The 70,589-nt window shown below is 51.1% G+C and overlaps 2 protein-coding genes across 3 annotated transcripts; both read right to left on the reverse strand.

The window, feature by feature from the left end:
* Positions 1 to 23,478: 23,478 nt before the first annotated feature.
* Positions 23,479 to 43,994, reverse strand: TRIM61 (tripartite motif containing 61). Its single transcript, XM_040971358.1, has 5 exons — positions 43,984 to 43,994; positions 38,680 to 38,690; positions 33,932 to 34,104; positions 26,519 to 26,577; positions 23,479 to 25,175 (listed from the first exon to the last, which is right to left on the reverse strand). Exon 5 carries the CDS (start codon positions 24,963 to 24,965, stop codon positions 24,105 to 24,107), a length of 861 nt encoding a protein of 286 aa, XP_040827292.1. The 5' UTR covers positions 24,966 to 25,175; positions 26,519 to 26,577; positions 33,932 to 34,104; positions 38,680 to 38,690; positions 43,984 to 43,994; the 3' UTR covers positions 23,479 to 24,104.
* TMEM192 (transmembrane protein 192) lies at positions 34,102 to 47,965 on the reverse strand. 2 transcript variants are annotated; one of them, XM_040971359.1, is made up of 6 exons: positions 47,875 to 47,965; positions 42,301 to 42,447; positions 38,092 to 38,356; positions 36,545 to 36,679; positions 35,390 to 35,492; positions 34,102 to 34,381 (listed from the first exon to the last, which is right to left on the reverse strand). In XM_040971359.1, exons 1-6 carry the CDS (start codon positions 47,899 to 47,901, stop codon positions 34,249 to 34,251), a joined length of 810 nt encoding a protein of 269 aa, XP_040827293.1. In that variant the 5' UTR covers positions 47,902 to 47,965; the 3' UTR covers positions 34,102 to 34,248. The 2 variants fall into 2 exon arrangements, with proteins under 2 accessions (XP_040827293.1, XP_040827294.1); XM_040971360.1 differs by lacking the exon at positions 36,545 to 36,679.
* Between the last annotated feature and the right edge of the window lie 22,624 nt (positions 47,966 to 70,589).

Raw genomic sequence — 70,589 nt, forward strand, 5'->3', positions numbered from 1 at the left:
AAGTTTCCCTGAGTAGGTATTTGATTTAACAGTCCACTTGGGACCCACATCCCATATGATCGAAGTGCCTGAGTTCAGTTCCACTTCTGATTCAGCCCCTGGCTAAGGCACACCGGGGAGGCAGTGCTAATGGCTCCCACACTGATTAGTTCCCTGCCATCTGCACTGAGGTCTAGGCTCCCGGCTGGGCTACTGTCAACCCTGGTCCCTTCTTTGACAACTCAACAGAATCCTTCCCCAGGAAGGAAATCTGTAAACTCTTGGGCTCCATTCCTGAATTCTTCCTCTCCCTCTCAAAGTTGGACTAGAATAAATGGGCACAGAATTTAAAAGTGTGCTTAAAAATAAGATAAATCAAGATAATCTATTAATGACATCTTTAAAAAAAAAAGCAAAATGAATGAGGAATAAAATGTCAAAATTTTTAAAAGACAGGATCAGGTGAACTGTATTACAACTGGAGGCAGAAGGAGAAGCTAACACTAATTCCACCAATAAGTTTTAAAAAAATGATTTATCAGTTTATTTGGAAGGTAGAGAGGCCTTCTGTGTGGTGTTTCATTCCCCAAAGCTTGTAACTGCTGGAGCTAGGCCAGATGTGTGGCAGGACTGTAACGACATGAACCATCACCCGTCGTCTCCCAGAACACACAACAGAAGAAGCTGCGATCAGAGGCAGAGCTGGGATTCGAACCCAGGCACTACAAATGGGTGTGAGCGTCCCAAGGGTACCACATCTGCCCCTCTTCAAAGTGTTGAACTCATAGTCAGTAAGGGGTAAAGAGGCACTTTGGAATGTAACCACTGCAGATGTTCTACTCAGTGGGACATCTTCCAGGAGGATGTTTCAGTATGTCAACTTTGGCCCTTCAGAGCCGACATCAACAGTCAGAGAAGGAGTGAGACAGGTCTGAGAGGAGCCATCTGGGAGCAAAGTCGGCTAGGCTGTTCGGCTTGCAAAACCGCAATGGGCCTAAGGCAAGGCCTGCAGAGGCAGGTGTCCCCAAAAGCATCTTAACTGGTACGCCAAATGCCTCCCCTTGTATTTCCATGACTTGAATGTCTATTTCCTTTATTTCTTTAGCTCTGCTCAAGTGCACTCAGCCTGAGACACACAGCGTCCACGGCGGCTCTTGCTGGCTCCCAGGGCTCCCACTGCAGTCTCCTAGACAGCCACAGGCGTACGGGTGAATGGGCCATCTCCCTGCAGCTTCCTGAGGTCTGCGCAACAGTAGTTTTAATATATTTAATATTTTTTTAAGATTCGGTGTTTAAGGTTTCCTTATTTATATTTGAAAAGGCCAGGCTGAAGCCGGGAGCTTGGAATTTCATCCAGGTCTAACAAGTGGCTGTGGGAGCCCAAGGACCGGGGCCATCTTCTGCTGCTTTCCCAGGCTTGTAAGTAAGGAACCGGATCCCTAGCAGCTGGGACTTGAACCGGCACCCCGCAGGGGACGCCTGCCTCTAGGCAGGCTTAACTTACTGCCTTACAACTCTTCCCTTTTCAACGTGGCTGTAAGGAATTTCCCTGACGCCACATGATCCCTAACAACCTTTCTTTAGATTTTGTTTACCAGTTTTACTGCTGTCTGTGGGTGTTCTTTTATAGTGGCTGTGGGCTCCTCCTCTGCCTGGAGCCTGGCCCCCCACCCGTCAGCCCCCTGCAAGCTCACCTGCTGCCCCGGAATCTGCATTTGACCAAGATCCCTGGGTGGCCTGTGGTGACGTGCGCAGCCCGCTCCCCTCAACGTCTGTGCAGAGGGCCCCCCCCCACCGTTGTAAACCACACAGGAAGACATTAATTCCTGTATTGTTTCTACTCATTGCTTAACCCAGGCATTTTACCAATACCATCCCAGGCCGACTCTTCTGGACTATGGAAAGTGGGTCGTCGTGTGCTCAGCCAGGAGGAGGGAACCTCTGTGACTGTTGTGTCTTAAGAAGCTTGCAACTATCAGGATTAATAAAATTCACTTCTAATCTCGGCTTGAAGGGCTTATTGATGTTGTTCCTGTTTTCCGATTTCCAGTGGTTTCTTTGTAAAAACAAATTCAGAATCATATTGCGTATCAGTTGCCCAGCCCAGAAGGGAGGCGTGAAGGTTTCTCTGAGCACTCACAGTGGGCACAGTGGGCACAGTGGGCACAGTGAGCTGGCCAAGCTTTCAAGTGCTCTGAAGCAGCCCTGACTGCGAGAGGTGACACCGCACGTGGGACCCCAAGAGATCAGGGCTGTCACTCTCCCGTGTGCATGCATTTCGGACCCCACCTTCAAGAAGTTTTTAAACAAAAAATCTAGAATGGACAGACAACAGCAAGGAAAGCTTAGAATCAGACAGGAAATGGCCAGCGTGGATCCAAACATGCCTCACTAGGTGGGACACAAAGATAAGTTATGCCTCATTGGGGTATTGGGGATTTCTCTGCACACCCATCCTAAAAAAATGGTATTGTACCTGAACTGATAGCTGTATGGAATCCGGTTGAATATAAACCAAAAATTGAAATGTCTATGAAGAAGTCACAGGATGTAGTTAAGAAACTGCATTTTCCTATCAACATACTATTAATCAATACCATGTCAATTAATGCCATAAGGTTGTAAATGTTTGTTGATGTTATGTTCGGGCTTTTAATTGATTGGGATGATAATTCGCTGGCTTTACCTTCAGACCAGAGATGGTCTCACCAAGAAATCGTTGAACCCACTAGGATAATAAGACGCTGGACTTTATGCTTGGTAAATACTTCCAATGAAAGAACCTCAGAACCTCAACTGAATTTGAACTGTGGTAACGCAGCAAGGTGGAGAAATCCACCATGGGGAGAGGGTTCGGGGAGGGGTGGGGGGAATCCCAGTGCCCATAACACTGTGTCACATAATGCAATGTGTCTCATGCAAAAAAAAAAAACCTTTGCCACTTATATATTTCATAGCTTTGGAGAGGAGTGAAATTGAGAATTTATTTAGGAGCTATCATTTAAAAGGCAAAAGTACTTTGAAAGGGAATAGAAAAAAAGCCCTTGCTATCCTTTTGTAACGATTTGAAATCAAATATTTCGGTGGCCCTTTGGGGAGCAAACCAGTGGATGAAAGACTCCTCTCTTCCTCTCTCTCTCCCTCCCTCTCTCTGAAACTCTGCCTTTCAGGGAAATAAATCTTTTTTTAAAAAAAAAAGAAAAAAATAAAACTTTTTCTCTTTTTCTGTTTCAGTTGTACCTTGACACTTCGCAGCAAAATTTGAGAACTGATAAGCACAGTGTTTTATTCCTAATGTGTAATGTGTGTGTGTGATATGTAAATGCAGTAACTTCTACAAACATACCCAGTTGACCTCTATGTAGCAATCTTAGCCACAGACAGAAACATAGTCACCTCTATGTCCCATACCAACTTAACAGCATCTCTGCCTACATCAGACCAAAACAAACAGGCCGAGAAAAGGCAGAGCATGTCACGTTACTGCTGTCAGGTGCAAAGATGCAGGCGTTTGCTGTCAGCACCGCTGGCAGAGGCAGCTGGAAGACCTGAGGGCCAGGATTCAGGCTTATGAAACTCACAAGTTTAACTCACAGGTGCTTGACCCCTTTCCTGGCGTCCTGCCCTGCACAAGCACGGCTCACTGGACCATTAGCCAGCTTCAGCTCGTCACATCCCATCCGTGTCGATATTTCCTGTATTACTGAATCAAAAAGCAGAGACACAGTAGAATCTGAGGCACACGAAGGTGCATTTTATTTATAGATAGGGTCTGGGAAACGCAAAGGCAATGGAGGCAAAACGGGAGATGGAGGCAGTTGTGAGCAGTGAGCCTTCTGACGTCTCCAAGGACCTAGAAACTGGCTGCCACTGACACTGCGGGAGGGCGGGACAACTGTGGTATGCCTGCTGTGCTTCTCATTGGGTTTCTCTGCCCTTGCCCTCCCCACACACGCCCCTCCAACCGCCCTGAAGGTTTTGCATGTTAACTTTTGCAGGAAAATAGGTTCGACTTGAGTTTGAAGTCATAGCTTTTTCCTGGTGGGACCATCGCACTCCCTTAACTGGAATGGCTGGTGGATTATATTGGGAACTTTGTAACCTATACATTTAAATCTGTGATGGGAGAAAGATGTGGGCCAATGACCACTCGAAGCCCGCGGCAAGTGAAGTGGCTGTCCTGCAGCTGCATCTCACAGCACAGTGCCTCTGATCAGGAGTAACACATGTGTCTATCAACAATGCTGGCAGCTCCGGAGTCAAAAGTTACATCGTGGGTCACTGGTGTGCTTCCTGGAGGAAACACTTGAACTTCTCCTTCAAAGTGTGGGGGTCTTTCCAGCATAGCACCAAATTGCTTTGCCAGATGAGCCCAAACTCTTCTGTATTGCTTCATGAGTATTTCCAGTCAGGGCACATATGTTGCCGTCTTCTAAGACACCAAAGGGTTTGGGAACCCAGCTGGGTACTGGGTATGTCAGGTTCACTTAGGCCACTTCGTGGGCTCACTAAGGCCTCCTATCACAGGGTGGTGGTGGTCCTAGAAAATGCACTGTGTATCTCCTGTCCGGGTCGCAGGTGCACTGGGAGGAGGACACACAGGACCTTTACCCACGGGAATGTACTGTTCCCTCTTGTGCTACCACCAGTGTTTGGGTGAGATGCACCCTGGGGCTGTGGTAGAACATGGAACTACAAACGTGTCCCAAAGGGGGATGGTGCTGGTATGATCCAGCGTTCTACCTATGGGGCACTGTGGGGCACAGGTGAAAGCTGGTAGTAGACAAGTCAGGTCTCGTAGCGCATGTTTCTTAGCCAGGTGTTGGCTCCTCTACGTAGGTAGGTGTGTCCCAGATGCACTCATAGCAAGTAATAGCTCAAAGTCTTCATGAGCGTGGCAACATCCCTTCCCATAGCAGTTCCTCTCCAAGTTCTGGGAAAGCAGGTCCCAGGTGCCTATGAGGTGACAAGCACTTGCCATGTGTCCCACAAGGCTAACTGGTGGGTGGTGTTGACAACCTTAGTGGCTTGTTGTGGCCAAGGGAGCCCCGGGACTAGAGGGGCAGGTGGAAATAGACACGTTTCCTGTCCAAGGCCTTGGCCTCTGTAAGTGCAGGTATAACTGTCCAAGTGTGTCCTAGGTGCACTGGAAGGAAGCAGAGCTCAAAGGTCTACAAGCACGGGTGTGGTACATCCTCTCCCCGAGAATGGCCTATGTTGCAGGTCACAGAATCAGTGGGCCTGGCATGTGAAGAGCCCAGGAGCTGAGTCCCTACGTGGAAAGAGGAGAGCCCTGGGGCCGCAGTGGCAACCGGGCAATGACCCAGTGGCTCCCAAGTTCCCTGCCCATGACACACAGAGTAGGAGTACGTGTCCTTCTTCCAAAGTGGACAGCTCTGGAAATGTGACTTGGAAACATGTTGAACTGCTGCCTCAACTCCCAGAGAGACTACGGGCAACAAATATACCATCAGCCTAGACGGATGTGTGTCATGGAGTAAACCTTGTGTTGCAGGAGAAATGTGTACAGGCTGGGCAGCCTGGGTAGGAGGCATAGCAGGCTGACTTCCGACCTGTGAGCACCCACACATCTAGCAGCCCCGTACAGGAGAGGGTGAGGGTCCCAGCAGGATGGATGGCACTTGGCACTCTGATGGAGGAACTTGCGTGGTACACTGGAACCTCAAACCAAGGAACAACCAGAAGAGAAGAGCTGGGGGTATGCGCAGTTAGTCTCCCATTGACGGGTGGTGTGTAGAGGGGAGACGTACAGGGATAGGCAGCATCCAACCAGAGTGATCCAGAGAGCCGGGGCTGGTAGTCGCACCTAGCCAGGGTACAAGGTGGGTTCAGGCACTCAGCAGTCCCAATCCCAACTGGGGAGAAAGAGAGGTGAGATGAGCTGCAGCTTGTCTACCCTGCTGTCTGCTTTCTCCTCCAAGACCTCCAAGTGACCCTGCAGGTCTGTCTCCATGGTGCCCAGGGCTCCTTCTATAGCAATGCAGGGCAGTTGGGGGGCAGTGAGGCCCGCTCACCTCCAACTCAGAACAGAACCTGTGGCACGGCCGCATTGTCCTTCATGGGACCATCCTGCACAGCTCTGGGCAGACCAGGCTTCTTCATGGCACAGCAACCGGCTGTGCGTGGGTCTCCTGCCTGCTGTAGGCTGTCCTGGGGAGCGGGGCTGAGCATGCTCTGCTGCCTGCTGTAGGCTGTCCTGGGGAGCGGGGCTGCGCTCTCACTCAGCATGTCCTGGCCATGCCTCTTGTGGTGCCGGGGGGCAGCCAGTCTCTGAGTTCTGGCTCTGCTGTGTGGCCTAGCTTCTGCTGGAGCCAGGGCTCCTGTGTCAGGGCCGAGTCCCAGAGCTGCGACTCCGCCCTGCTGAGAACCGCGGACTAGGCGCTGGGTACTGTCCGAGGGCTTGGGGTGGACCTTCCCCCGAGGTTCCAGAGTACTCTGGGAGGCAGCAAAGTCGCCCTGGGTTTCCAGGCCCAAGGCAGAGCTTCCCCACGGCTGGGGCTGCTTTGTTCGCCACCCTGCCCTGCGGCAAGCTCATCTCCTTCCGCCAAGGCTGCCAAGGGCTACCCTCGCCAAGGTCTCAGTCTCCTGGTGGGACAGGGAGGGCACACGGGTTCTGTTTGTAGGCTAGATGCTTGCAGCTGGTGGAGGCAGAGACGCACATCAGGGGCTGAGTTCAGGGGTCCTCGTGACCCTCGAGGTCCGACGTCTGGAAAGTCCTAGCACACAGCACGGCTGCGTCTTGGTGGGCCACGCCAGCACAGGAAGCCCAGGCGCACAGGCAGGAGCAGGGCCAGAGGAGGGCTGCAGGGCGAGCAGCCGGGAGGTCCTGAGCAGGAGGCCAGAGCGAGGCCTGGGTTCTGCGCGCCCTGAGAGCCTGGAGCTGGCAGAGCGGCCTGTGTGGCCAGGGCGCTGAGGGGACCCACCTGCGGACCCCTTCTCCCAGAGCTGTCCGAGGTGGAGATGCCCGCGCGAGCGCCTGTGCCCGTCAACGGCCACCCCTGAGGGCAACGGGCAGGAGTGGCCGTTGGCCCTGCGCACCCGCCGTTGCCGTTGAGCGGGCGCAGTTCTGAGTGGAGTGCAGTTGTGACGGCTGGGGACTCTTGGCCACGGTGCAGGCTGAGCCCTGAAACCCTGTTGTAACGCTCCTCTCCAGGTCCCCGCAGGTGCCACCCAGCTGGACAATGATCGGCCACAGGAGCCGCCCCTGGGGGCCTTCCCGGGTCAGTGTCCCCAGCCCAGCAGCAGAAGAAGTGCTGCCCGGCCTGACCCGCTGCTGCCCAACTTGACGCCCCTTCTGGAGGCAAACGCTCCTTGCTTCATGTCAGAAATTGGCGCCCCATGGTTGAAGCCTGAGCTGTGACCCCTGGCCATGCAGATGGCCCTGGGCCAGCTGGGCGTCGAATGGGCACATGCTCACGTGAGGACCTGAGCCGTGGTGCCTCCTGACGTTCACCAGGTACTCTCTCATGCTGTGCTCTAGGGTTGGGCCAAATATGGGTCGCCTAGGTGCTTGCCTTGGACCTGGAAAGCATTGGAAGCACAGGCACCAACAGGGCTTAAACAAGTGGTGATGTTTATTCACAGGGTGAGGAGTACAGAGTACTGGGGAGCCTAAGCCAACAAGCAAAAGGGTAAGGCACGGAGAGAGGGCTACCTTTTCTTCTTCGCGTCTGCCCACAGGAAGCAAGAGTGCCATGGAGGGGGAGGAGAAGAGAGACACCCAACCAAGGAAGCAGGGACCAACTAGCCAACAGAAGGAGCCTCTCTTTGCCTGGCTGTCACAGGGCTCCTACAACAAGCACCCCTCCCCCCAAGGGCCAGGTGATGATGGGCACACACTCCCTGGCACAGGGGTGGGCAGCGACGTTGTGGCTCCCAGACTCCTCAGCCTGAGCTAGGGGAGGCTTTCTCATACCCGACTTAGTCTCTCCAAGCCCACCCACTCCCTGCCCCTTTTCTCTTTCCTTCCCTCTCGTCTCTGGACCTCTCCTCCTCCTCCTCTTCCTCTTCTCTCTCACTTCCTTCCCTTCTTCTTCGTAGTCTCAGGGTACTTGTACTCTCTAGAATGAGCCCGCACACACCACACCAGGCATCACAGAGGCATGCTGAGGGCCAGTCCCGGCCCCGCGGACTCGGTGTCCTCCTGAGATGTCGGCACCATGCTCTAATCTGCTCCCGGGCTCTTAGCCCTGAACCCCACGTGTGCTTAGGGCGGGCCATCTGTCCCTACACTGTGTCGTAACTTACCCTGAGTCAAGAGAAGTCTTTCAGTTCTGGTTTTGTGCAGTCCAGCACGGACTTATCACTGAATAAGTGTTAGCAGAACTGGTAGCAGCCGAGGCGAGGTTGGACCGGCCTCTTCCCCTGATGAGATCGGCTCCGGGGGAGGGCAAATGAGAGAGGACCATGCCGTGGAGCTGCTGTGGCCCGTGAGGCCCCCAGAACTCTTGGATGAGCTAAGCTGTGGGCAGTTAGCGATTCTGATGTGCGGAGGGCTTGGTGTTTAACGCTGCAGCAGATGTTAAAGACGATACTTTTTCTGATGCTTCGAAGCAACGTGATGATTTCTACATTAACAAATGGCAGTGCACTATGAACCCTTCCGCTCTTGGTTCTTGCAGATGCCAGAGGCTGATGTCAGCTCGCCGCTCACCTGCTGAGAATCAGGAAGGTGTGAGGGTGCCCGGCCAGAGCTCCAGCGAAGAAGAATGCTCAGAGAAGGACAGTCATTTGTGGTCACCAAGTAAAACCACCGAGCGTGCTGTCCTCACCCAGGAGACATGACCTGCCTGCAGTGAGGCCCCGGGGCTGCAAGAGTGTCCTGAGGTCAGGGGGGAGGGTGGCCATGCTGTCCCTCCCTCTCTGGACCTCCCCTGTCCCGGCCTGTTGTCATGGAGCCCTCAGGGTAGCAGACGCCCTGTGAAGGGAGGGGACCAGCATAAGCTCCTCCCTGGGACACGGGCAGTGGTCTCAGGCTGACCAAGCCCACCCCAGCTCACCACATCAAGTCTTCCTGCGTATTTGAGTCAAAGAGCAAAGAAGCAGAGCCGGTGCTGAGAGCGAGAGCCAGGCGCTCCTTACTGGCACAGTCTGGGACAGACCAAGGCTGGGGGCAAGTTGGGGAAGGGAACTCTTGTGAACAGCAGTTGGCTGCCTGCCATTCCAGGACTGGAGTGACGTCAGGGAGGCCAGGGCTGAGGGTGTGCAGGACTCCAGGCTGCTTTCCTCAGACCAGCCTGGCAAACCCAGGGAGGTCCATGCCAAGCTCTCTTGATGTGCTGCCCTCTGGTGTCAGAAAGAAGAGAGCTGGTCAAGTTCTACTCAGGTGGCTGAGCCTCTTCTCAGAGAGCAATCAGTGTCCGTGCCCGGGACGCTGCCCTGCAGGGAGGTTTGCTCTCTCTCTTTGTGGAGGCACATGCTGGCAGAAGGGAATGGGTTCATGGTTCCTAGGAAGCCCATGGCACGTGCCGAGTGCCCCAGTGTCGTCCTGCCATGCCCACGGCACACGCATATTACTGTGACCGAATGCCTGCAAACACATGTGCTTATCAACAATGCTGACTGCCCAAGTCACAGGGAGCATGTTGGCGTGGGAGGGGGCGGGGCTGCTAGTCCTCTTAGAAGGGAGACATTGGGTTTGTTCCCACATGGATGGCCCTGTCCCCCACAGTGCCTCCTGGGCCGCCCTCCTCCGGGGCAGCCTGTGAGATGGCCAGTACCTGCAGTGACAGGACATGTCTCTCTGTCCCCCTGGGCGCCACTATGTGCTTCTCTGAGGACAGCTGGGCATCACAGGGCTTCCCATCACAGGCAGGGTGCTGGTCCTGGCACCGAGGCCAGGGGTGACTGATAGAGGGAATGAGAGGGTTTCTGAGGGCAGGCACAGGTCCTGTGGTCAGCACGTGTTCTGGATGTGGGGTCCCTAGGTGCCTGGAGTGTTGACCAGATGGGGATGGTACTTGTGTTGACAGCAACAGTGTCTGTGGGTGCCAGGTGCTAGGAGGAGGGAAGTGCCCTGGTTGCCAGATGGGTAATTCTTGTTAATTTGGTGTAGCACAGCCTGTGTGCAGGGACGCTCATTCTTATGTGTCTGGAGTCGGAGGGGCAGAGCTGGTCCTGGGTCTTGAGTTAGGTTGGCCAACACTGGCACTCATCCAGTGCCTGGCACCTTGGTCACAGCCTCCAAACCAGTAGTAGTTGAGGTTCCAACAGAGAAATCTGGTCAGACATAGGCAACCGTAACCTGCATACTCATGTCTAGCCCACGTACCTGGTTGCATTGTGCAGCATTCACAGCATGACTCGGAGAAAAGTCATGCTTGTTTTTGCTGTGCCAGCATGCCGTGGCCAGCAGCCACCAAACACACAGGCCCGGGGGTCTCTCCTCGGTGGAAGACATAGATGACAGTCATAGATGGTCCCTGTACCCACCGTGCAGTCAGAGGTGTGGAGGCACATGCCAAGGTCCTGCCACTTCTGTCTGTTTTCAGCATCAGATATCACCAGGAATAGAATGCAGCTGTGTAAGGGGCCATGCTTAGGGCAGGCTTGGCTGGGGATGTTGTAGAGGGGCTGTCAGTTACGAACCAGGCCATCTAGGAGTCCATGTGGAAGACTTAGAAACAGAAGGGCGAGATTGGATGAGCCTCTGTGGTCCTGGGCATTAGAGATGGACAATGCAGATTCACCAAACATTCTGTGCAAAAGGGATGGGGCTGCTGGAGATGAGACTACAGACCACAGGCCATCTGACACACGCTGCCTAACTGTGCTCAACCAGAGTTAGTGTTCATGCTAGCAGGGGGAAAGGCCCAGTGGCTGTGATGGAAGAAATGACTGCTGTAGCAGAGAGAACATGGGCCTGGCAGACAGGCCCGGAGGAGGCAGGGTGGACAATCCCAGCGGTGGGGATTAGGAACCCTCATGGAAGCAGGGAGTCATCACTGAAGAGGTGTGAGGCTGGTGGGGGGAGATGGAGAAGTACCGAAGTGAGGAGCTGCAAGTAAGTGTGAAAGTGGCATGGAACTGAGCTGAAAAGGAGAAGGCAGGCAGGGACAGTAAGAGCAGCAGCCCTAGGGAGCAATATGTGATCTGATCGCCTGCATGTGTCAAGAGGAGGCATAGATGGGCAGAGAGGAAGGGAGGCAGGACAGACGGTTCTGGTATCGCAGCGATGGTGGTAGCAGTGGGGACTTGAAAAAGGGAGGTGGGCAAGGAGAGAGAGCCCACGGTGTGTGCCAGTGGTGAGGAGAGAGAAGGGGCTTGTGGATGGGACTGCATTGGACCCGGGCATCTGCTTTGCCACCCAAGGACTCCGTTCTGTCTCCCAGGACCTGGCTGCTCTGTGGACACTCGGTGCTCCCTGTCCCTCAGGAACAAACGAGGCAGTGAAGGGGACGGGGTTGGGATGGACAGCTCGGCAGGTCGAGCAGTGCAGTCCTCTGCAAGCTCGGCCGATTACCATCAGAGGCAGTTACAGCAGTAGGTCCGCCATGGATTTTCGCCCTCCACCTCCTGGAGAGAACCACGCAGGGGCTGCTGGGGACCACTAACTCAGTACCTCTTTTCTACTTGAATATGCCAGGGGCACTGGGAAGCAGCCTAGAACGGCTCTAGGAGCACTGTCGGGTAGAGATGGTGCTGCCCAAGATATGGGGCCCAGCAGCAGCCATGTGTGAGAAAAAAAACCAGGACTGGCAACCCTGCAGGGATGAGACTCCCAGGAGCACCCTGTGTCTCTAAGTGCAGGTGTTGAGTGGTGGCAGGAGGCCAGGGCAGCCCTAGGGCCGAGGCAGGGTCCACTGACTCCCAGGGAATGGAATGGTTTTCTTCTACTTGGCAAGAGGGTCTCACGTGTCCTGATTGAGTTTCATACTCCTGATCCCTGCCTCACTCTTAGGAATGCAGCAACGAGGGGGTGGGATGGGGGGACGGGGGGTGGCACTTGGTACTGAGCTTTTGGCTACAAAGCCTTTGGAGATGCTGCTCTTCTGAGAGACCAGAGCCTCGTGACTGCAGGTGCTCCCTGAAAGGCATGGCTAAGCACTGCTCCGGAAGGGCGGTCCCTCTCACACCCTCCAGGGACCCGGCTGTGGCAGTCTTCATCCCAGCAAAGGGTCTTGCTATGATCCTCCCTTGTCTCATGCTCCCCTTCTTGGGGCTGCTCATTGCCACACACTGGGATCTTAGCAAGGCAAGGACAGAGCAGAAAGTTTGATCTGGGCTGCTGGCCTTGGATGTCTCCAGTTCCCGCGGGTTCAGTGGGACACCTGAGCCTGGTTCTTACTTAAGCCAGCCTCTGGGATTGGCTAGACACCTTCTTGTCCTGGTGACAGAGGGGTGCCTCACCTGGCAGGGCCACGGGAGAGGCAGTCCTTTGAGGACCAAGATCCTCCTACAACACAGTTAAGGTAGCAGGCCCAGCCAGGGGGAGCTGGGGGAGCATCACAGACTAGAGAAGCAACGTGGCTGGAGCTGCCACCAGGTTGGGTGCAACAGTTGCCCAAGCAGAGCCAGATGGGGGCAGGCAGCCACTGCCAGCAGGGAGAGGAGGAAGAGCTCTTCAGCAGCCCTGTTCTCTCAGCAGGAAGAGTCCCTACTGCTCATCACCTGTGATGGTGCATCAGAGCGAGAGATATTGGAGGTGTTAGCCAGAGGCACCCGAGATGGCAGCACGGGGCATGCCTTGCAGCCATGAGGCGGGCTGCAGGTGTTTGCCCCGAGAGGGCTCCCTCTGGGCTTTGGGGCCCGAGCCACACCTGTGCCCGGGTTGCTTCAGCTTGGGCGTCGCCAGCGCCGCTCCTTTTGCCTATGATCTAGCTTTGCCCCGAGGGAGCCTGTGCTGGAGGCTCTCAATCACCCAGGGCAGGAGGAGGATAAAGCTGAGCCAGACATGTGCCAGAGCGACCAGTCACATTAAAGGGGCGTGCCCGACGCCCCACAGAACAGCCTCACTTCCTCCACAGCTACCCTCACTCATGGTGTTGCCAGGAGAGTTGCAAACTTTTCCTGGAGGAGGACAGGGTGCCCTGACCTGCGTCCTGCCCGCCACAGCATCATCTCCTGACAACAGGTGTTTGCCTTTCTCCTCACTCATTTGACAAAACACTTAAGCCTCAGATTGTCTTTCAGATCACTGCAGGGTCGTGGCCTAGCCCGCCTTTGACTTGCCGTGTGTGACTCCCGAGCCGGTGCTCCCAGCGTGTTGTCCTGCTTAGCATACACATATCAGGAGCTCCTGTGCCTCTAGACTCTCGAGAGTACGTGGTAGCATGGCCTCTCGGAGGAGTCCCTGAGTGCCTCCACCTGCACAGAACTTTCACAGGCATGGACTCAATTTCAGAATGGGTCAGCGCAGCTGGCCTCAGACCCTGCAGAGGTGGAGGGCAGAGATCACCACTGGGCAGCCTAGTGTCATTCCACATTTCTCCCCCAGGTCAGCCTGGCAGCCCAGATTTGCTTTTGAATTCTGTTTGATGGTTCTAAGCATGCAGAGATAACCCCGGAGGTCAGTTTGGGCCTATCTTGATTGCAATGTACAGTGGGTTCTTGATGGAGCTAAAAATTCATGTTGCTGGTCCCCGTGGAAGATGTTTCACAATTGGAGACCGATTCTGTGCAAGTCAGTGGGGCAGAGTGTTGGGCTCCAATCAGAGCAGCACGCTTTTGTGCTTGGGAGCCTGTCCGCCGGGTCCCCTCTCTGGCCCTCACACTCACCATTGGCCCTCATGTCAATAGTGACACTCCGTGCCTGAGAGAGGAAACATGCCCTTGGGCATGTCTGGACAAGAGCACCACGCATCATTGTGGCCTCCCCTGTGCTGTGTCCCTGTGGACTCCCCGTGTCTGGAGTGCTGTGCACGTAGGAGATGGTGCTGACGTGAGCAAGCATCGCGGCTCTGCTGCAGCATGGCGAGTCCAAAGTGCTAGAGAGAAAGGACATAATTGTCCTAGCCCATTTCCTGGCCATGTGACAGTTCCTGTGGGTGTAGGGTGCCTTCCCTCCCACTGTGCCAGAGGTGTACTTGTGGAGGCAGGAGAGAAAGGCCCTCAGCGTGGGCACAGTGCCTTCCCTTCGCTAGTGTGGCCTGCGCTCAGGGCAGCTGGACCCCGGTACCTGGAACGTGGTAAGCACTGGAAGTGCTACAACAGCCGTGCCGTGGCCGGCTTTGTTTCCCGTCCCCCATGCAATGGAGTAGCAAGTGGTGTGCCAGGCCCCTGTTTGGCATATGGGCGGCCTTGTGTGGGCACCGGGGCCCGGGGAAGTCATGCAGCCCCCAAACCCCCTCTGTCCGTAGAGTCTTCTGGCACCCTTTCCTGTCAGCAATGAGAGGTTCTTCTGCAGTCCTGGCGTTCTGGTGGCTACCTCGGGTGCCAAATGTTCTGTTGATGCCCCTGGAAAGCTACCAGGCCATGCCCAAGTGTAAGGAAGGCCTAGCATGGGGCTCTCAAACCCATTCAGTCTGGCTGCACGTGGGGCCCCTGGGTACCTGGAGCGCTGGACCAGTTAGGTGGGAGCTAGTGTTGGAGTTGTTGGGAAAAGCTGTCATGCTGGTGGCCAACAGGAACGCCACATGTGTCTCCCCAACATAGCAACGTGGTGGGGACCTGGCTGGGGCCATGCTGTCGCTGTGGGCTGTGTCTCCAAGAGCAAGCAGTGCCCTGGAGGCGGGAAGCCTGCAAGGAGATAGCCTTGGAAGGAGGGTGGTATCCATAACAGACTGGTATCTTTGCAGGGTGCCTTAGACACACACTGCGCTGTCCCTTGGAAGAGGGGCAAGTGCTGCCAGCGGAGCTTGGGCGGAGCAGGGGTGGAGTGTGGGCGGAGCTGGAGATGACCACTCTAGAAAGGCAGATCCTATCCACGTCCCCATCCTCATGTGCAGGTGCACGGGCTGTGTTCAGACAAGTGACCGATGGTGGCAGTGGTGATGGGCTCCCCGGAGCGACACGGGCTGTGGTCCAAGGGCATGGAGGAAAGGCGGGGAAGGAAGGTGGGGCAGTGAGTGAACCCGCATGGGAGCTGGGCGTTTCTGTAGGAATGAGGCTCATGGGGAAGAGGATGAGGCTGGGTCGGGGAAGGTGAGAAACGGGGTGTGCTCCCACTGTTTCTGATGGTAAAATGCCCACTGGTCATGCTGCTGAGGGGGAGTAGGCAGCACAGCCAGAGGGCAAGGATTAGGAATTGTGTATCTTACCTCCTCACCAATATTGGGGTGAGAGCTTTTAGGGGGACAGACAGGCTGTGGGGTTCTGTGGACAGGTCAAACAGGCCAGCGGTGGCTGTGGCCGCTGGGACCTGCAGGGTGGTATTTGGGTTGGGAGAGGGTGTCTGCATTCTACCACAAGTGGGGAGAACGAGGGGGCCTGGTGAGTGTTCCTGCGTCTACCCGGGCGTCTGCTTTCTCCTCCAAGACCTCTCTTTGACCCTACAGGCCCTTGGATTCCTTGGCACACTCAGGGATCTTGGGCCATGGTATACCTGTGGCTGCCTTAGTAGCAGTGCAGGACAGCTTGGCGGGTGGGAATGGGCCACCTGTTCTTAGAACAGTGCCTGTGGCATGAGCAAGAGCAGCAGGGGGGGTCTTGCTGAGCCTATTACTGGCAGTTCTGGGCATGGGGCCTTGTCCCGCCTCTCTGCCCCGATCAGTGTCGGCCTGGAGAGGCGGGCCTGTGGTCTGTGCCCTGTGCGTCACTGGCCAGGCTCTGTGTGGCAGTGGGGTGCAGCCTGCGGCTGGGGCGGGACCTGCTGCTGCATGTGGGTGAGCCCTGCACAAGAGGCGGGGCTCGGGCAGCAGAGCCCTGTGCCTTGGACTTGGCACAGTCTTTGTTGGAGAGTCTTGGTACAGCCTCAACCCTCACCTGGCCCGAGCCTGCCCAGTGTGTCGGTGAGGTTTCTCTTTGTGTCCCTGGGGTATCGATGTTGCAGGATTCCCCCATGGATTGAAAAGTAGTGTGTGTCATTGCACTTGCCTAATAAAAGCCTATGCAATGAATCCATCTGGTTTGTATTTTATTTTTTTAATAATATGCTTAATTATCTGTGAATAAAATATAAGTTATCGATAAGTATTGTAGTTGCTCTTTAGTATTCCTACTTATTTCTTTCCTGTGGCCCTTTACCGATCTTTAGCATGCCCTCTCCTTCCCCCCATACGTGTGTCATCACAAATGCAGATCAGAATAACTGGGTTGAATTGGGGCTCTTGAATTCACATTAACACTTCAATAGATTTCATAGACACTTGAAAAGCAGTCCTGGTTTAAACGTAAGCTGCAAGATTGATCTATGATGCTTTTGTGTGTGTATGTAACATCAGGCACATTTTGTTGTAAAAAGAAGTCAGTTTATGCTCACACTCCAAGTTAATCGAGTATAGGCAATTTCAAGCTCAGTTCTGCCATAGTTTGAGTTAGAACACAGTCCTGTGTGTGAACCAAGACTGTCTCTTAGTTCCTCTGCCCTCTTCATTCTTGAAAGTGGGAGCCTCCGGCAACTCAGCAGCCTGTGGCAACAGGTCTGCTTCCTGTCCCCTTCTGCTGACACCCCTGGCAGACAACACGCTGGATCCCAGGTGGGACCCCCGGGGGGGCCCAAGCTTTTCTCTTACAGAACACAGAAGTGTGGAACTAGGTAGGTGAACTAAAGCTGCTTCCACTGAAACATCTTGTCGACACCCCTCACCCAACCTCTTTTCCTGTGGACCGTTTGGAGAGCTGATCTTCCTGGGTCCTGCTAGAATGTGGCTGATGACTCGAATGAGGCTGATACTGTGCTCTTCTGCACGAATCAAGCAGGAAACAGCCTCTGTGGCACTGTCCTCCACACCCCCAATGGGGAGGTGCAGTCTGGTCATCACAGGAGCCTAGGTCGAACCCACCTGCTGCCTCCTCCGCACCCCTTCTACCTTCTCCAGGGGCGCCTCCTGCTGGTGATGCACTGCGCACAGCACGTGTACACCTGGGTACCCACTCCCAGGCAGCTGCCCTCCCAGTGGCCTTACATTACTGCTTCCATTCACTCACCGGAGGGTCTCCAGCACCCTGTCAGCCTCATCCGTCAGGATCCTGACCCCACTGAGCATCCTTCCTCTCCTCGATGGAAGGGGCAGACAGTGGGGTCCTCCACAGGTAATCCCCTTCTGAGCAGCTTTATTCACTCGGGCCCAGGTGCCCCGCAACCTGCCGTGTCTAGAACATCTAAAACAGCTGGGAAATGAACCTAGCACTCGGATGTATGCGCATCAACTGGCAGGCTAGTGCTCTGTGTCACGTCAGTCAACACAAAAACCTCAAATCTAAAGAAGTTGCTACTGCGGAGGGTCCTAAGGCTGGGCGTGACGTGGGGATGCCGAGTGGACAGGGACGGCAAGGAGGAGCCTGGCTGATGGGGCTTCACGCTGGTCTCTGCCCAGACACGCTTGCCTGAAGGACCTGGGTTTCTGGCCTCAACCCCGCCTGCAGAGAAAGCAGATTTCTGAGCCGAAGGGACGCAGGCTCCAAGATGGCTCCTCCCGGCTTGGGGGCTTCCCATCACTTCCCTCCCAGATCATCTCCAACAGCAAAGCCCTGCTGATGCACCAGAGCCCATCTGTTTCTCAAAACAGAATCCATGTTCCATGGACAGGCCACATCACTGCTCACTCAGCAGTGAAACCTCCCCTCGGAATGGTGCTCCAAATTGGAGGCACTGGTATGCGTGTCCAAGCAAACAGACATCTGCTCTAGCAGTCCTTACTGTTTTATTCCTGATGTTTCGAAATGTTTATACATTGGCAGCACACATGGAGCAGTCACATGTGGCTCTAGGGTGTGGCGGGTTCTGAAGAGTAGGTCTTGGAGTGATACTGTCACTGACGAACATCATGGAGCTTACCGTCACAAACCAAGACGGCCGTGCCACACAGGCGGTGTCAGAATATTAGGGACAGACTCCTGTATTGTGGTCTGTCACTGCTTGAAATCTGGTCCCAGTGAGTGATCCCATTGGGACTGTGAAAACGATCAGTTACCAATATGAAACCTCCAATCAATCACATTGTGTTAATCAACTTCCGAGTTGAGAGAAACTGGCCACTAGGGTGGGACCTGACGAAATCCAGGTAGATAGAGCAGCACTGCTCAGTGTGTCCTGTGCACCTGAATCCCCACGGGGGAGGCTCCTATGCCAAGGGCTGGGCCAGAAGCTGTCTGCCGTGTGCTGAGGGTGGGGGAATGGAGAAGGACAGGGTGGTAGAGTTGGAGAAGAGATGGACAAGCAGACAGCGTGGGGTCTTTTAGAACTTGGCAAATGAAATCTGTCTTGCAAGAGCAAAGGAAACCGCTCCCCCTGTTTTAAGTGGGATGCAGAAAACTAACATTTGAACCACCACCACCGCATAGGGAATGGAATAGAGGGGGACAGAAGGTTCTGGAAGCAAGTCCCTGAAGAGGGTCACAGGTCTTGGGCTCAGAGAGCATCTGGACTTGCCGCTGGTAGGGGGAGGGCTGGAGGGCTGGAAGGGTTGGTAGTCACGCTAGCCCTGGCATGGGGGCTGGCAGGGACTCAACAGGTGCTCTGAGGCCACTGCCCTCCAGGCCCTGCTGCCTCCTGGCCTGGACTCTCTGCTATGCTCCTCGTGATCCGCAGGCTTTGTCCCAAAGAAATCCTTGTCCCTGGTCTTGTGTTCTCAGGGTCAGTGACTCAGGGAGTCCCAGCAGTCTAAAGCCACACAACGCTGCCTGACTTGGAGCTGTTCCCAGGGTTGTCCCGTGGGTCAGATCAGCCCAGGGTTCCCTCTGTCTGTCTCCAGAGGGAGAGCTGCCATCATGAGACCAGTGTTGAGCTGGTCCTGAGGGCCAGGGAACCAGGAATGCACCTGCCCAGGCATCTGCCTGAGCAGGACACAGCTGTCCTCTCCTTGCCTTCCACTGTGCCGGACACTGTCTGCAGCTCATCCTTCCAGAGACCTGAGTCGACCAGCAGAGGGCAAATCTCCCTGGCCGTTCAGACCTCCGTGTCCCCACCAGCCCCGATGAGATTAAGGCGTTTTGCAGAGATTAGCATCTCAACATCCAGCCCAACCCTGGTCTGATGGGATCCCTGGTGCTTTCCTCTACGCTCAGCACCACTCAGAATGCTCTAAGCCCATCTGCCTGGGACCCTCCTCAGGAAGGAGCACCAGGGCAGGGCCCTGAGAGCCCCACCCTAACAACACCCTATAATATAGGCCCAGGTCACAGCTAAGCAGACAGCAAGATCTGAGGCAGGTTTCAGAAGCTCTCTCCGAGATCCTCCTGGGACTTCTAGGACCACTTGCTGCCGGTAAGTGGGACGCGGGAGGGCCGGGGAGCTGGGGGGGCCCAATTCTGCTGATCTGGTGCTCTGCATGGCTTCAACGTACACGTCTCAGGGGAACAAAATTTCTGATAGGTTCTTATTTTGTTGTTAAAGATTTTGTTGCTTTTCACTGGGAAGGCAGAATTACAGAGAGAAGGAGAGAAAGGAGCTTTGGAAACTGGTTTACACTGCTTGTGGCCACAATGGCTACAGCTGAGCTGATCCAAAGCCAGGAGCCAGGAGATCCCTCCAACCCAAATGTGGGGTTTGGGTCCCAAGGCCTTGGGCCGCTCTCCACTATTGTCATAGGCCACAAGCAGGGAGCTGGATCAGAAGTGCACCAGCCAGGGTAGGAACTGGAGCCAATATGGGATCCCAGCGCTAGCAAGGCGTGCATTTAGGAGTGAGACATTGTGCTGGATCCCCACACAAGTTCTTTATTATGTCACCAAGTTGCTCTTAAAGGTATTGATCAAAATACCCAGTGTCCACCCTGTGCTAATGGGAGGGGAGGGAGGCAACCTGTCGGCCTGGCTCCCGGGGGTGCAGTCAGCTGCTAGGGAGTGCAGAGTGGGAGAGCAGGGCCTTGGTGGCAATGGACACGTGAGACCACGGGCTGGGGATTAGACATGGTCTCCCACGTGGGTAGCTGGAGCCGTGCCTTTGGATTGTCCTCGGCTGCTTACCGAGACCATCAGCAGGAAGCTAGACAAGAAGTGGCACACTCAGGAGACACAGATGACCCCCCAGTTGGGATTTATTTCTTTTTATTGGGAAGTTAGATACACAAAGGGGAGGAGATACAGAGAGGAACATCTTTTGTTGGCTGATTCAGGCCTCTAGTGAATCCCAAAGCCGGAGCTGAGCAGATCAGAAGACAGGAGTCTGGGTCTCCCACACAGGTGCAGGGTCTCAAGATTTTGGCCATCTTCGACTGCTTTCCCAGGACACAACCAAGGAGCTGGATGGGAAGCAGGGCTGCTGGGACACGAGAGGGCACCCATGTGGAATCCTGGCACATGCAAGGCGAGGACTTTAGGCACTAGGCAAGTGCGACTGGCCCGGGATGTCAGTGTCATTATATGCGACCTCTTGGAGTGTGCAGGAAGCTGGGTTAGGAACACAGGAGTTGGGCCCAGCGCCATGGTCTAGCGGCTAAAGTCCTTGTATTGAATGCTCTGGGATCCCATATGGGCACTGGTTCTAATCCCGGCAGCCCCGCTTCCCATCCAGCTCCCTGCTTATGGCCTGGGAAGGCAGTCGAGGACCAGCCCAAGGCCTTGGGACTCTGCACCCATGTGGGAGACTCGGAGGAGCTCCTGGCTGAGGATCAGCTCAGCACTGGCCATTGTAGTCACTTGGGGAGTGAATCATCAGACGGAAGATGTTTCAAAATAAATCTTAAAAAAAAAAAAAAAAGGAACACAGGGGTTGGCTTGAATGTACCCTGGCTGAGGACACAATTACTGCCCCTGAATCCATCCTTGTGGATTGTCACATTCATAATGTCTTCATTATATCATAACTTCGGTCATGGGATTTCCATTATCCAAACTGATTTATTTTATTTTTGTTATATGTTTTGAGATCAGCATAAATGTAGATAATTGTGTTTGAGACCAGCATGGTGGACTGAGCCACACCCTGCGATGTTGTCACCCCATATGGACAAGAGACCAAGTTCAGGTGGGCCCATTTCCGACCCAGTTCCTTAGCAAGATGTGGGATTACAGGAGGAGGCTTGCTGCGTGCTCAGGGGGTGCAGCCTGGTAGGCTGAGCCACCTGGGTGTGAACCAGAGGATGAAGAAGCTCTGACCATTCCTCTCTGAAGCTCATTCAAAAGAAACAATTTCCAAACATTTATTTGTGATCAATATATACACAAAGCATGTTCAATGCCTTCTGTAAACCATCCTTTTTTGTTGTGATTTTGTTACAGAAAGCTGTTTGGGCTTGTCTTGCGGTCTGGATATCCCTGCCTGGTGGTGGCTCTGGCAGCCAACAAGACTAAAGAACAAGCTTGAGTCTGAGGGAAGGTGGATCTGGCAGCAGGATCGGTGATTGCCGGACCACACCTGCTGGCAGCTGCTTCCCGAGAGAAAGGGAGAGACCCAGACAGCCCTCACATAGCTTCCTGAAGACCCCAGGAACCCTTTAGGAGGGGCTGCACAGGAGCCATCTGGTTCCCACCCTCCCGAGTTCCCAGAGGACCAGACCGGCCAGGGCAGCCTCAGCAGAAGCACCTGTCCTCGCACAATGGCCTTTGCAGTCCCCCTGAAGGATTTCCAAAGAGAGGCCAGCTGCCCCCTGTGCCAGGACTACCTGAGGAACCCAGTGACCACTGAGTGTGGCCACAACTTCTGTTCCTCCTGCATCCAGCAGCGCTGGCAAGATCTCTGCGACACCTTCCCCTGCCCCGTCTGCTTGCACCACTGTGCCGACAGCAGCCCCCCAAGGAACCACCAGATGAGCGACATGGTAGATGTTCTGAAGCAGCTGCTGCCCCCCATGAAGCCCAGGGACAGATCCCTGTGTGCCACCCATGGCCAGGTTCTGGATATGTTCTGTGAGCAGGACCTGGAGCTGCTGTGTGCCCAGGGCGAGATGGCGTCGGCCCACTCTGGCCACCGCCTGGTGCCCGTGCAGAAAGCCGCTGCCCGTTACAGGGAGCTGCTGATGACACAAGCCGATCTGCTGGAGAAGTATATTGAAGATGCTCAAGCAGAGCATGTTAGGCAGCTGTCAGAATCCATTGCGCATGAGCCGCAGGTGGTTCCCAGGACTATCCTGTTGGGGAGAGCCTGGAGATTGCCTCAGCTCACTGGGCCAGTGCAACAACTGATGTCACACTGCATGCTGCTGCACAGGCAGCAGGAGGTGGAAGAAAAACTCGCTGAGAACAAGCGCCGCGTGTCCGACTACCTGTTCACGCTGCAGGAGCTGATGAGTGACATCATAGACACGTGTCTGCAGGAGGACGCGGATTTCCTGACAAGATTGAAGAGTGTGGAGCGCAGGTACAGAGAGCTGAAAATCCCAGAGCTCTTTCCCTGTGACATCGAGAAGGACTTGTGAGGTCTCCCTGCCCATTGCTTTGGTATGCAGAAAATCATGAGCGTGCATCCCAAAGCTGCCCACCCTAGCTTTAGTGTCTCCGAGGATTGAAAAAGCGCCACATTTTCAATGTTGAACCTACAGGATCTCCTGAGTGCCCAGCAGTTACCTGCGTTTCCAGCTGCCTGGGCCTGTGTGCAGGCAGGAGGCTTTTTTTGGCAGGTAGATGACAGGCACAGGTGAATGGTTGCTGGGCATCTTCAAGAATCTTTGAGCAGCCAGGTTGTCAGAGCGCCATCCCCCGGCAGTGGATGCTGGTGAATGGTGGCAGTCCCTAGGCCCCGATGAAGTGCAAGTCAACCAGGTTGGCATCTTTCTGGACTCTGAGCTGGGAGAAGTTTCATTTTACGGTTTGAACAACAGAAACCACTAGATTCGCTGCCACAATTACAGAAAATCTTGTGCCATGTTTCCCAATTATGCCTTCAAAGTCTCTCATCACCAAAGTCATGTCGAAGGGGCAATCAACTTGCTGTTGACCCCTCTCTGCTGTCACCTCCACAGGCCCAGGAGGACGGGAAGATAGAAGGGCCTCGTCAACAGGACGCTTCTCCCAGAGCCTTGCACTTTTAGTCCCTGTGCCCCTCTGCCCCCTTTCCCGGCGGGATGTGCAGATGAACCAATAAATGTTGTTCGTCTTGGCAAGATGTTGTGTCCTCATCTTTTTATGGCTGAATTAGGAAGTCACTCATGGGAAGCAAGCCCTTTCATGACTGAAGGGTCGTTAATATTTTGGTGGGTTTCAGACGTGGAAGTGTACATACATGACACAGATGGGTGCTGGGTCCACGATCCCCAGGAGTGGGTCTCCTGGCCTATGAGAAGGGGGCAGGTCCATGACCCACGGGAGTAGGGTTCCAACAAGTCATGGGTCACATGACCCAAACCTTGCGCCCAACTTCAAGGTGGGAGCTGAACCTGTGAGCCTCAGGGGTCGGGGAGGCAGGACTGGCACTGGGTCTCTTGGCCCAGGCCTTAGTGCCCACCTACATAGTGGGTGACTGGTCTGTGAGCCTCAGGGGTCAGGGGTCCAGCGGGATTTGGGTCTCTTGGTCCAGGCACTTGGCCCCACCTTTGCAGTGGGTGTTGTGAGCCCCGGGGGTGGGGCTCTGGCAATGCCCAAGTCAACTGGCTCAGGTCCACGAGCCCGCCTAGAACTGGTCTTCCTCAGTGTAGAAGCTAGGGGGCTGGGCGGTAGACCATGGTGCCCATGGAGGGCAAGGTCACTCACTGGGGCCTGTAGAGTATATTTCGTACCATAGCTGAGAATGCAGAACAGAACATGTGGACATACCCCAGCCCAACATCTGGGCGCTTGGAGACTAAGGCCGATGGTGTCAGCCGATGCACATTGGAAGGGATTCCTCATCCATAGATCGGCAAGATTGACAGCATAGGCATAGGTGTAGACACACTTTATTACAACTCTGAAATCACAAATTGAGGATTGTACCATTCCAGGTATATGTTCCATTTGTGTTCATTTCCATAAGCTATGCATCTGACAGGGGAAGGTAAAGCCATGTAACTGATGAGCTCAGAACCCAGGGCCACGGGAGACACGAACCTCTTGGGACTGGGAGGCACAAGGTGCTCTATGTCGTGCACTTCTTGTCCTCTAAGACGAGCTGAATGGGGTGACATTTTCAGGACCGAGTGACGGCCTTCTTTCTACGGAGCTGGATGTGGCGGGGGAGGTGAAAGTCCTGCTGTCCTTGTCTGGAGCAGGTTCTGGACCGGCAGCTTCAGTTTCTCCCACCTGCAGAGCATGCCCTTGATGCTTGTCAGCAGTCTCACTTCTGACAGCGCCCTCATCTCGGTCAGCTCCATGGCCAGACTTTTCAATGAGCAAAGGTGATCTATAAAGGCAGTCTCGTCGTCATCACATTTTTGTTTGAGGTAATTTCTGTATTCTTCATCTGCGCTTAAGAAAACTGCACGACATATACCCTGTGTGAACTGGCACAGGTACTTTACTTCAGGCGGTAAGTTAAGTTCGCTGATTCTTGCCTTGCCTCTCGCTTCTAACGACTTTGTGTTCTGGATGGCTAACACCTTCTGAAACTCTGCCACGTGCCTCTTGAGGGGCTTGAAGTAGCTGTAGACCCTGGCCTTGTGCTCAGAGGCCGCCTCGGCCACGGGCCTCACACGGTGGCCTTCGCACTCAGGGGGCCGAGGGCACTGGGGACACAGCAGCTCCAGGTCCTCCTCACAGAAGAGGGCCAGCGCCAGGTCGTGCGTCTTGCATAAAGGTGACTCCCCCTGACTCTCGGCCCTGCTGCTGACCCGGAGCATCCTGGCCATATCCACCATCCTGCACAGCTGCGCATTGCTCGTGACCAGCCTCTCTCTGCACTGGTAACGACAGACAGGGCAGCGCAAGCTTTCCTGCCCCTGACCCCAGGCCCCCTCGATGCAGGAATGACAAAAGTTATGTCCACACCTGAGGGTCACAGGGTTCTTCAGATCATCCAGACAGACGGGGCACTTGACTGCTTCCTGCAGCGCACGCAGGTGGGCCGCCTCCGCCATCGGGCCTTGAGGGCAGGGATGGGCTGCGCTGGTGACCTCTGGTGAGAAGCAAGGGCGCCCTGGATCTCACTGTCTTGTCTGCTAAGGCAGCCTTGATATCCCACAAGGCAGAAGCAGGTCTCCAGAGGCCTCGACTGCCACCTGCAGTTGGTCAGAGTAGTTCAGGAACCTGTGCAGGGAGTAGAGACTAGACAGCCAAGCTCGGCAAGCCTGTGGGTGAGAAAGCAGATACAACTGTCAAGCTCCTGTTTGATTTTAAAAAGCTGACTTTCTTTTTGTAGGGGCTGCTCAAGGTGACCTTTCAGGAAAGCACTGGCTCTTCCTCCACTCCCAGCAGCCCACCTGCTAGTCACCCCCACAGGGCTGCATGGGACTGAAGGAATGGGCCTTCTTGGCGCCTACATTCCTTGGCACCTTCATGGGGGCACCCAGAGAAAGTACATAGCCATCTGAGCAGCCCTCAGGGGAGAATAGAATCCTGATCTCAAAAATTCCAGTCAGGTGGCACGGATGGTTAAAGCGCCACTCGTGATGATGCCACCCTATGCGGAATGCCAGTTTGAGTCTCAGCTACTGCTCTCTTTCCAATATCCCTCCCTGCTCAAGTGCCTGGCAAGACACAAGCCAGCCCAGGCACGTGGGTCCTGCTGCTGTGAGTGCCAGATGGAGCTCCTGGCTCCTGCCTCCATCCTGGCCCAGCCTGGTCAACGTGTCTACTTGGGGAGTGGACCAGCACATGGAATACTCCTCTGTAATACTTCTCTGCAACTCTACCTTTTTAAAGATTTATTACTTTGTTTTGGAAAGGCAGTTACTGAGAGAGGGCGAAACAAAAAGAAACATCTCCCATCCCCTGGGTCACTCCCCAAGTGGCTGCAATGTCCAGAGCTGGGTCGATCTGCAGCTAGGAGCCAGGAGCTTCCTTCGGGTCTCCCAGCCAGGGACAGGGTCCTTCCCAGGCCACAAGTAAGGAGCTGGATGGGAAGTGGAGCAGGAGGGACAAACTGTGAAGGCTCCTGATGTGTGAGACAAAGACATAGCAGCTGAGCTATCGTGCCGGGCCCTCCAATACAACCCTTTTAGAAAAATGATTGAAAACAAAGACAAATAATTTTTATCCTGTGAGAAATCTAAGGCAAATACAGCTACTGTTGGACCTCACATCGCATCTATTTTGATGTTTCACCTTTTTTGCTACAGAATTCATTTCCTTGTTTTTCACCTAAACTTTTCAAATTTTGGATACACGTCTGTTCATAAATGTCAGAACTGAACCAGAACGGAAGAGGTGGGGTGCGTTTGGCTGGGCAGTTCCTGAAACACTGATTCTACAATCAGCTGAGCAGAGCTTTTCGCTGTCAAATGTGAGGGACCAGGCTGGAGTGGAGATCACCCCACGGTCTTGGGTCGTTTTCACGCTCCAAGGTATCAATTGAAATCACTCAACTACACTCACCTGTGGGGATACAGCGAATTTAGATGAAACAAACATTGAATCATGAAAACGAATGTGGGTTATTTTTGATAATTTAGATATAGCAGCTCTGTCTCACCTTGTTGACAAACTCTCCAAGTCTGCGAAGTCAGGACAAGGGACAGGAAGGAGAGCAGCCTGGGGCAGGGAGAGGAAGAATCAGCCCATTTGCCCGAACACCAGACGCCCCCCCATTCCAGCCATGGGAGCTCGGGAGCCGGCAGTGCTCCGTGGAGTCTCCCCAAATCCCGGTGGGCCCCAGGCTCACTCTCTCTCGTCTCCCCAAATCCCGGTGGGCCCCAGGCTCACTCTCTCTCATCTCCCCAAATCCCGGTGGGCCCCAGGCTCACTCTCTCGTCTCCCCAAATCCCGGTGGGCCACACTCACTCTCTCTCGTCTCCCCAAATCCCGGTGGGCCCCAGGCTCACTCTCTCATCTCCCCAAATCCCGGTGGGCCCCAGGCTCACTCTCTCGTCTCCCCAAATCCCGGTGGGCCACACTCACTCTCTCTCGTCTCCCCAAATCCCGGTGGGCCCCAGGCTCACTCTCTCATCTCCCCAAATCCCGGTGGGCCCCAGGCTCACTCTCTCATCTCCCCAAATCCCGGTGGGCCACACTCACTCTCGTCTCCCCAAATCCCGGTGGGACCCAGGCTCACTCTCTCTCGTCTCCCCAAATCCCGGTGGGCCCCAGGCTCACTCTCTCATCTCCCCAAATCCCGGTGGGCCACACTCACTCTCGTCTCCCCAAATCCCGGTGGGACCCAGGCTCACTCTCTCTCGTCTCCCCAAATCCCGGTGGGACCCAGGCTCACTCTCGCTCGTCTCCCCAAATCCCGGTGGGCCCCAGGCTCACTCACTCTCCCCCAGGCTCACGCGCAGTTCACTGATCTTTTCCACTCGCTGCCATGCTGCCACCTGGTGGCCATGACCACCAACGCCAGCAGCACACCCGGGGCCTCCCACTCAAGGCAGCCCTGCCCTAGGACAGCTCTTGCCATGGGATGCCAGCCTTCCCTTGGCCCAGAACCATGCTCTCTCAGCTCTCCCCTCCCTGAGCTCCCTGTCTCCCTCTCCCCAGTCTGCTGGTCTAAGCAGGTTCCCTCCTTCCTGCCTGGCGCACGGCCACCCCTGGGCTCATTGATGAGTTCCTCCTGACCTCAGCAGCCCCGGCTCTCTGAGGGTTCAGTCACAGGACAGCAAGGGCACTGCCATGAACTGTCCCGTTAACTCTCACGGCTGTGACCACCATAGGCGTGTCTGCAGCTCCAGCTCACTGCCCTGCACCTCCTCAGGGCCTTGCCAGCACAGTGCTTGAATGGCGCAAATCTCTGCCAGCTATACCTGCTGGGATACCTGTTAGGGTGTGTGACTCAGGCACGGTATGGAAGCCCCAGCATCTGGTATGTCCACTGAGTCTAAACCTGGCGTGACCTTCTCGCTTGCCCATTACCAGCGAAACCCCAGCGCATCAGACCAGCCTCAGGACAACCTCCCATACCCATCTGCCAACTTGGCTTACCTGGGGCAGGTAGTACAGAAGGTCCCTGAAGTCTGCAGCAGTGGAGACTGCTCTGCAGTGACTGGCTCTTACAGGCAGCCAGGAGGGCAGGGTTCTTAGGTCCCCACCCTACAACTGGCAGCCCTGCCCTAGAGCATCTGGGTGGGGCTAGGGCACCCTGAGGCAGGAACCCCCCAGGGTGCTGTCAGGGGAGGGGCCTGCACTGAGAAGCAGATCCCATTAAGGTATCTTACTTTCATTAGCCACTCAGGACTTTAATCCCTTTCCCATCCTTGCTTTCCCCTCCTCCCCAAGATTACAAAGTGTTTGTGTTGGTGTCTCCTGCTCTCATCAGGTCCATGAACCTGAGTCATGGGCTTACGCCGCTGCAGGGGGCAGTGTCAGGCAGAGGAAGGCTGTGAGCTGGGCTTAGTCCACCCCACCCCCTGCCCCCTGGCTGCGTTCAGCTCTGTGACTGCGGGAGACACTGCCCCTCCAGCCCCAGACACTGAGACCTCTAATAAAGAGTACTGATGCACAGCAGGCCTTGGGAGCAAGCCGGAGCCAGGGCCAGAGCCCGTGAACGGCTGAGAAGGACCTTGGGATGTGGGGAAGCTGAGCCTGGAGTACAGTGGTGTCTGAGCGCCTGCTGACTCCTCGGGTTTCTTTATGTCCCATTTAGACCACAGTGCAGCCACCAGGGGTTTGGCCTGCCCTGCAGGAAGGCAGAAATTTGTACTACATGGATCTGGTGTTCTTTTTCTCATTTTTGGGTGTGCTGCAATAAACCACAAGGATTCTGGGAGTATCTTTGTCTACCTTGGCTTGATTTTCTTTTTTCTTTATTTGAAAGATGCTTCTTTTATTGGAAAGGCAGACTGCGAGGGAACCTCCAGCTACGTGCGGGTTCATGTGCCTCAAGGACAGGAGCTGAGGCTGGCATGAAGCCAGGACCTAGGAGCCGCTTGCTAGTCCCCCACCCCTTCCCTGCTTTCCCAGGCCATAAGCACGGAGCTGGATTGCAAGTGGAACAGCTGGGACACAAACTGGGACAACCATGTGGAGTGTAGATGCTATAGGCGGAGGATTGGCTTGCTATGCCAACACACCAGCCCTCAATCTTGTTTTACACAATGTTTATCCTCACCTACAGTAAGGCAAAATGAAAGAGGAGAGGCACAGAGAGAGATGGACAGGGAGAGAGATCTTCCATCTCCTTGTGTTAGGGGAACACAAGTATCTAAGGTTTATTAAGGACTGTTTAGTAAACAAGCTTGGTGATAACAGAGCATATTAGAAATAGCAAATCACTGGGTCTGGTGCAATAGCCTAGTGGCTAAAGTCCTCATCTTGAATGCGCCAGGATCCCATATGGGTGCCAGTTCTAATCTCGGCAGCCCCACGTCCCATCCAGCTCCCTGCTTGTGGCCTGGGAAAGCAGCTGAGAACGGCCCAAAACCTTGGGACCCTGCACCCACACGGGAGACCCAGAAGAGGATCTGGGCTCCTGGCTTTGGATCGGCACAGTGCCAGCCGCTGCAGTCACTTGGGCAGTGAATCATCGGAGAGAAGATATTTCTCTCTGTCTCTCCTCTCTGTATATATCTGACTTTGCAATAAAAATGAACAAATCTTAAAAACAAAAGAAATAGCAAATCACAAGACCATATTGTAATCCCACCAATCATAATCCAACCGAATATAATCCAACAAATGACAACCCCGAGAGGAACGAGTGTCCACTACCCTGAAGTCCACCCGTTACACTGAGGCCCTCTGTCCCAGCTATCCTGAGACATGCAGCACATGACCCGGGCACACTCACAAAGCTGCAGGCGCTCACCTTTCCCTGGCTTCTATGCCCACATTCCATCACCGCTAGGTCTCCCCTCTCCTGGGGAGCACACAAACCATAAACAGCTGCTGTAGCCATTCTCCCATCTAAGCGGTACACAGGGACCACGCGCAGGGGATTACCTGTCCTGGGTCAGCCGAGAGCGAGATGCCAGAGCAAGGAAGCCCGTGACCAGAAAGAGAGCAAGCCCCTGCTCCAGGAACCTCTTAAAGGGGCTTGTGAGGGGTGTGGTTTCACAACAATGCAATGCCGTCCCCTCTCAGCTGATAGGTGAGGCACAGGCGGGCAGGTGCCAATACCTAGGGGGTGGGGGGCGTGACTAAGGATGGAATTAACATCCCATTGCTGTTACGCCCACCTTCAGGACAGAGGACACAGCCACATTCCATTGGCCCACGGTCAAGGGGTGCTGGCTATCACTGGCTGCACCCCGTAACACTTGCTGACTCCCTACCTGGCCATAACCAGGGCGAAGCCACACCAAAGCTAGGAGCCAGGAAACTTCACTCCGATGGCTCACAGGGGCGGTGGGGGGCAGGGGAAAATGGGGCAAACTTCTGATGCAGTAAGCTGGATCAAAGGTGGGACAGACAGTACACAAACTACTGCCTGTCGTAGAGAAAGCTTTACCCGCCACACCACGGGGCCAGCCCCCTTCTGCGTCTCCGTAATATAACCTCCATGTGCTGTCTTTAAGGCGCACGCATCTGAAAGGCACAGAGAGAGTAAATGAGCAGGAGATCTTGCATAACAGACTAGCTGATTCCCCAGATGTCTGCAAAGGACACGCCTGGGTCAACATGAAGGCAGTCGCAAGGAATGTCACCGTTATGAGGTGACAGGATCACCAGGCCATCTTTCACCGCCTCCCAGAGCACACGCGGTCAGGCTTCTCCTTGACACACTAGACCCAGGGTTCTATACTTACAGTTGACAAAAGGCCAAGCCCAGCGGGTTTGCTGTCTGTGCCATTCACTGCCATTCTCCCTCTGCTGCCCCTCCGAGAAGCAGGCAGTGTCATCTCACCGCTGTGTCTCCAGCCCCTAGGGCGTGGCCTGCGGCAGTGAGCTGCCAAGTCACTGACTGTGAGCCGTCTGCCGCGACTGGGGGTCTGCTCTGGCCCCCAGGCCCCAGGACGCTGCCGACCGCCCTCATGCACGGGCGACTGCTTACAAAGCCTGGTATGACCCACCATGTCTGTAGTCTTACGGGAGAGCTGGGGAAAGTTTAAAAAAGATAAAAGGTGAACAAAGACTTGCTTGAAAACCAGAGAGAAGGCAAAGAACCTGTAGCAGAGGCGTGGGTGTGTGGGTATTTACTGGAGCTACTGGGAACTCTGCAGCGCGTCACGCCCAGGGCAGCCGGGCCATCCGGCCGTGTGAAGTCTCCCACCCGTGAGTGAAGAAGAAATCAGAGCTGTGGGAGTTGAAGAATCAACAGTGATAAGATCTACACTGAACTTCTGATTCTGAGACAAACCAATCCAGTGTTCTAAATAGACACGATCGAGACATACTTTCAGTAAATGCAAGCCAGGGACTACTCTTCGTATATAAAGGAAGATTGTATTTGTAACAGAAAGACTATCCCAGGACGATCATAAGCAAAGGACTTGAATGCATATATCACAAAGCATGTATGAAACATCACAAAACGGGGGAGCGGCACACTTCCCCCCACTAGTATTCAAAGAAATTCCATCCACAGTAATGAGCCACCCGCTGGGCTGGGTCACACTGATATTACTGACTACTGGAAAGGGTATGGGGTAACCAGGTGTACAAACCAGTGCAATTCCTCGGTAGTGGCATTTGAAAAGATCATTTTTCTTTGTATTTTTCAGTATAGCCATTAAAAAAATAATGCTTTTTTATTTTATAACAAATCACGATGCTATTGTCACTGAGAACACACATATATACACACATACAGACCCACACTCAGAACAAAATGGCTCCACAGCTGTCCTCGTCCAGGGCCACCTTCCAAGCTCAACTACTGTGATCCTTCTAAAAGTAAAACTGGTGTCTGTGGCCTGAGGCCCTTCAGAGGATCCCACTGTCCTGCAGAGGACGCGTGGTCCCCTCCAGTGTCACCACCTTCGGGCCCGGTCTCGCCTGCCTCTCGCCCACACCTTGACCTCCCGCTTCTGACTCGAATGGCCTCCAGGGCCTCTGATGCCGCAGGCTCCTGGCTTCCGTTCTCTCTGCACCGACTTGCTGCAATTCCCAGCCCTGCTCCTCCGACACAGTCCCTGTGCTTCCTGCCAAGAGTGCTTAGAGCTGAGCCCGTGCAGCCTCTGCCTGTCCCTTCTTGGATTGTAACCCGCACCAGTCCTGGACTCTGCACGGCCGTAGCACACCAACCGCGCTGCTCACCGCTCCATGTCCCTGCTCGTTTCCAGGCACTGTCCGCAAGGTTCCTGCTTTACAAGTACCCGTGACCACACAGGTCTTCATCAGGATTTGAGCTCCCCACCCCTCCTCTTTTTTTTTTTTTTATTTCTCTATAAACCAAAGTTCATTCCCTAAATCTCAGAAATTGATTAATTGATCAGATTCCGGGTGAGCTTAAAAATCAATCTGAGCTAATCATCTACCACTGGTGTGTTCTCAAGCAACTGATGTCAAAGATGACAGGTTCTTTTCCTATGTAGAAGCAAATTTCCAGAGAGACTTCTTGGCCAGGAAGGGAGAAACAAAAGGAAGAAGGGAAGGAACTTGGGCACGCTCTGAATTTGAAAGGAGGAGTCCAGGTTGGCTTCCGTTTGTGAATGTCTTATTGTGAAGGCTCGGAGGTACTGCCTGCAGTTGACACACAGTCACCTTCAGGGTCGTCAACTTTTAAACTGCCCCAGGAACGGCAGTAGCTAAAGCAAACAGCAACTCGGATACTACCAAGTGACGCATCCTTTGTCCAGTTACAGCCAACGTGGCTAAGCTTTGTATTTAAAACATTTATTTATTTGAAAAGCAAAGCAACAGGGAGGGAGGGCGGGAGAGCTTGCAGCTGTTGGCTCACTCCCTAAATGCCTGGTACAGCCAGGAGACGTGAGGACCATCGGTCTCCCACACTAACCCTAACCCTGCAGGAACCCAGGCGCTTGGGCCATCATGTGCTGCCTCCCAGGCCTAGTGGGCGAAGCGGCATCAGACGCAGAGAGCAGCCAGGACTCTGACGCGGGGTTCAGGTGTCCGAGTGTTGGCTCAACCTACTCTGCCAAAATGCCTGGCCCATTATGTATGGTTTTTCAATAGAAGGTTGAGGACCGGCTAACCACCAAAGATACACCCGCAAGTCACAGATGCTCCTTTCCTTCATGAAGCCTCCAACCAGCGTGTCACGGCGCTGAGAGCAAACTGGCAAAGGGGCACGTTAGGAAAACAGAGAAACGATGCCATGTACCCATAAAATACTTCCTTTCAACAGCTAGATATGTTTAATATCTGAATATAAAGTGGCTTTAAATTCTCATCCCAATCACAGTTCTTAGTATATTCTGTGACTTAGGAAAGTATCTCCTATTTTTTCTATTTACATTTATGACCACAAGATTCCTGTGCTACATCTGACCTTCGTGGTCCAGGGAATAAATACTCAACTACACGCCAACTTTGGAAGAAGAGCAAACATAACGTGCAAGTTCCAAATCCTTCTCTGAATTACTCAGGCCGACCAATGGAAAGTGCTGCTAATGGGACAAGCAGCCCGGATTTGCCTACCACTGGCCTGCGCCAATATTTCATCTTTTATTTCAGAAGAAAAGAAAATGGTAGCCATTCCACATGGTGAAGAACCCAGAGACACACTGGCCCTACGGTGGAGAATTTCTGATTCAACCTGCCTGGCCTAAGTGTCCTAAGCACTCCCCCGCTGCACCCACAGGCCAACGGGACGCTGAGCGCTCCCCAGCTATACCTGCAGACCCACGGGACGCTGAGCGCTTCCCTGACTGCACCCACAGACCCAGGAGACATACGAAAAACAAAAAGCAGCACTTCACAAGAGAATGATTTGATTGGATCCCTGATTTTAAAATAGATTGCAAGTCAGTTTTCCTCTATAAACTACCAGGTTATTAGCAGGTTCTCATGTCAGGTAGAAAAACTGCTGACTGTGGAGGTGTATAAACCCTACCTTTAATCCAAGGATAAACACAAACAGTCCATTATTTCCAAATAATGAACACGAACACAGCAGGCAGTGTGCTCGTGACATCACAGCTTCTTCAAAATCGTCTCCAACGATTCACAAGCCCTGCACTTTCACAACTGAATTCATGTTTTCAAGCAGAAGTGCAAAGCAACCGTCTGTGCAGCGTGTCAGGTGGGCAGGTGCCTTGCTCCGCCAGCGCCATGCTGACTTGTCAGGTGGCAGGTGCCTTGCTCCGCCAGCGCCATGCTGACTTGTCAGGTGGGCAGGTGCCTTGCTCCGCCAGCGGTGTGCTGACTTTCTCACGTTGACTGGGAGCTCGGGGCTGAGGCGCTGAGAGCCAACAGGCGCTTACTTAACAGGGCGTTGTGTCGCCGCAGGTACGCTATGATGTCTCCTTGCTTTTCAACAAGTTCTTCGAGGGTTGAAATGGTCCTGCAGAGAATCAAGGGATGCACGGGTCACAGCTGGGCCAGAGCTGGGCCAATCTGAGGCCAGGAGCCAGGAGCTTCCTCCAGGTCTTCCATAGCCCAAGGACTAGAGCCATCCTCCACTGCTTTCCCAGACCACAAGCAGCGAGCTGGATCAGAAGTGGAGCAGCTGGGACGCGGACCAGTAATCAGATTGGATATCAGCACTGCAGGAGGGTTAGCATGCTATGCCACGGTGCCAGCTGTTGTTTACAGAATGTTAATGACAACTTTAGCCCTGAGCTCCCCAGCCGGGATGGAGACTTCCAGCCACAGAGGTCACCAAGGGAGACACTGGGACAGAGGGCATGGCTTTGGTTACACTGCTGGTTGCAAGTTGGGTCAGAGAAGAAAGAGCCAGCAAAGGGGCCTGCCACGAGGCTGTCTCATCAGGGAAGCCCACCCAAAAGAACGTGTTTCCAGAAGAAAGGATTACTCTGGCCTCAAGAGCGCCATGAGATTAAAGAGAGGTTAACTACACTTTGACAACAAAGAAACAAACTATTTAGTAAATTCATCTATACAATTCAGGCTTGGTTTTCTAGAGGTAAAACAAAGAACAAACGGAACACAGCTACAAAGTTTCAAATGCAAACTCCAAGGTATACAACAGTTTCCAGCTTGGTGGGGAGGGAAATCTTTAAGTAAATTAACTATTAAATAATTTGAGAGACAGAGAGCCCCATTTGCTGCTTCAACACCCCAGAGCCTGCGATGGCGCCTGAGGGGCCCAAGCCAAGAGCCCAGACTCCTTCTCCAGCAGGTGCAGGGACCCAGCTACCTGAGCCATGACCACTGCTTCGTGCAGTCTCTGTCAGCAAGATGCTGGAGACTCGAGCGGAACTAGGTGTGGTACCCAGTGTGGCACAGGGATACCCCAACCTGCTGCTGCACTGCTGGGCCAAATGCCCATCCTTAAAACAGAAAGAAAGCCCATTTATTTCTCTGACCTTTTGCATCCCACCCAACTCACCTGAAGCCGGTCTCTGAGGTAATACTGCCTGGGTAGGCACAGAGGTTTTCTTCTTCAAGTACGTCAGGCTGTGGTTTGGCTCTATTAAATTTTCTAATTTTCTCTAAAGCAAGAAAGTCATTGTTAGTCAAGATGATCAAATATGGAAACCAATTTTTTCCATCTTCCCAAATCACATTCATTTTGTTCAGGTAAGTTTATAGACACATAAACTCTTCATAAAGTAAATACATATATGAACCACACTCACACACGGCAGTGTCTGTGCAGCCTGGACTAAGGGCTGGGAGACCACGCTGGCAGCCACAGTGCTGCCAATTGAATTTATTCTTACATCTAAGCCACAGCCCCCAGAGATGATTAAACTATGACAGCAGGTGTTTGACCTGGCCGAGAAGACAGGCGCATCCCATGGTGCCTGGGTTCAACATCTGGCTCGGCTAGATTCTGTCCTGCTGCAGATGCAGACCCTGACAGCACTGGTGATGTTCCGGGCAGCTAAGAACATGGTCCTCAGCTTCAGCCAGGCCCGGACTCGGGGCAGGCACTGTGGGAGTGAACCTGTACTTCTGTCTCTCTCTCATCTCGCTGCCTTAAAACCAATAAGTAAATCAGTAAGTAAAAATTCCTTAAAAGTAGTCACTGCATTTACATTGTAAAAACCCCTTTCCTCTTGGACTCAAGGACACACACAAATCAGCTCATGGACACCAAGTCATGCCCACACGGCTTCCCTTGACAACCAGAGAAATGACTGTTTTTTTTGAAATGGACATATTTAATATCACAAAACAAATGTCAGCGCAAGAACAGATTACGTCAAGGCTTCTCCTAAAGCAATCTTGTGCTAAATGTAGTTTTGCATTTAAAGTTTACTCGTTTGTAATTTTAAATGCCAAACTTACATCTCAGCTGGCCACAAGGAGACAAAAGTTTGTGGGCGCTTTTTTTTTTAATGAGAAGCTGTTTACTGTAGCTGACAACAACGCACGGGTTCCAGAAGTCCTCGCCCGGGGGGAAGCGTCTGGACCCTGCCAGTTTGCAATGGGATGCGGCTGGATGCCGTCAGCACACGGGAGCCGGAGAGCATCTCAGTTACCCAGGGAACCGTGCCCACAGTCAGCGCTTCCAGCACCGCCGGGATGCAATGCCCACCTGCGTAGAGCAGCAGACTCAGGAGGGAAGCGATGAGCTCCAGGCCCAGGACGGCCAGGATGACGTCGAGGTACACCCTGCCGGGCTCGGGGAACGAGTGCTGCAGGCACAGCAGCAGCAGGAGGACTGTGTTACCTGGAAAGCAGAAGCACAACACAGCGTCGGCCCCTGGGAGAGCCCTGCTGGCCGCCGGATGCCCACCGCACTGTGCCTGACACCTTGGGGTTTCCTAAAGGCAAGAACAGCGGGAACACCCTCCAGCTTTAATACTTGGTTTCTGTCCCAAGTGATGAGTGTTTTATCGATCATGAGAGACAACAACCAAGTTGTTGGGTTGCTCTGGGTCCTCACGTGAGCAGCAGATGATTTGGAAAGGGATCATAATTAAGAGTCACATGTTTAACAAGAATTTGAAAGGAAGGACAAAGGTCAAGGTCATCTTTGCGAGAAACTGGGCGTTATTTTGGTCATAAAGTACATAAGGTCATCCAGGCCCTACAGATTTTTGCTTTCAGTTTTTGTGGGATGGCGACATCTTGAGGCCAAAAGAGAATGCTGCAAGCGACAGTGGAATATACCCGGAGAGACAGGTGGGCGGGGCAGCGGCTTCCAGGTCTCCCTCCACCGATGCTTGGTCCTCTAACAGACACTAAGGACTTCACTGCCCGTCAAGGAAATGGACCAACACAACACTGAAGGAAAAGCAAAAGCCAGACCACCACAAGCAGTTCTACCGGGGGAAAAGCCATTCCTAACCTTGACTCAAATCTTCCCGAGATTCATTCTGAACTTAAAGTGAGCAGTTTCTTCTAAAAAGAAGAGCTAGTGGGTGGGAGACACACTGTCTCTTTGCTTTTCAAACAAATAAACATAAATAGAACTTTAAAAATTAAAATATCTGCAACAACAACCGAAAAGGAGGCAACTATACATTGGAAGTCCTTCGTAAGCGGTCTGAGCTTGCCTGCACACACATTGCCTCAAGTGTCTGGGAGAATGAATGAAATGACAGCACCTGTTCCCCGGACCGTCCCGGTCATTACAGCCTATCAGAAGGGGGCACCGAGCATCACGGAGACAAGCATTCCCCATCCTTAGGGCCATGGGTCCATGGACACCACGTGCAGAACAAATCCAGATCGCAAGTGACAATTAAGGGTGTTTATAAGAAAAGCTTCAAGACATTAAAGTGATCCAAATTATAACAGATACAACACACATTACTCTCAGAAAAAAAAAAAAACAAAAACAGGAGGATATGTTTGATTATAAAATCAAACACTGGGGCTAGCATGATGGCATAGCCTGCTAAGCCACTGCCTGGGATGCTGGAACTTCCTATAAACACTGGCCCAAGTTTCAGCTGCTCTCCTTGCAACCCAGCCCTCTGCCAAGGTGCCTGGGAAAGCAACATGTGATGGCCCCTTCATCCACTTGGGGGACCCATAGAAGCCCTGGGGCTGGTGCTCCAGCCTGGCCCGGCCCTCGTGGATGCAGGGTTTCTGTCTCCTTTAGCCACGGAGGAGCCCCGAGCCCGCGGGGCTTACCAGCGGAGTGTATGAGGAGCGCCAGGCTCTTGAGGTGCCTGGTGGAGCGGTAAAGCAGGCTGTAGCCCCGGCTTCTCACTTTGCTGTGGTGGTGCTGGATGTAGCGTTCTAGAAGGACGTGCAGGAGCCACAGGATGACCTTCCCCAGGATGATGGCGGTCTGCACTTTGAGCGGGTTGGTGTAGTTTCCCGGGCACTTGTCCTCATTCGGATTAGGGTATGAGCAGAGCACGCCCGTCAAAAACGCCAGGACAACAAACGCCACCTGGTGGACAGCAAGCCGCAGGGTTAACAGTCAGTGCTAGTGATTGGGGTGAATGACAGCCCCAGCTCGTGTTAGGGTACAGTAACCACCCCGGCTCATATTAGGGTGCATGACCACCCCGGCCTGTAGTAAGCTGCAGTAACCACCCCCAGCTCATATTTTTGCTATCCTATTTTTACAAATGAGTTTTGAGACATATTTTAATATGGCCTAACGTGATAGCCTAGTGGCTAAAGTGCCAGTAGTGACTGAAGAGCCTAGTGGCTCGCCTTGCACGGCCTGGGGTCCCATAAAGGTGCCGAGTTGTGTCCCAGCGGCCCGACTGCCCATCCAGCTTCCCATGTGGCTTGGGAAAGCAGTCGAGGACGGCTCAGCTCCGGCTACTACAGCCACTTGGGGAGTGAACCAGTGGATGTAAGATCTTCCTCTCTGTCTTTCCTCCTCTCTGTATATCTGACTTTGCAATCAAAATAAACCAACCTTTAAAACATGTATCTTAATCATTGTTACAAAGTTTTAAAACAGATTATACAGATTTACTAAAAACTTGCAAAACAAACAAAATCACAAATGAGAAGATAAACATTTTTCCAAAATCCTTTCCTACCACTTAAGCTAAAGGCAATTTCCTTCCCCCCTGTTTGTTTTTACTAGAGTTTTTGAAAAGCCAATGTACCACCTCAAAGTTAAGGAATAAAAGTCATGGTTTGAAAAAGCTTATTTCAACTTGTGGATAAATAACAGAAGGAAGACATGGGGAGAGGAGGAAGGCGTGAAGGGATGATTGCGCATGTCAAGCTGGATCGTGGGAAAAAGAAAACCTTAGAGCAGAAACGGAAAAGTTGATTTCAACTTGATACTGGCATCCAGGCAGACATAAAGACCAGGGAACAGAAGAGATCCAGAAAAAACCAGCACCATAATTACACCACGCTGATTTTTACAAAGGCAGTGACTACGTACACAGGAGAAAGGAAATTCTCTTTAACAAGCACTGCTCGGAAAACTGTGCATCCACAGAGAGAAGAAAGAAAACGGAGCCAACCTCTGACCACTTCCGGAACTCTGGGAACTGGCCCAGCGGTTCAGAAGGAAGACGGAGACCAGGACACTATTGGAACAAAACACAAAGCGAATGTTTTCCAGGTATCACTGTAGGCAGTGCTGATTTGGCTAAGATCCCAAAAGCATGGGCAACGGAAACAGACACAGAAATGGGATTCTATGAAACGGAGACACTTCCACAGGCGCAGGAACGACCTGCAGAATAGACGACATACAGCTGCCGAGGAAACACGTGCAAGCCATGCATCTGACAGCAATGCCACAGCATAAAACGTAGAGTTAGAAACAGAAACAAATAAAGCTTATTAGAAAATGGGCAAATGGCCTGAGCAGACATTTCTCCAAACAGAACGCACGAAAGGCCAAGAGGAAAATGCGGAAGTCCTGGAGCCCGCTCCTCAAGCGGGGTCCGCCGAGACCTCGGTGCCGAAGGTGGAACAGGAAGTACAAGGAGAACAGACGCTGGCCAGGCATGCACAAAGGGGAACTGCCACACGGCACTGGTGGCTATGCAAATTAGCACAGTCACTGTGAAACACAGGGTGGGGGTGCCTTCAGATGCCAAAAACATATCCACCGGAAAACTCCACTGTCCCACTCTCCAGGACAAGGACTCAAGCTGCCTGCTGGCCCACAGAGGCGCTCAGCCACCGTGCACAGCACCCACAGGGCAGCCTGTGGTGTCCAGCTGGATTCCCCCGCACAGGAAGATCGAGGAAAAGCCTCGGTGCTTCTGACCCGTAAGTGAAATGTACGACCCAGGACAGGCCTGCAGGAAGACCTTGCACTAAGGGCTTTATCTATTTTTATTTATTTATTTTTTCCAGTTTTGTAGGTACAGGGGTTTTTCTCTCCCTTTCCCCTTCATCCCTCCCTACTCCCCCCACCACTATTAGTCCCCAAGTTTATAACACTAGTGTAGCCTCTTAGTAACAGCTACAGGATTGACTTTCTGCTAGTTACATGTGTCATGGCATGGCAGGTAAAGGCAGAAAATCTAGCATCGTGATGTACTGCATGTTACGTGTTTCAAAACAGGAGTTCCGCTTGCGTCCGGGAGCAGAGACACATGCTATACCGTAACTCTACCTCCCAGTGCTGGGCTGCATCATGCCAGTCTCCCGTGGGACTGTATGCTAGACGAGCCAGTCTCCCGTGGGACTGTATGCTAGACGAGCCAGTCTCCCGTGGGACTGTATGCTTATGCTGGACGAGCCAGTCTCCCGCGGGACTGTATGCTAGACGAGCCACGTCTGTTCATCCTGTAACCTGCCTAAAGCCTGACTCACATCAGAGAACGTGTGATATTTGACCACTGAGATTTCACTAAGCACGATGGTCTCTACTTGGAACTACTGTATTGCAAATGAACGGATTCCACTCTTTCTCACGGCTGTGTAGTATTCCAGAGCAGAGGTACCACCTTTTCTCCATCCACTCCTCTGCTGAGAGACACCTGGGCTGTTTCCATTCTTTGCATCCGTGCTTTCAAAAGCCTCTAGGCACGTGTAGCTTGAGCATCCTAGGGCTGCAGGGCAACCTGAGCTCCCTGTTTTATACAAGTTCCTGGTGAGTGAGAGGGACGGATGGAAGGGACTCAGTAAGTCACTGTATCATCCACCCACTTTGGTTTGTATAACTGGATGGGGGCCTGGTGCAATAGCACAGTGGTTAAAGTCCTCGCCTTGCATGCCAGGATCTCATGTGGGCGCCAGTTCTAATCCCGGCAGCCCTGCTTCCCATCCAGTTCTCTGCCTGTGGCCTGGGAAAGCAGTCGAGGATGGCCCAAAGCCTTGGGACCCTGCACCTGTGTGGGAGACCTGGAAGAGATCCTGGCTCCTGGCTGAAGATTGGCTCAACTCCAGCCGTTGCGGCCACTTGGGGAGTGAACCATCAGCCGAAAAATCTTCCTCTCTGTATATCCGCCTTTCAATAAAAAATAAATACATCTTAAAAAAAATAACCAACTGTGCATATGGGTAAAAAGTCAAATGGCACAGAAAATAAGCTGTAAAACACAGGATTCTTCAAAAAGGTGAGCTCAGGGTGGGCCTTGCGGTGCTGCACACTAAGGCTCCGCTTGGAACGCCACGATCCTGTCCCGGGGTGCTGGCTGGAGTCCCGCCTGCACTGCAGCTCCCCGCCAACGCACTCAACAAGCAGCCAGCAACGGCCCCAGTGCCCACAGGGGAGCCCCAGCCGGAGGTCCTCGGGAGAACCAACCAGCGGATGGGAGAGCTCTGTCATCCTTCCTCTCTAAGCAATGAAAAAATGCACTTTTTAAAAAAGATAAACTTATTTTGCTGCAAGAAAACTTATTAAATCCATGCATACAATGGGTTGTCAAATAGTCTATGAAAAATGTATATTATGAAAAAAAATGTACAGATTTCAAGAGCTTTTTGCACCTAAATAAACTCATCTATTACAGACTCTGGAAGTACTTCATGTATTAGGATCATTGTCAACAAAGACTCTGAGCTGTCACCTTAAGGACAATTTATATCAACTGGATCAGCGAGCGCTTCTGGAAATATTATTACACCCAGGAAAAAACGTGAGTGATCACAAGTCCTTTTTAAGAACTGCGCATAGAAGCATTCTGCATGAACTATGTAAGTCCTGATTATTTTCATCCTGGTAATGAGATTATTCCACACCCCCCCTCGTACCCCATTCCCTGCTAGCAGCAATCATGGCAGAATGCACTGTGAAAGCAGGCGGCTCGGCTCCTGACAGGTCACACATCTCTGCCACCAACACCGTGCGCTATGAGCGGCTCTTCAGCGGGTACAAGCTGGCACCATCTTTCTCACGGTACAGGGTGCTTCGTGTACGCAGCACATTGCTGTGTGGCCCCTTCCTCCCGGCTAACTTACGTGGATAAACAAGAGGAGGTAGGCTATGACGACGGTCGGCAGAGGCTGGAATCGGGGTCTAAAATGCGCTTGCAGCGAGTGGTGTGGGAGAAGCTGGGCGTCCAGGAGCGGGTCATCGTCCACACTCTGGATGATGTCCAAGGAACCCTGGGGCACAGGAAAGGGCGGACACACGGAACCATCACTTTCTGCATTGCCTTGCCAAACCAAGTCTTCCAACTTCCAAAACTGTCTAAAGAGACTAAAGCAAATTGTAAAAAAGAAATACCCTCCTCAGGCTGGCATCACGATGTAGCATGCTGTGTAGGCACTGGTTCATGACTCAGCTGCTCCACTTGGAGCCAGCTCCCTGCTAGGACGGCCTGGGAAAGCGGTGGAGGCTGCTGCAGGCGTGTGATCCCTGCCTCGGATGAGGTCTGGAGGAAGCTCCCGGCCCCTGGCTTTAGCCTGGCCCCAACCTGGCAACTGTGGCCATGCAGCGAGTGAACCAGCAGAAGGAAAAGCTCCCTCTCTCTACTCTTTTAAAATAAATAATCCTTTAAATCTTTTTTAAATAAAATCTTTCTTCTAGATAACTACCATAACCAACTTGGTGAAAATAAGAAAAACGAAAATCAATACAGAAAACATAGGATTACAATGGATAGGATATCATTTGTATGACAGCAACTGATTGGATACCATTTGTATAACTGAATGAGAACACTTCATGGGATATACAAAACAGAAGACAGTTCCAGACAAGCTCTTGGAAGCTGATGGGTTCTGTAGAAAGGTTTATGGGAACTGCTAAGCTCAACTCCTCCCTTATCCTATGTGACCCTGAGACTGATGCCACTAATAAGCTTCGCTAGCTCACCAAGATGGTAGTTCAGGCCTAACTTCAGGCTCTGTGTACCAAGTCCATCACTGCAGGACTGTGCACGCCCGCCCTGCCCCCCAGCTCCCTCACACATCTGTGCCCCGCCCTGCCCCCCAGCTCCCTCACACATCTGTGCCCCGTCCTGCCCCCCAGCTCCCTCACACATCTGTGCCCCGCCCTGCCCCCCAGCTCCCTCACACATCTGTGCCCCGCCCCCAGCTCCCTCACACATCTGTGCCCCGCCCTGCCCCCCAGCTCCCTCACACATCTGTGCCCCGTCCTGCCCCCCAGCTCCCTCACACATCTGTGCCCCGCCCCCAGCTCCCTCACACATCTGTGCCCCGCCCCGCCCCCCAGCTCCCTCACACATCTGTGCCCCGCCCCGCCCCCAGCTCCCTCACACATCTGTGCCCCGCCCTGCCCCCAGCTCCCTCACACATCTGTGCCCCGCCCCGCCCCCAGCTCCCTCACACATCTGTGCCCCGCCCCCCAGCTCCCTCACACATCTGTGCCCCGCCCCCCAGCTCCCTCACACATCTGTGCCCCGCCCCGCCCACCCAGATGAGCTTCCCAGGTCTGTGTCATGCCACCCGCCCTTGTGTCTCAGGGCACTTCAAGCTCACCTGCTCTGTCATCCTTTCCTAGGTACCTGTCTTGCCCCGCTAGATCTCATTAAACCAAACTCCTCACTCTGTCAGTCTCATCTTTGAACCCAACAATGTCATTCGTGACTGTCACTCAGAAAACATTTGGTTCATGAGTGAAGAACTGTCCCAGCCCTATGTTTACCAAGTTCCCTGTTTCCCAACTCAGAGACTCACAGCAGCAGCTGCCTAGCTTTGCTGGGACGATGACAGCACCCTCGCATCAGAGTGCTCAGGGTGAGCGGTCTCCTGTGTTCCCAGCTCCTGCCTGGCTTCTCGCATCACTCGCTCCCTCTATCGTCTCGGCACCTGGCGGGGTCTCTGCCAGCACCTCCCAGCGTTCTGGCTTTTGGGACTTCTCACTGCTGTCACAAGTTCTTCTGAAATCAACACTGCCATCTCGAATCCCCATCACCGCTGTGCATTCTTCCTCAACTGCCAACTTATTTCTGTTATGGCAAAAAAAAGCGTCCTCTCTGTGATGGCTTCTAAACCTTTCTACAAGGTTTACATGTTCTGAGCTCTGCTTTGAGGTTTAGTACATACAGACAACAGGTAGAGCATTCTGTGCTATCTTGCATGTCACTTGCACTCAGCTTCAGTGGGCTCATCGGCGATCGGTCAGATGCTCCTGCCTCTTGCAGGCGTCTTCATTTTTGACCAGATGCCCGACACTTGCACCTTTTCCTCTGGGAGTGCTGGCATCTGTGCCCCTGTATGCCCGAGCTTCCCTCTGCCTGTAGTCTGGTTATCCGGAAACAGTGTGATCTTTGCATTTAAGGCTCAGGGCGGGATTGCAGCCAAGGTTAGTCCTCACTGTTGAGGCGAGACCTTTCTGAGCGCTGGCCTGAGAGCCTGTGCATCCAGAGGGCTCCTGCCGGCCCTGCGAGGACTCGCCTAATCCTTCCCCATGACTCTTTCGGGGCCCCTGGAGGTCCCACGCTCACTGACACCCAGGCCCGGTTCTCACAGGTCCTCGGAGTCCTCCCGCTTCCCCCTTGCTCTCCTCTGGGCTCTCTCCAGAGACCTCTCCTTGTCCTCAGCTCAGAGGGCCTGTGAAGCAGCCTGGCCCCATCCCCCGCCCAGCTCAGGGTGAGCCTCCAGGAGGAAAGCCGGGCTGGCCGCTGGTGGAGGTGGCTGTCCTCCACTGCTCAGGCCACCGGCTCAGGAAGTGCGGATCACCTTTGATCTCATTTTGTGGCCTTTCTGGCAGCAGGGTAAGTCTGGTCCCTGGTAGTTCACCGTGGCTAGGAACACCACAATTCACCGCACCCTCACAAATCTCCAGGCTAACTCCGAACACTGCACAGTCCTGGAGCCGCCAGAACAGCGTGCTCCACAGGACAGGGCATCCACGAGTTCAGTCTGTATACTAAGACATTAAAACACTGCCCAGTTTCTTGAACATGTGGGTTTTGGGAAATTTAAACAAAGACATTATTGAGCCTGCAAGGACAGTAATTTACCTGTTGGCTCCCAACACATCCTCATTCAACCACTTTCTTCTCTAGGCTAAAAAGGCTTCCTACACTGCCCAAAAAATACCCTTCCGAGTCTTTTTTTTTAGAATTCAGATAATTGTCCACAGTCCCAACCAAGACGTCAAAACATGTTCGGCAGCGTTTCTCTAAAAAAAAAGTATTTCTTTTTATTGGAAAGACAGATTTACACAGAGATGGAGAGGAAGATCTTCCATCCTCTGGTTCACTCCTCAAGTGGCCACAATGACTGGAGCTGAGCTGATCCTCAGCCAGGAGCCAGGAGCCTCTTCCAGGTCTCCCATGTGGGTACAGGGTCCCAAGGCTTTGGGCCGTCCTTGACTGCTTTTCCAGGCCACAGGCAGGGAGCTGGCTGGGAAGTGGAGCTGCAGGGACACAGACCGGTGCCCACATGGGATCCCAGCTCTTGCACGCTGAGGATTTAGCCATTGAACCATTGTGCCGGGCCCTGCAGTATTTCTTTGGTTTAAACTCCTATGAACCACACTGTTCACAACTGTCACTTAGAATATTCCTTAGGAAACTCTGTGCGTATCTTTCATTTCTCCTGACTATGCTGAAGTGGTTAGGACTAGAATAACTCGGCTGCGACTCAGATACCACCCAGTGTCCAGCGGCTCCATCAGGAAGCAGGGGCATGACTGTGCCAGCAGCAGCAGTCATTCTGAACTCATCCAGCTCAAGTGCAGGGTGAGGGGGCCAGGACCCCTGACGCCAAATGAATTCTTCCTTGCCACTGTAATAGTTCCATTCTGTCTGTGAAGATCCCTGGGGTTTCCGCCCACGTGGTGTCTCTTCGCGCTCCTCTGTGACACAAGCCAATGAAGGGTGTTGTGTCTCCGGTCTCAGCGGGGACACCTTCCGCAGTCTCTGCCCTCTGCGGCCCAGGGGGCTCAGCCACAGTCCCGGGCTGTCCCACTCTGCCCGCACGGGCTGAGGCAGGCTCGCTCTGGGGCAAAGCCTAGCAGATCCTGGAACCCACACTCTGAGTCGACTTTGGCGCCTTGCAGAGCCCTTCCTGGTCACTCTCCCTGTATCTTTTCAAATAAACCCATCTTCCTAAACGAGCTGCAACGAACGGCCTTTACTGCTTACAACAACACAGCCTAACTAACCTGCAACTTGCTGCTTTCTCCACTGCAAATACAGACTTACTGAGACCCACAGGCACACGGCTCTGTACCTGCTGCAGGGACACGAACGGCCAGGTGCTGGGTGACATGGAACCTAGCAGGTCTCCCTTCACCCGGAAGCGAAAAGCCACAGACACTGAGCAGCCAGCACTGACCAGGAAGCACTTCCTGACTGTGCTTTCCTAGACACTGATTTTCTTTCCATAAATTCTTGGTTCATTAATCTTATCCTCAAAAAATTCAAAAGGAGTGGCAAGCATTGGCCCCAACAGGTAAGTCCCTGCTTAGGACCCGGCCACACCCCCACCCGAGCGCCTCCTTCCTTCATTCCTGATCACGGGCCGGAAGCCACCCAGGGCAGCCTGCCCTTTGGACAATGAAGCAGTATGTGGAACATCTCTCCTTGCCCGGCCCTCCCTGTTGCTCTTTCAAATAAATGCCCCGTCCTTCTGTTCCCCCTAAACATCGCATCTCCAGAGGTGCATGGCAGTGGCGGCGGTGAGCACAGCAGTTTAGTTCAGCTCTGACTCCTGCTGGAGTCCTCCTCTGCCTCAGGTGCGCGCCCTGGGGGACAGCACGCAAGGGCTGAGCCCTTGGTCCCCTGCCACGTGGAGGAGATCCAGGCCCAGCCCGGCTCCAGGCTCTGGCCTGGCACGGCCCTGGCTGCTGTGAGGGTGTGAGCAGTGAATCAGCAGACGGAAGATCTTGGTCTGCTTCTCCCTGCCTTTCCAGTGTAAATGAAAAAGAAAATGTTTCAGCATTCAGTAGATTTTGCTTTAAATATGAGCTTCAAATCGGTTCCCAGCTCTTACAGTTTCCTGTTTTTGTTTTAAACTGGAAAAAATAGTAAAATAAAAATTTAGTCATGTCATCAGAAAGCGGTCTTCATTTTGCCAGGAGGACTTTTACGAATTGGAGCACTTGCAGTTCTGAGACAGATTTCCTGCGTCTTTTGTTTTTCCCAGGGCACTTTGTTCAGTTGATTAACCCCAGTAAGTGCTCTAAGGCACCTGTCTGTTCCTGAAGGGTATGGATTTTGCTATGTGTAACGAGCAACCCAGTTAATTTGGGGGCATGATACACGTTTCCTCCAAATGCGCCTTCCTAGTACTTAAGCAGCTAAGATTCTCTGGTGTGATGGAAGACTGAAGAACCCTTTCGTTCCTAGCAAGCCCACATTTAACACGATGCTGTCCTGCGGCGGCCGCAGCTCAGCCCCATTGCTCCCGAGCGGCTGTCACGTGAGGCGCGCAGTCCTGTCACGTGGGCCGCGCCCGCCGGGGCGCCGCCGCCTCCTCGGCCCACCGGGGCGACCCCGCGGCCCTCGCGCCCCGGCTCAGGGAACACCCCGCCGTCCCCGCCCCGCGCGCCCCGGCCCGGGGAGAACGGCGTCCTGGACACGGCCGGGCTCACCAGCTCCCCTCCCGTGCACTCACATCCTCCATCCGGGTCCCCGATGCCATTTCCTCACTCCGGAGCCCGAAGGCCGGGAGGGGGGGGGGCTCTCCACCTGCATAGGCCGCCAGCGTAGACCTGCGGGCGCGCCCCGCCCAGGCCCCGCCCCTCGCAGGACAGGCCCCGCCCGGTCAACCCGCGCCCCGCCCAGAGTTAGCCCCCGCCTGTCAGATAACGCCTCCAGGCCCCGCCCATCGCCTGCCAGGCCCCGCCTCCAGGCCCCCGCCCATCGCCCGGCAGACCCCGCCTCGTCAGGTCCCGCCTCCAGGCCCCGCCCCTCGCCTGTCAGGTCCCGCCTCCAGGCCCCAGTCAGGCCCCGCGTCACCTCCGCCCTCCCGATTGGCCGAGGCGGGCGGAGGGGCGTGGCCGCGGCCTGAGCGTCCCCGGCGCGCTGCCGCCCGGCTTCCCGCTCGCCTGAGGCGCGCCTCTGTCAGCGCTCGGCCGCCGCTGGCTCCGGGGACACGGTAACGCTTTCCTGTCGTGTCTAGTTCCCGCTGCTTTAGGCGTCGCCCCGTGCTTGTTAGGTAGGAGCACTGGAGTCGATTTTCCTGGCGTTTCCGAGCCACGCCAGAGTCAGCGTGCAGAGAGACCCGGTGGAGAAGGAGCAGTTAGCGCTCTGCATTTTGGCTCCTTTTGGACAGAAAACAGATCCACGTTACAGTTAGAACAGCAACAAGCAAGGAAGGTGAAATTTTCTCTTGCTAGCAGTCCCAGACAACCTGATACCGAGGGGCACATACAGATACTTTCGTAGTTTTAAAATGCTTAACTGGACGTTGTGTATATGTGTGATGCTGGAGAGATGAAAGCTCTCCGATTTTACAAACTTGGTGTGATACAACGGTGTTAAGCTCTCCTCAGTCTAATAACTGTTTTTTGAGTCTTTTCTAGACTTGTGTTTCCACTCCATGTTTTACTTTGAAATCTTTCCATGCTGTGGCATTGGTAAAGGATGAGAACAATGAAATCCGTGTATGCTGTAGCAGTTGTTATGTCACAATTGTCCCGTGTGTCCATAGTTTTTTTTAGGTTTATTTTTATTTGAAAAAAAACTTAAAAAATCTGCTGGTTCACTCCCCCCAGTGGACCCAAGAGCTAGAACTGAGCTCATCTGAAGCCAGGAGCCTGGAACTTTTCCAGGATCCCCAAGGACTCAGGTCATCCTCCACTTCTCTCCCAGCCACAAGCTGCATCAGAAGTGGAGCAGCCTGGACTCAAACCGGAGCCCATGGGGCATGCCGGCACTGCGGGCAGAGGATGAGCCTACGGAGCCACCACACTGCTCTCTCACCCCCCACGATTTTTTTTTTAAAGATTTAATTTTTATTATTTTTTTATTGAAAAGGCGGATATACAGAGAGGAGAGACAGAGAGGAAGATCTTCCATCCGTTGATTCACTCCCCAAGTGAGCCGCAACGGCTGATGCTATGCCAATCTGAAGCCAGGAGCCTCTTCCGGGTCTCCCACGTGGGTGCAGGGTCCCAAAGCTTTGGGCCGTCCTCGACTGCTTTCCTGGGCCACAGGCAGGGAGCTGGATGGGAAGGGAAGCGGGGCTGCCGGGATTAGAACCAGCACGCATATGGGATCCCGGGCGTGCAAGGCGAGGACCTTAACCACTGCGCCACCGCACTGGGCCCGATTTTTTTTTTTTTATTGAACCTTTAAAAGTATGTTGAGGACCATCTAAAACTTGATGCTTCATCACCTAAAGTTAAGGATATTTTCCTGTATAACCACATCATGATTAGGCACCTAAGAAAACTCATGACACTGTATTTATTAATGAGTCATCTAGGGCTAAAGTTCTTAGATTCTCCCTGTAGGTGGGGGTGAAGGATGTTATGCCTTCCCTGCCCATGGTCCCAGCTCTTAGTCCTCAGTGAAGACACTGAGCTGAGGGAAGGCGTGACATCAGAGTTGACACAATGTGGAAGTCTTCAGTAACAAAGATTTGAGCACACTCAGCAAGCTTTAGGAAGGGCCACAGGACCCAGTGGCTAGATCCTCTCCTAGCAGGCCAGGATCCCATATGGGCGCCACTTCTAATCCCCGCAGCCCTGCTTCCCATCCAGCTCCCTGCCTGTGGCCTGGGAAAGCAGTCAAGGATGGCCCAAAGCCTTGGGACCCTGCACCCACATGGGAGACCTAGAGGAGGCTCCTGGCTCCTGGCTTCAGATTGGCCCAGTTCTGGCTACTACAGCCACTTGGGGAATGAACTAGTGGATGGAGGATCTTTCTCTCTGTAATATGCCTTTCCAAGAAAAGCAAATAAATCTTTTCTTAAAAAAGAAAAAAGTCCTGCTCTCCAGGGAGTAGTCTTGGGTGGCGGCAGAGCCCGTCCGCTCTGGCCTCTCTGCTGCGGCTTCCTCTGGGCCTGGGACAGGCCCCTTTTGGGAAGGAGAGTCTTTGCGACCAGCTGGGGCAGAGATTTCCATGATGGCCAGCTCGTACGCAGAAAGCAGAGTCTTTTGCGTAGTCTGAGGTTCATGGCTGGCTTTGGGGAAGGGTTCTGTGACTTAGGGAGAGCAGTTCCGGTTGTCATGGCTTGCCTGGAGTCAGAACCAGGTGGCTGAGAAGGGCAGACGGGAGAAGGCTCGCTTCTGCAGCCTTCCGTTTGGGCTGTTCTCATCCAGCATCCACCTAAGGGGGGATTTAAGGTGCTTTTTCTGTACCATGAACCAATCAGGCTCCAGAAATTGTATTTATTTATTTGTTTCTTTGTTCTAAAGCTTTTACTTAAGTACCTGAATGGCAGAAAGAGATGGGATTTTCCATCTGTTAGTTTACTTTCCAAGTGGCCATGTCAGACCCAAGTCAGGAGCCAGGAGTTTCCCCTGGGCCTCCCGCATAGGTGAGGGACCCAAGCTCATGGGTCATCGGCTGCTGCCCTTGCCAGGCCCCTGGACATGGAACTGAGTCAGAAGTGAGGCAGCTGGACCTCATACCAGGAGCCATGTGCGATGCTGGCACGCAAGGCCATGGCCTTACCTGATGTACCACAGCACGGGCCCCAGATGTGTACATTCAAGATTTATTCATTGTACTTGAAAGAGACTAGTGAGAGAGAGAGAGAGAGAGAAGAGAGTGAGAGAGGAGTTGGTTTCCATCTACTGGTATACTCCCCCAATGCCCATACCACCTGGAGCTTAGCCAAGCTGGAGCCAGCACCAGGGAACGCCATGTGTGTCTCCGAGGTGGTTGGCAGGGTCTCAGGATTTTAGATCGCCTTACATGAGTTTAGAGATCTTTTTTGAAGGGATTATTTACTTTAAAATCCAACGCATTAATTACCAGAAAATTTTCATAATAAACTTCTTTAAAGCTGCATTATTCATACTAAAACATGCATTGCTTTTGTTGACATTTAATTAAATATACTGTATGAAGAGAAAGAATCATAGTTAAAAATTCAAAGACCTCATTATAACTTTATACAGATCTTTTGAATTTTGAGGAAAGACTTTTGTAGATAATTCAAATCCATCAATATTTAAATATTTTCCTGAACATAATAAAATGAACAACAGAAATCACCACTCTTGTATATGATTCTAGACTAAACTTAGTGGGAAATATAGTCCATTGGGGCTGGCACGGTGGCTCATATGGCTAAGCCTCCACCTGCAAGCTCTGGCATCCAATGTGGGCACCAGTGTGTGGGCTGGCTGCTCGGCTTCTGATCCAGTGTCGTGCTTGTGGCTTGAGTAGCAGTGGAGAATGAATGGCCCAAAATCTTGGGACCCTGCACCTGTGTGGGAGACCTAGAAGAAGCTCCTGGCTCCTGGCTTCAGATCATCTCTGGCCATTTGTAGAGTGAACCAGTAGATGGAAGATCTTTCTTTTTGTGTCTCTCCTTCTGTCTTGTACAAATCTATCTATAAAAATAAATAAATCTTTAAAAAACACAAAAAACCCCCAAATATAGTCAGGATATAAAATGTTATTACTATATTTTGAAAGCCTTAAATATATTACATAAGGTTATCCAAAATATGCCAGTTGGTATTTTGTTTTGCTTTGTTTTTATTGGAAAGTCAGATACAGTAAGGAGGAGAGACAGAGAGGAAGATCTTCTATCCACTGATTCATTCCCCAAATGGCTGCAATGGCTAGAGCTGAGCTGATCCGAAGCCAGGAGCCTGGAGCTTCCTCCAGGTCTCCCACTCAGGTACAGGGTCCCAAGGCTTTGGGCTGTAAGGCCACAAGCAGGGAGCTGGATGGGAAGTGGAACTGCCAGGATTAGAACCCATGCCCATATGGGATCCTGGCATGTTCAAGGTGAGGACTTTAGCCACTGGGCCCTGGTTGTGTTTTGACATCTTATCCAAATCTTTGCCCAGGTCACAGTTGTGAATCATTTTTCTGTGTTTCCTTCCCATATTTCATGGTTTGGGGTCATATATTTAAGTCTTTTATCCATCCCCTCACTGAAGCACAGGGACCCTTGGCTGCTGGGGTCCCCCCGCACTCCCCTCACTGAAGCACAGGGACTCTCAGTGGCTGGGGTCCCCGCCCTGCTCTCACTGAACTGAGGCTTGTGGAGACTGGAACTTTCTGAGCACCTGAGCAAGAGCATAGGGCCTTATGTTTTATTGTGGGGTTAACCTTTCTCCTCGCCTCCGTTTTTCTTTCCTTCTCAAAAGCACAGAAGTGTTTCTCATGGATACATTCATATTTAGTTCTTTTGTTACCTGTGCTAGCTTTGTCTCTTTGTATTTTTAAAATTTATATGCTTATGTTTTATTCATTCTGACAGAGAGGGATGGATTTTGCATCCGTTGCTAAATGACTGCAACAGCCATATCTGAGCCAAGTTGAAGCTGGGGCAGGAACCCCACGCAGGTGTCCTGGGGGGTGACAGAGAATCAGATCCTGGAACCCGCGTCTGCCACTCCGCAGGCTCGTTAGCAGGGAGCTGGGTACGAGCAGTTGGCACTCTGTGTAGCACTGTGATGCGAGTTGTTGGGGTCCCAGAATGTGTCTCAGCTGGCTGTGCCACAGTGCCAAAGCCTTGATCGTGCTTCCGATGCTCTATTCTTCCTGCAAGAGCTAATCAGAATGCTTTATCCAGTTAGAATTCTGCCAGGGGTGAATTTTGGGATGAAGTTGTCTTGACCTCATTGGTGTCCTCCTTTTGTCCACCCCAAGCCCTCTGCACACCGCGGTGGTTACCCCTTAGGAGCAGGCAGTGTTACTGTGGCAGGGATGCGCATCTTGACCACATGTGCACGACGGGTTATCAGGAAGCTTCTACTCAAGTTGACTGTAAATTCCCCCTCGGCACACTTGCGTTTCGAGGTGCAGTTCTCACGCAGGCCTCTGAGGGGAGCTGCTCCTCTGTTGGTAAGGAGGCTGCCCACTGGGTTTCATCCAAGTGAAACCTCCTGAGAGTTTCTAGCTAAACTCTTGGGGATAGAGGTTTGCATCCCTTTTAGTGAGCTCCGGAAGTGAAGCGAGTGAGATCTGGATAGCACTGGGCTGGGAAGTCGATGCACCCAAACGTGCCAAGACAGAGGGCTTGGGAGGGTGAGACCTCAGCTCCCCTGCCTTGGCTGTCACCTCGTGGTGGCCTGGTGGCCGTCCCACAGAAGTGGGCTCGTTGCTGTGCCCAAAGGCAGTCGGCCTAACCAGGACGCTGCAGCCGGGAGCTGGAGAGCAGACATGCTGGGTGCTTTGACTGCCTCTTCTCCAGGAACGGAACAGGTGTTCTCATTCAGTCACAGCGTTGTGCCCATTTGACAGGAGAGAAAACCGAGGAGCAGGGAAGCTAGAGGATTCCACGGTCACACAGCTGCACTGGGTTGTGAAGTTCAGAGTACATGACCCCAAGTTTGAGAGGGGCAGAAGGCTTAGCTGCTTGCCGTGTGGATCTCTCTGTCGTCCATTCTTACAGCTGGCCTTCTTTGCCTCCTGTCTGCTCATGATCCTTCCACCACACATTGCAACGTCTGCATCCAAATCTCTCCTTCTAGGAATACCGCCATGCTCTGATTTATGGCACCCTGGCTGGCCACTTCCTACTAAAGGAAATTGGAAGGCCTCAAGTGCTTAGGTCGCTACTGTCCCCACGAAGACCTGGACTGGGTTCTGGGCTCCTGGCTTTCGGCTGGCCAAGCCCCAAGTGTTGCAGGCACTTGGAGAGCGATCTTCCTTCACTTTATGCCTTTCAAAAAAAATTAAAAAGAAACATTTTTTGATGAGTTACAAAAGAGTTAGATTTTTACTAAAATAATTTTTGTGATCTCATCCAAATAAACAACATTATTATTTGAGACTTATAGTTTCCTATCTTTTACCAACCACTAGCAAAGAAATATGAAATGTACCATCTACCTTCCTCTAATTATTTTTACAAACTAATTATTTTATTTATCTTTATTGGAAAGGCAGATTTATGGAGAGAAGGAGAGGTGGATAGAAGGATTTTCCATCCACTGGTTTACTCCTCGAATGGCCTCAATGGCTATAGCTAAGCCGATCTAAATCCAGGAGACTGGAGCTTCTTGCGGGTCTCCCACGCAGGTGCAGGGTCCTAAAGCTTTGGGTCATCCTTGGCTGTTTTCCCAGGTCACAAGCAGGGAGCTGGCTGGGAAGTGGAGCAGCTGGGACATGAACCAGTGGCCTGATGGGATCCTGGTGCCTGAAGGGGGAGGATTAGCCAATTGAACCATAGTACTAAGCCCTGCAAAGTAATTCTTGTAGAGACTTCTGATGTCCAGTGTCTTCTTGACTTACAGAAATTAGAAGAATACACTCAGACATGAGGGGAAAACGTATAACACGTGGAGCCGAGCCCTGGGATGAACTTTGATGGAGATTGGGGAGGAAATAGCACACGGGAAGATGACCACGGCTCTGTTTCTGACATCAGAGAGCTTCCATCCCATCACTTAAATAATGAAGGGCTGCTGGGAGTTGAAGCCAAAAGCTTGTGTTACCAGTTACCAGCTTGTCAGCAAACAGAAGCAAGCCCTCCTTGCAGGGAGCATTTTTTCTAAGCTTCTAGAGGACTTTGTTCTATTCAGTCTTCAAAAGGGTTGCAAAAGTTTTCTATGAAAAACGAATGGCCATTACAGAGTATTTAAAGGTGCAACTTCATTTGTCATCAAACCAATTAAAAATACAGCAGCTCCCATTGGTTTGACAGCAATTTGGCGGTAATTTAAGAAAGCATTCCTTGTTTATCATTGATGTAGAAATACTGAGATGGACCGAGGGAATACAGACACAAACTATAGAATCTGGCTGTCTGCAGAAAATGTTCCATAGCACTCCACCTCATAACAGACATAAAAAGATATAAGTAATATTTGTTTCAACACTGCTGCAATAACAAAAGTTAAAGAGAAGGAAAAATCAAAATAGCAAATGTGAGTTAGATGGCTAAGTAAGTGAAGGCTTCGCAACACAACAGAACATTTTATAGATGATGGAAAGATATTAACATCACTCCAGTATTTACATGTGGGAGATCGAAAACCACTCATGTGCTCAATAGCAAGGGATTTGACACATAAACATTGTGTATCCCTCTGCTGGCGTATGAAGAAGCTATGAGATGGTGCTAAGTGAGAAAAGAAGGGTTCCATTGGTCACCCTTGTGCACACGTGCGTATAGAACAGAAACCTACGACAGTGTCCTGCGGTTCTCCAACAGCTGATTGTGTTCCATGTAAGGAATGGCGTGAACTTTTTTTAAGTTAACTCTGTATTTTATGCATTTTCTGATTGTACTATCGATCATATGTATTAGTATGCATGGTGTTAACTTTGCAACAGTATGCAGCTGCTCCCTAAGGGTAGAGTTCTTCTGTTTGATGGTACCTTCTAGAAGCATTCAGGTCTAGCTCCCCAGGCCTGTTCTGAGGCTCACAGATTTCAAAAGTGTTTGTATCACAACTGACTTGCCTCCTCATTCCTTTCTCTACACATTTTTTTCAAGTGTTCTCATATTATTGAAGGAACGGTCAGATACGTTAACCCGTGTCTACAGTGTGTATCCCAGCTATGGCATTCCCTTGTGTGTCCTTGATGATTTTTTTTTTTCAGATGTATTGATTTATTTGAAGAGCAATTGACAGAGAAGCTAGGCCAGGCTACGCCCAGGCTAAAGCCAGGAAGCAGGAGGTCCACCTGAGTCCCCCATGTGGGTGGCAGGGACCTGGATATTTGAACATCCTCTGTTGCTTTCCTGTGGAGATGGATCAGAAGCAGAGCTGATGGGACCCAAGTGGGACCCAGAGTCAGATGAAGTGGTTAAGCCCACTACATCACAAACACCAGCCCCTCAGGCGACACTGTTGAAGCAATTCCTTATAGCTCAGTAAGTTTGGTTTCTTACAAAATAGGATCAGTAGTGCCAGGTTAGCGTCGTGTGAGGGCCACCCGAGATGATGTGTGGCATGTTTATAAACCACTGAGCACGCTGCAAGAAGCAGAACACTCAGTGAGACTGACAGGCACATTAGAGAGGCTGCTAAGTTTAATTTGTTTTATATGAAGAACCACACTATAAAAATACATTTTTTATTTAAAAAATTTTTAATTGAAAAAAGTATAAAAAGCAACTCTTGAATTAAAAACAGCTGACTTTCAGATGTCTCTCTGCTCGGCCCCTGCCTTCTTGTTAAAGTCTGTTCTCTGCTCAGCATCTTGGTTCATCATGACAAGTAAATCGCGGCTCCCTGAGAGTTGGCAAGCAAAACCCTTGTCTCCTAGGATATTTAAATCTTTCTTGGCTCGTGATTGTTTCCTCCTGGGTGTTGAAATAAAACGATGCCTTGAAGCCTCTCTGAAACAGAGCCGTGGAAAGATCGTGATGTTCCGATTTTGACAAAATGATCTTCATAAATCACAGATGTAATGGGCTGTGCTCGCAGTGAACAGCCCTCGGAGCTTGCTGATCTCCTCGAGGTTTAGATCCTGATGACTTGGGCCGTCCGCCTGCCTCTCTACTCCTTTTCTTTCTTGGGTTTAATTAGCTGAGGATATTGACCTGATATTTTCTCCCTCTGTTGTTTTTTCATTGCTTGCATTTTTTTTTTCCTGGGAGTTCTGACAAACCATCTGTCAACATTTTGCTGGTTTCCATGCTATTTTTTTTCCTCTCTCTTTTTAAAATGACACATAAATGAGTTATTATGGCAAATGGCTCAAGCAATACAAAAATTCACAAAGGAACCTATTGAGGTTCCTGTTCGCTCCATTTCCTTGGCTAGTTCTCTGCTCCGTGGTAGCCACCATGGTTACAGCTTGAGTCACAGCCTTCTTTTTTCTGTGTGTTTCTCCCGTGCACATGTGTCTCTTCTGCACAGAGGAGCTTAGGGCATGCTTTGGAAAACTCTCAGTACATCTTAAGCAGTGTTTCACGTCAGAACGCCTTTGTCTATTTCAACCTTACAGTGACTGCACAGTGTTCTACATCCAAATATGCCACGAGTCCTTTGTCACTCATCCTGTTACATGTTCTTCGGCGGAGAACTGCTCCAGCCGCTGGAGCTCAGACTCCCTGGGATGGAATGTCAGCGCCCCGAGCAGTGGCTTAACCCAGGGAGCTGCAATGCCCACCCAGAAATGGACTTTTACAATTGTATTTATTTGCTGATGTATTTAGTTTGAAAGGCAAAGCGACAGTGTCAGAGTGAGGTCTCGTTTACCTCAGCTCCTGGGAGGAAGCAGGGGATGAATCCAGTATCTCAGTTCCTGCCATGCATGTGGGAAACTTGGTTCAGCCAAGTTTCAGCCTCCAGCTCTGATTTGCTGCAAACCCTTTGAGAGTGAACCAGGAGAGCCGAGCATCTCCTTGCCAATATACAATTTTCTTTAAAAAGAGAAAGCATTAAAGAGAAAAGCAAACACATAGCCAACCATGTAGAGGTAGGGGTTTGGCACAGAGTTAATCCATGTTTGGGAGGCCTGCATCCCATATGTGGGTGCCTGGTTGAATCTCGGCTACTCCACTTCCAACCTAGCTTCCTGGGATGCACATACAGGAGATTTGATCCGAGTTCTGGGCTCCGGACTTTGGTACAACCCGTATTTGGCACCATGGACATTTCCAGAATGAATCAGTAGACAGAAAATCTCTCTCCCTCTCTCTGTTGCTCTATCTCTATTTGTATGTGTGTCTGTCTGCCTTTTAAATAAGAGAAATTGTATTTTTCAAAGATGCCTGGAAAATAATAAACAAAAGTAAACAATATTTGGAAGATTTATTTATTTTTAGTGGAAAGGCAGATTTACAGAGAGGAGAGACAGAAAACTCTTCCAGCGGCTCCTTCACTCTGCAAATGACCACAACAGCAGAGCTGAGCTGGGAGCCAGGAGCTTCTTCCAGGTCACCCATGTGGATGGAGGATTCCAAGGACGTGGGCCAGCCTCAGCTGCTTCCCCATGCCATAAGCAGAGAGCTGGATGGAAAGTGGAGCAGGCAGGACTTAAACTAGTGCCCATTTGAAATGACAGTGCTTGCCGGGGGAGGATTAGCTTGTTGAGCCACTGCACCAGCCCCCAATGTGAACAATCCTTTTTAAAAAACTGATTGATTTTATATACTATTCATAAAAACAAACGGACCTAAAACTATAAAAAGCTGAAATAGGTTCGAGATACCGCCAGGGCCTTTCCTTTGCTTGATCCTTGGTAACCATCTTCCACATCCACAACCAAGCTGGCCACAATGTCTCCACTTCTGGAATCTGGCTCTCAGGTACTCCTTTTCTCCAGCCTTCACTTTCTAGTCTTTTAGCTCAGTTGCCCAGCTAACACCCGTGCTGCGTGCACATTTCCCTTCGTAATTCATTGACCAAAGCCCCGCAGACTTCAACTTCCCCATTTTCCTGTCCAAACAAAACTGCACACCTGCCTGAGTGGACCCTTCTCTTTTCTTCCTCCACCAGATGACCACGTGTAAACATGCCTCCTTCTGTTATCAAAACATTAAGCAGCAAATAGGAAGGCTGAATTGAGTTCATACCTTGCTTCATGATTTCCCTATTTGTGCATCTAGTAAAATGGAAACTGTCCTTTTCTTCTTTTTTCTTTTTCCTTAACTTTTTTTTTATGTCAAATGACTGGATCTTTTATGGGGGAGTCTGATTTTTATAATAAGTCCGTGTTTTATCTCTGTGGTGCCTGGGAAGTTATCACAGACTATAGTGATGGGATGTTTTAATCCACGAAGAACCTGGAGATATTGCTTTGAAACTTACTGTAGCTATAATTTTCTCTAAGTTAAAAAAAAAATCTTGGACTGCAAATCTCTGGAGATGGACCATATGTCCCAGAGTTACATGTAATATCATTTTACAGGAATATGTAAAAGTAATTTGAATAGGAAACCTGCTATAATTTAATCGAACTATTTCTTCTATGGAATGGTGCCGTGAAGCACAGCAGGGTCAACCGTAAATCAAGCAGAGGGTGTTCAGAACAAATTTTCTTAAGAGAGAATTCTCTAACTATTTTGTTTAATACAGTTTTCTAATGAATCTGGCTTCAATTTTTAAAAAAATGCAGTTTAGATTTGTTTTCTGGTTATTTTTGTCTGGTTGAGATCATTTGAGTTGTGCAACAGTGAGGCAATAGTTGGTACCCAAGAACTTCTGGAATTGAGCTCTGGGACAGCCTTAAAATAAATAAATATGCAACCAAATAAGCATATTGCTTGTTTGGCACTGGTTTAAGGTAAAAAAAAAAAATGACAGGAAAAATCAGTATAAAAGGAGAGATTTAGGGGTGAATGTGCATAGCCTAGTCGTTAAGACCCCAGGTTCGATGCCAGGATTTGAGTGCTTCTCATTCCAGCTTCCTGTTGATGCACTCCCTCAAAGGCAACCTGTGGGAAGGCTGGTCTGAGCTGCAGGCTCTGGCCCCTGGGGCCCGACACCCTGCAGCAGCCAGGAATTTGAGGAACGGACCGGTGTGTGGGTGCTTTCTCTGTCTATTTCTCTTAATCAGCCTAGGTTGGATCTGTGATTGCGTTCCTGAGGGAAGATGGCATTTCAGGAACCAGGAGCCAAACACCTCTTCTAGGTCTCCCTTTTCCAGGCTATGATCAGGAAGCTGGATGGGAAACAGAGCAGCTGGAACAAAAGCCAGCACACATAAGGGATGTTGGCACTTATGGGTAGAGGATTAGCCAGCTGAGCCATTGCAGCTGTCCCAAGGATCTTCAGAACATACACCAAGAAGCGGATTTTTGATGTAGTGGCTAGCATGTCACCTGGGAAGGCTGCCTCCTAAATTGGAGTTTGAGTCCTCGCTTTCCCCTCGCTTTACTTCTAAATCCAGCTACCTGGGCAGCAGGTAGTATACTTGGGTCCCTGCTGCCCACATAGGAGGTATCAGTTGAGTTCTGGGCTGCTGGCTTCTGCCTGATCTAGCCCCAGCTGTTGAAGGCATTTGGGGAATGAATCAGCATATCTTTATCTATGTGTGTGTTCCCATATTCTTTTCAAATAAAAATAAGTAAATAAATGCATTTCTTAATGCACATAAGAAATGCTTCTTATGAAAACAGGCATGGAATTCAAAATGCTTTTGCATCATAATAAGCTTATCTTTCAATTCCATTTTTCCATGAACTTCTTGAAGAAGCCTTGTATAGGAAGTAATTCCAGAAAACCTGGGTGTGGTGAGTGTGATGGTCACCATGGTGCCTGGGGTGCCCACATCTCATGTCGAAGAGCCCGAGTTTGAGCTGCAGCTCTGCTTCAGCGTCCAGCTTCCTACTAAGGTGTGTTCTTGAAGGCAGTAGGCGATGTCATCCGTGTGGGATCCCGGCTGGAGGCCTTGGCTGCTGACCTCGGTCTGGCTGCTGACCTCGGTCTGGCTGGCTACTTGAGAATGAAAGAGGGAATGGGAGACCTCCCACTTGTCTCCACTTCTCTGTCTTTCAAACTAATAATAAATTAAAAAAACTTACATAAGAATTTCTAGGCTCAGGATCAGAAGGAAAATGGGGATAATTTTAAGAATTTGAGTTTTTAAGGGACACACAGAATAACACAGGTGGTTCAGATGCTGGAATATGACATGTTAAAATTAACGTAAGACAGACGGATTCCATTAACCAAAAGTCGAAAATAAGTCCTCTGAGCAGAACAAAAGGAACTATGTGCAGATGAATTGAAAACATTGCCATGCATCCATTGTTCTTTTCAGACAGTATTGCTGTTACCATGGTAACTGTATGGTGACTCCTCTGTTGTCATTCTACCTCCTTCCAAGCTCATGTGAAAAAAATCCCATAGACGCTAAGAGCCCAGCTTCTTTTTCTCGGTTGTTTCTCCAATATTGTCCTCAATTAAAAAGAACTAAGGTTTTGTTTTTTTTTAAATATCTGATGCTGCATTTCGGGGCATAAAAAAGGATAAAAATCAAGATGAGCCTGAAACTTTTTCACCCAGAAAGCAAAGACACTTAAAGGCATGTGGGTATTCAGTAGGCAGAAAGGCCAGCCTGAACAAAGGGGACAGCTTGGGGAGAAAGAAGAAAAGCAAAAATTGCCCTTAGTCACCACGTGGCTTCCTTTCCACAGCATTCCCCTACAGTTTCTAATTCTCAGGTGGTTATTTGGTAGTGTGGTTAAGATGCTCGTGTCCCACATTGGAACAGCTGGATTGAGTCCCAGCTGTGCTTGGAATTCCAGCTTTCTGTTGCACCCTAGAAGGCAACAGGTGGTGGCTCAACTGCTTGGGTCCCTTCCATCCTTGTAGGCTTCTGGCTTTGGCCTGGCCCAGCCCTGGCTGCTGCTAACATGCTAAACATTAGAAACTGGCTGGAATACATTGATGTTTATACACTGTTGCATTTCAAATTATTGTTGTTATATAACTAGTAGTTATATAACTAGTAGTTCATATGTATTATAACTACTAGTTCATATGTATTATCACAACTACCTACTGAGGTTGAGCAGTTGTTTTTATCTGATTAATAAAATAAAAATGCATGTTCAAAACCAACCAGTAAAATTCATAGCCAGATTATAATATAGAAAATATTGGTTTTTCCTCCAAATTATTTATGGACCCTTGATTGACCTGAACAGTTCAGTAATGCTCACACCCTTCGTGTATAGACGGCCGGATGAGTTACTGACACTGCAGGTGTAGAAGAGGCCTGGAGAGTGAACTCCGCTGTAGTTAGCAGGGTCTGTCCTCACTGCAGCAATGTAAGCCAAATGCAATTGCTTTGATGCACTGGTCTCTGGCTAGAGTTCTTGCATAAAAATAATAACAGAAGGCAATTAAACACATGAACAGACTGAACGAAACTGTAGCACATTAACCCTGAGTTATGTCCTCCTAGCTGTGTCCAGTCACTTCCATCACAAGGAATTGCAGATGTGTCATGAAGGAAACTATGAGTTAGTGGCATAAATATTTGTAAAGCACATTCGTATGTGTAATTCCAGCAATACATTCATAAAATTGAACTACATTTTCATCTTCCTCATTCTCCTCCTGAGGGGGAAAAACTGTATTATGTTTTCTTCTGTAATGTTCTGAGTTTTTGCTTACCGGTTAAATTCAATGGAGATTTTGCTATTTTTAAATTTTTACGTGAACAATCCACCTGGTTTGAAAAGTCAGAAAAATGGAAGTCTATTTTGTATGTTTGTTACATGTGTGTGTCTGTCTTCATAGCAAGACAGACAATCTACTTTACTGTGTCAGGGTTAAGGGGCTCAGGAACTTTAAAGCTCAGACAGACCCAAGCCCAGATGTCGTCAGAAAAGTGGGCAGATACCAGGTGGAGCTGTACTTTCCCCATGGATCCACGAGCCCCTGTGCTCAGTCTCAACTGCGTGCACTTTCATTTCTACACCCACCTGCACTCTGCCTAAACTCACTCCTCTTGCTGTGCAAACCTAATGACTGAATGTCTACCCTTTTCCCTTGCATCTCTAAAATGCGACAAGTGCTAGGAAAGAAACTGCTTTTCAATTTTCCAACCCTGGTTAAAAAAAAAGTTGGCAAAAAAAAACTGTGATACACATTTTAGTTTAAAAGGTTAAAGTGGTCAAACTATCATTTTGGTTTTGGACACAAGCTAAAATCCATTTAACTCCTATGGAGTTCTGATAAGACTGCTTTATTGAACTGATTCATGCAGGTATTATCAACAAAGCAGTGAAGATCACTATGCACATATTACTGTTTATTTGAAGGGCAGAGAGACCCCTTTACGTGACAGTTTTCTGAACTGTAAGTGGGAGATGAATCCTGTTAAGCCCTGTGAAGAACAGATGCTAAGATGGCACGCAACACACGAGACAAGTGGGCGAACACTTGGAGCAGGAAACAAGCCACTTCAGTGTCTGGCTGCATAGCACCCTGCCCAAGAACATAGAGGCTTTCCACAGCACACACTTATTATCTGGGGGGGGGGGATTGTATAGTGAGAAACAGGGATTGCTTTAGCTGGGGGGCTCTGCTGTAGGCATGATACCAGGCAGAGCTGTGGTCTCCTCTGAAGATGGATTCACAGTGGCCACCTCCGGTTCATCTCCATGTTGTTGTCAGGATTCTGTCCTGAGTGGGTGTTGTTTCCTTCCTGGCTGTTATCCCAAATCCTCCCTCTGTTGTCGGCCTTGTGGTTCACTTCAAAGAGCAGCTGGCACTGTGGCAACTTCCCCACCCCCCAGCAAAGCCGAAAGAAAACAAGACAGAATATCCAAAGTGGAAATCACCGTGTTTTGGGGGATGTATCCTCAGCAGTGACATTCCATCTCTATGCCATTTCTGTGGATAACAGCAGGTGTAACTAATTATCGGGAAGCTTCCAGAATGGTGTAAGTGCCAGAAAGAGGGCACGACCAGAGGCCAGCTTTGAGGCTGTGACCGGCACAGCCAGAGGGCTGCAGGTCCAGGGCCTCAGGAGGGGAGAGGGAAAGCAGATGGTAGGCAGTTTCAGAGCACAGCACACTTACGGAGGTTTTAGTGAAGTTGATAGTGCCGTTAAGCCCCAGTCGCTCATGGGAGGGTCCCTGTATCACAGGAGGAGCCCCTGCGGTTACACCCATGCCCTGAGAGATCACCAGCTCGCAGGAAAGCGTTGTTGATGGCGTGACATTGTGGATTCGAGGTCTGACTGTTAGGGTCGTCAGCCGGTTACACCCCTGGTGGGAGATATAAGTGGTACAGATCTATGCGTATTTTGGGGGGATGATACAGACTTACGGGATCCTCCTTTACTGTCAGGACTTTGTAAGTCACACCTGATTACTAGATAATGTGTGAAACAATCAGTCTTCCCCGGAGCCCACCGTCTGTGTTCTCTCCCATGAGGTAAGGAAAGTGCGAGGGAGGAGATGGTGCAGAGAACTGGTCTGCTGGATGGCCCAGTCGGCACCCAAGCCCTGACCTTCCTGGTCACTGTCCCCACGGAGGACTCTTCATGTGATCCGATTCTGGCTAAGGAGGTGGAAATGTCAACTACCACATCGATTACACAAACAGTTCCCTCATGAGAAAATCTTGGCAAGAAAGTGATGTAGGTCAGTACAGACTTATCATCGCCATAGGAAAGAATCTTAAAATTCACATCTACTAAGAGTGAAGAACTGGAGTTTCATCCTTAAGACCTAAGGCATCTCCACCCCCTTGTGATAGTCGCTATATTAGTAATTGATTACTTGATCGATTGCCTCTGTCTCGTTGACTGCCAAAACTCCTGTCCCTCATGGAGAGTTAAATAAAAAATTCAAGACGAGTGAACACAGGCATGGCTGGCTGCATGTAATTATCACTCTACTGCTATTTATCAATAGCAGCTGGAAGTACCCAGAGTATGATGCTGCACTACACGGTTTATGAAAGCCCCTTGGCGGGTGCTGCTTCTCAAATCAGAATTGTAAGGGGGATAGCCAATCATAACTATTAGACAACAAGCCATGTTAAAATGGCCTCTCAAGGACCAGGAACATGGCTCAAGAGGCCAATCCTACACCTTCAAGCACCTGCATCCCATGAGGGCACTGCTTAGTGTCTCAATTACTCCCTGCTTGTGGCCTGGGAAAGCAGCAAAGGATGGCCCAAAGCCTTGGGACCCTGCATCTCTGCATGGGAAAGCTGGAACAGGCTCTAGGCTCCTGGCTTCAGATTGGATCAGCTCTGGCTGCTGTGGCCACTGGGAGTGAACCAGCAGATGGAAGATCTTCCTCTCTGTCTCTTCTTTTCTCTATAAATATGCCTTTCCAATAAAAATAGATAAATCCTTTTTAAAATAGCATTTGAAAAAGAAAATCCAAGTCTTAGAAAACATATGGCCGCATATGTGCTGGCAGGTGTGGGCAAACACTGGGTGGAATCTTGCCTGTGAGAGGCTTGAAATCAGCGCTACTGGCCCCTTCAGTACTATAATTTCTAAATTAGTTGGTGTTCATAAGCACACCCTACTGAATTGGGAATTAAGGGATAAACACACACTTGATTGCATTTTCCTAAAAGATTCCCTAGACCAGTTTAACGTATTGCCTGCAGTGGTGTGATCTTTTAGGCAAGGATAGCAACAGGGAGAATTGGGGGTTTGACTTGGGATTCACGGAAGCCAGGGGGCTCTTTTAGGCAATGTAAGGAGGACTCTATAATGAGGGCGTCTCTGGATGGCTCCAAGGTGTAACAACAGGGATTGTAGTACTCCCAGGAAGGGCAGGGAGCCTGCTGAATGTTCTATGCATTAGAGCAAGCTTGTCCAAAACCTGATGTCGTCCCTTTTAGCCTTTGCTGGTCTCTCCCCACCGCCCCCCACACTGCCAGGAGCTTCTGCATTGCCTTTGCAGCACGAGCAGAAGACACGGAAAGTCAGCTGGAGGGACAGTGCTGTTGGCAGTAACGTCGTTTAGCACTCCCTAGGGACGGCCGTGGACAGCTGATGAGAACCCTGTACTTTCCTCAGTCTGCACCGGTCAGGATTATGGGCGAGTGCTTTGCTCCTTTTGCAGAAAAGCTTCCATTTTTAACAGGAAGTTTGATTCTTCTGAGCTCGAATTAGGAGAGAGAGGGGGAAGGGAAGGAATGTCTTCTGTGACTCAATACTTTTCTGACACCAATTTGTAAAATTGCATATATCTATTTAAGAGCCAAGAGGTAGGGGAGAAAGAGTGAGAGAGAGAGCTCTCATCCGATGGCTCACTCCCCTGATGCTTTCAACGGTCAGAGCTGCATTAGGGCCAACGCTGGGGGTCAGGAGCTCCTTCCAGGTCCCTCAACCATCACCTGCGGCCTTCAAGACCTGCATTGGTGGGAAGCTTGAGACAGGAGCCGGAGCACCTCCATGTGGGATATGGTGTCTTCACTGTTTGAGCAGCCTCATGTAAAATATTATGTTAATCATGTTTCGTTGAGATGCTGTCTTAGTGGAATTCAGCCTTCTAAATGTACAGCTCGATATTATTCAGTGTGTTCAGATTTTTGTAGCCATCACGGTTATCGGATTCCAGAGTGCTTCCCTTATGCTAAGCAGAAACCTCAACCATTAGAAGTCCCTTTGCAGTCTTCGCTCAGGCCCTGGCAGCCAATACCATACATTTGTCTGTATGCACTTGTCTATTAGGAACATCCCATATAAATGAAATCATGCAGTGTATGCCCTCTTTCTTCCACTTAGTGTGATGTTTGCAAGGTTGTTGTCCATGTTGTAGCATGTATCAGAATTTCATCCATTTTTTTATAGCAGAGTGATATTATACGGAGATATTACATCTTACTTACCCATGAATCTGTTGATAGATACTTGAGTTGTTTCCAAATTCTGGCTGTTGGGAATCATACATTGAACATTTGTTTGGACATTTTTGTGTGGACATATGTTTTCAATTCTCTTAGATATATCCATATGACTAAAACATTGATTTATTAAATTATTATTTAAGCAATTCGTATTTACTCTTTTACTATGAAGGGGTTATCCATATGAAATCTTAGATCCACGTTATAAAATAAACACTCCTTTAGAGTCATTGGCTGTGGAGGCATTGCAGTGCTGTGGGTTAAGCTGCTTCTTGAACACTGTCTGCCATATCCAAGTACTTAGCAGCCAGTCCTGCTTCTACCTTCCAGTGCAGTTTTCTGCTGATATGCCCGGGAAGCTGTGTGCCCAGAAAGGAGGCCCTGGGTCTTGGCTTCATGCTGGCCCCACTCTATCTGTTGTGGATATGTGAGGAATGAGTCATTAGACAGAAGATCTTCTTGTCTGTTTCAAATAGAGAAATCTTTGAGAAAAAAAAGCAATGAACTGATTTACTACATAAAGTAGCAAAATCAAGATGAGATTGGAGAATTAAATGTTAAGAAGTATTGTTTATAATTAAAGCATGCATAATTTTAAAATTCTTATGTATTTATCCCAGTCTCTTTGAAAGGTACACAGTGACAGAGACACACTGGTGCACTGAGCTGTGCAGGACCTACACTCGTAGGAAACTGGGATTGTCTGGAGCCAGAGGCAGGAACGGACCCGAAGAACATAGCGTCTTAACCAGTAGGTTACACACCACCATAGACATCACCAAATTTTACCAAGGCATGTCTTACTCCAAACACAATCCTTAAATCGATGTTCTGCGTCTACTTGTAAATACTCGTTTAAATGACAAAGATAGCATTTCAAATCAATGGTAAACATTGGTTATTCAGTGGGAGTTTGTCACAGCAAGTCAGTCACCTGGAAAAAGTGATTCAGTCCCTTATTAAGAAAATGGTCCCCAGTGCTAGGGACAGGGAATGGGGCTGGAGTGGGCCTCAGTGCTGGGGACGGGAATGGGACTGGAGTGGTCCTTAGAGGGTGCTGGGTAGGGGGCTAGAGGGTCCTCAGTGCTGGGAACAGGGAATGGGGCTAGCGGATCCTAGGTGCTGGGAACAGGGATGGGACTGGAGTGGTCCTCAGTGCTGGGGACGGGGATGGGACTGGAGTGGGCCTCAGTGCTGGGGACGGGAATGGGACTGGAGTGGTCCTTAGAGGGTGCTGGGTAGGGGGCTAGAGGGTCCTCAGTGCTGGGAACAGGGAATGGGGCTAGAGGATCCTAGGTGCTGGGAACAGGGATGGGACTGGAGTGGTCCTCAGTGCTGGGGACGGGGATGGGGTTGGAGTGGCCAAAGGATGCAGAAGTCCAGTTAGAAGGGAAGATTAGCTGTACAACTCAGCTGGCAATTATTGATATAACCCTGAAAGAGGTTAAATCTTAGTGTTTTCACTGCAAAAATGATAAATATGTGAAGAAATGAATGTAATTACCTCAAGAGATTCCACAATTTATACATATTTAAAGACATTATGTTGTACATCATAACCCTTACACACTTCTTAATTTTTCTATTAAAAAAGATGTCAACTCTTCACACATAATTATCTTCTAGATGGATTAGAGGTTTAAATGTGACAGATCAAGTGTCAGAAGGAACAGAAGAAAAAAATGGAATAATGTCCTTTGGAAGACAACAGATCTTTAAAAATTATGTAACAGAGAATCAAGGGGATAAAAAGAGTACGTTGACATCTTTGTTCTGTAGGGCAGGGCAGGCACGTGAGCTGTGCACTTAGCACAGCAGCTGACACGACACTCGGGACACCCACACTGCGTACCAGGATGCCTGGGTGGAGTTCTGGCCACAGCTCTGCCTTCAGCTGGTGGTAGTGCACAGCAGGACAGGCAGCAGGTGGCAGCTCCAGAACCTGTGTCTCCACCACCCACATGGGAGCTGTGAACTGAGTTCTGTGACAGTGCACACCCACGTGGGAGCCGTGAACTGAGGTCTGACAGTGCACACCCACGTGGGAACCGTGAACCGAGGTCTGACAGTGCACACCCACGTGGGAGCTGTGAACTGAGGTCTGGCAGTGCACACCCACGTGAGAGCCGTGAACTGAGGTCTGACAGTGCACACCCACGTGGGAGCTGTGAACTGAGGTCTGACAGTGCACACCCACGTGGGAGCCGTGAGCTGAGGGCCATGACAGTGCACACCCACGTGGGAGCCATGAGCTGAGTTCTGGCTCCTGACTTTGTCTGTCCCAGCCCTAGGTAGTGCAATCATTTAAGAAGTGGACTCGTGAATGGCAACTCAAGCTCTTTGTTAAATAAATGAATATTAAATGTCTGTGTTGCAAACAAAATGAAGCCAAAACTCACAACTTCCATGTAAAAGGAGGAAGGAAAACATATGATAAATTGGGAAAACATTCTGCCGTGTGATCCATAGCAGAGGATTAAAAATGAAAATATGTTTACATAAATAGGGAAGACAGGGATGATGAAAAAAGAATAGGAAATATGAATATGAATAGGAAATTCATAACATAATATATTCAAATGACCAATAAACATGAAATATTTGATCTTGTTAGTAATCAGGTACTAGATCAATGTAGAGCACATTGTTGAAATGCCCCGTTTCTTTTTGATTGACAGATGGTAAGAAGGTCAATAATAGCTGGAGTTGGACAGGGTTTCAGGATAAGAATACTTTCCAGACCTGGAAATTGAATTTGGTGGAATCGAAAGTTAGTACAATCATTCTAAAGGAGAGTTTGGCAATTTGATACCGGTGACCCAAAACCTCTCATGTGGGAGTTAATTCCAAAGACGTAACTGGGAAGGACACCTGCTGTGGCTTTGTTCGTGACAGAAAACCTCAGAAGGGCCTTGTAGGTAAACTGCAGCACCTGCCTGCAGTCTGCTCAGACTGGATCATTAGGCGTGTGTTGAAGGACTGCCCCCCAAAAAACCAGACCACCAAATTGCCCGGGGGACCCCAAATCTCAGACCTCCTTGGCAGACAGAATCATGCTGGAAGCAGACTTGCTGCTGAGAGTGTGGCTGCCTTGCTGGCTCAGTGTGCCGGGGGAGGTGGGAGGCATCCTCATCTACCTCTTCTTTTAGTGACTGGCCTAAATGTATCTGAGCACAAAGTTCTGTTATGTTCCTCTTCTAGTTAGATCTATTTGTTCACCTGTATTGGTTCCTGTAATTCAGACTCGGGATTGTTTTCCAAACCCCTTGTGATCTACTAGAGTAGCTTGTATGCTACTGTTTCATTAACTAGTAACTTTCATCTGCCTGCTTGCCCAGCAAGAATCATGGTATAAGTTGCCTAGTATAACTCAGCAGAGTGTGCGTTGGTTCATCCCTGCTCTGCATCCCCTGTGTCTCGATTCCTCTCGGCGTGGTCAGCACACCTCGAGTCCCGGTCCCCAATAGAGGAACCCCCGAGCAGCATGGAATGACACCTGGAAACGTGGTGAGTAGAAGAATGTTCCAGAGCAGTTTTTCATGTGTGTGAAAAGGTGTCTGCTGCGGAATGTGTGTCTTCTTACAGACTGTCTGGAAGATATGTGTCACATGGATAGCAAACATTTCTCTTGTGGTAATTTTTTTGCAGTCTATTTTTACTTTCTTTATACTTTTTAGTCAGGTGAGAACATTGTTGACAATGAGCATGATTACATTTTGTGGTTTTTAAACATTTACTCATTTATTTTTATTTGAATTAGCGATAGAGGAACTGAGAGAGAGACCTTTCAACTGCTGGTTCATTTCCTAAATACCTACAACAGCCAGAGCTGGGCCAGCCTGAAGCCAGGAGCCAGGAACTCGGTGCAGGTCTCCAGTGGATAGCAAGGACGCAGGGGTTTGAGCCATCGTCTGTTGCTTCCCATGGTGTATATTAGCAGGGTACTGGGTCGGAAGCT

Source organism: Ochotona curzoniae, unplaced genomic scaffold (assembly GCF_017591425.1).
Source record: "Ochotona curzoniae isolate NIBS_2020 unplaced genomic scaffold, NIBS_Ocur_1.0 contig_21, whole genome shotgun sequence".
NCBI lineage: Eukaryota > Metazoa > Chordata > Mammalia > Lagomorpha > Ochotonidae > Ochotona > Ochotona curzoniae.

Excerpts from the sequence above, each read along its gene's own strand:
- TRIM61 (XM_040971358.1), bottom strand. The coding sequence starts at position 24,965 with ATGGCGGAGGCGGCCCACCTGCGTGCGCTGCAGGAAGCAGTCAAGTGC.
- TMEM192 (XM_040971359.1), bottom strand. The coding sequence starts at position 47,901 with ATGGCATCGGGGACCCGGATGGAGGAT. Across the intron at positions 36,680-38,091 it reads GCTCCTCATACACTCCGCTG|GTAACACAGTCCTCCTGCTG; the intron begins GTAAGCCCCGCG and ends TCTGCTTTCCAG. Across the intron at positions 35,493-36,544 it reads GAGTCTGCTGCTCTACGCAG|AGAAAATTAGAAAATTTAAT; the intron begins GTGGGCATTGCA and ends TTCTTGCTTTAG.